This window comes from Macrotis lagotis, chromosome X (genome assembly GCF_037893015.1).
Source record: "Macrotis lagotis isolate mMagLag1 chromosome X, bilby.v1.9.chrom.fasta, whole genome shotgun sequence".
Classification (NCBI taxonomy): domain Eukaryota; kingdom Metazoa; phylum Chordata; class Mammalia; order Peramelemorphia; family Peramelidae; genus Macrotis; species Macrotis lagotis.
The window spans coordinates 112,006,267-112,078,355 of record NC_133666.1 but is presented as its reverse complement, the minus strand read 5'-3'; the positions used below and the strand labels follow the sequence as shown (position 1 = coordinate 112,078,355).

General features: G+C 34.5%; 1 long non-coding RNA gene across 1 annotated transcript; it reads left to right on the top strand.

Annotated features, from left to right (window-relative positions):
* Positions 1–23,066: 23,066 nt before the first annotated feature.
* Positions 23,067–31,756, top strand: LOC141501363 (uncharacterized). Its single transcript, XR_012472218.1, has 3 exons — positions 23,067–23,133; positions 27,825–27,969; positions 31,678–31,756. It is a non-coding gene; the product is annotated as an uncharacterized LOC141501363 (long non-coding RNA).
* The last annotated feature ends 40,333 nt before the right edge of the window (positions 31,757–72,089 follow it).

Below are 72,089 nucleotides of genomic sequence, written 5' to 3'. Positions count from 1 at the left end.
TGAGACACAGGAGAGAGTCAAATTTGAAATAGCTTTTGTATTGGTATGGAAAAGGGGAGGGTGAGGGGGATTGAGAGAGCCTTCATTCTCCTTGGAAATGGCTCAAAAAGGAAACAGCATATATACATATATATATATATATATATATATATATATATATATATTATATATATATGGCATATAAATCTAGAAGAAAGAAAGGGGGATGGGAGAAAGGGGACAGGGGGAAGGAAGGAAGGAAGGGGATAGAGGGGAGGGGAGTTCATGGGAGAGGATATTCAGATAGAATACAATTTCTTTTTTACTTTTTTCAATGTGGTGGGATTGGATATTCTGTCTGGGACCACAGGACTGAGTGGTTGCTGGGTCTCTTGGGTGGAATATAGGCTTGGGGGCCTCTTGGTCCCAGGGCAAGTGACTTGTTCACTTTGCTACTCAGCTGTCCCACAGCCTGAAGAGGGACAAAGTGAAAGTAGACAGAAAATATAATAATTGTTGGTGGGGAGAAATGGATGGAGGGAATTACAATCAGCAACATTAAATGTGGAAAAAATATGGAAGTAACTTTTCTGATGAACTTATGATAAAGAATGGGATACACCCCAGAGACAGAGCTGATGGTATCAGATCATAGGATGAAGCACATTTTTTTCCTCTTCCTTTCAATTATTTCTCATGAGGATTTTTTTTATTTTGGGGGGGAAGGGAGGGATTATGCTTACTTTTACAAGACTATTTTAGTGATGTATAAATAAATAAAAATGTAAATTTAAAAGTTGTTGATGTGTCATTAGAATTATATTCTTGACTCCATATCTCTTGAGTCTTTCCAAAGCTTGAACAATCTCTTATAAAATCAATCACAAATCTTGAGTTTAAAATAATAATAGAACTATTATAGTACAAGTTATCATTTTACAGATAAAAAATTGAGGCCCCCTCAAAAGACTAAATTAGTTGCCAAAGGACACATAAGTTAGTATATACCAAGCCAAGATTCAAACTCAAATTCTTTGACCATAATTCTTTCCATTGTATCATTCTGCATTTTCATTTTCTTCAATTTCAACTAATTCTTTATCCATTCCCTACATTTTCAGATCTTCCTATCAATGAAAAGTTTTCATTTGTCTTTACTCTTCATCTCTACATTCACTTTTCTACTGCTCTCACAAGGAAGTACCACGTTGCTGAAATTGCTCTCCTAAAGGAACCAACAATCTATCACCACTAAATCTGATGTTCTTTTCCTAGTTCTCACATGTTGTAACTTTTTTTTAGCTTCCATTTAGTTTTTGTTTCCCAAATTCTCCATGCCATAGCCAGTTCTGTATAATAACAAAAGTCATTCCTGATAACTTTAAACATGCTTCCTTTTCTTTGACTCCCAGAATCCTTATCATTCTTCAAGGTTCAGTTCAGACAATATTTCTTTCATAAAGGGTTTCCTATGGTACTCGTACTTCCCTTCATTTGAGTCCTTTTCTATTAATTTAATAAGTATTTATTGAACTCCTTCTATGTATCATGTACTATGCTAAATTCTGGGAAAACAAAAAAGAAGAAAAATGCACTCTGGTCTCTAAGAGTTTACAATTTTTCAAATAATCATTTGTATTTTGTTTTATCTCTACCTTCCTCCATTATTTTATTGTATTATATCTATATTTATTAATAATGCACTTTCTGATTGACCCCTTGGGGTCTGAAACTGTTGTATATTAGGCAAGCTTAGAAGAGTGCCTTGTTCCATTAAGACAATGCTTAATATGTATGTATATATATATATGTATATATATATATGAAATATGTGTGTATTACATTGAAATTGAATAATGCTATCACATCTTTTTCATTGATATAACAATTTTTTAAATTTTAATTTCTTTTAATTTTATCTTAAAAAACTAAATTCAGTGAAAGTAGTATGTGTGATTTCTATTCTGATACTTTGTGCCATCCACAGAATCAAAACTAAATGAGTTCATTTTAAATTTGTGTCCTAAAAGAAAAAAGAAAATATTTTTTGGAGCAATAGATGTATCTGTAGGATAGACTGTTCCTCTAGTTCCAATCTATAACCTAAAAAGACATGGAAGAGCTTTGATTTTTGTTTTATGGCATTCCGTAGAGTTATATTATATTTTTCCTTCTCAGAAATGTTATTATTCTCCCCACTTCTTGTACAAATTTTTCAAATTATTATGCCACTAGGATCTTTATTTTTACATATAATCCAAGTAGTAATGATATAAAGATTTAACATGTTCATAATTATCTGTTGTTTCTTGGTTGGTCCCAATACACTTAATTTTTTTTTTTAGTTTTTTCTTTTCCAAGGCAATGGGGTTAAATGGCTTGCCAAAGGCCACACAGCTAGGTGATTATTAAGTGTCTGAGGCTGGATTTGAACTCAGTACTCCTGACTCCAGGGCCGGTGCTCTATCCACTACGCCACCTAGCTGCCCAGAACTCAGGTACTCCTGACTCCAGGACCAGTGCTCTATCCACTGTGCCACTTAGCTGCCCGCAATACACTTAATTCTTTATCAAAGTATTCACAATTCAAAATTCTAGATAAAGTTCCAATGTTATGGCCCCAGTGGAATTCATCCCAATAAGTAAAATTTACTAATACTAATACTACATTAAGCCATTATAAAAGTATTTCTGTGGTATAATTTTTAGAATAGGAAAGTACTTTAAAAAGTAATTAACTAGAAGAATGAAGCCAAGTTGTCAGAAAGAAGGCAGGGACTCACATGAACTCTTCCCCAAACCCCTTAAAACCTCTTTAAAAAAATACCCTAAAACATATCCTGGAGTGGCAGAACCCACAAAAGTACAGGGTGTAACAATTTTCATTCTAAGACAACTTAAAATTTTGGCAGGAAAGATTGGCCAAAACAGCATGAAAGTGGAGTCCAATCCAATTCAGCCCATGCCAATGTAGGCCACACCCCCACCAACTAGGAGTAGGTCTTGGGATCTAATGAATCAGCAACTACAATGGCTAGTTATGGAGCTCTCAGTTCAGAAAGGGGGTCAAACAACTAGTCAGAAGGAGATTACAAGGGTCTCCTTGACATCACTAGGGACATGAATCTATTGCTTTACCCATACTCACATCCAGGTCACAGTCCTAGATGGCAGTCCAAGGGCAAGAAGGAGAAATAGTACATCAGAGCTTGTAGCTGAAGCAGAGCAAGAATTCTCAACCAATTCTAGAACAGAAAGTAGTGCTTGTGGTCACTCATAGACCAATCAAGAGAGGAGTAAACATCTTTACTTATTTCATATCACCTTCAAAAAACTGAAAACTTTTAAGTCTCCAGAACTATCTCTGAAAACAGATGTACAAAAGCCTGTGACAGTATACCTTCCACTCTGGAAGCAGAGCCCTACTGTAGTTAAGAGTTAAAAGTTAAACACTGGCAAAATAAGTAAACAACAGAAAAATGTCTGACCATAGAAAATTACTATGGTGACAAAGAAGATCAAAATGTACACTTAGAAGATAACAAAGTAAAAATTCCTACATTCAAAGACTCCAAGAAAAATATATGAATTATTCTCAACCAATTAAGAAGAGCTCAGAAAGGATGGAGGTGGGAAAAAAATGGAAAGATAAATGAGAGTGATACAGAAAACTATGAAAAATTTAGTCATGGTAAAAGAGGCATATAAATCCATAGATAAAAAGAATGCCTTGGAAAGCAGAATTAGTCAAATAAATAAAAGATATACAAAAGTTCACTGAAGAAAAGATCTTTTTAAAAATTAAAATTTGTCAAATCGAAGAGGATGTACAAAAAAAAATCCTGAAGAAAATAATTCCTTAAAAATTAGATTTGATTAAGAGGAAATTAGTGATTCTGTGCCACAGCAAGAAACAATAAAACAAAACCAAAAAATGAAAAAATAGAAGACAATGCAAAATACTTTATTAGGAAAACAACTGTCCCAGAAAACAGACTGAAAAGAAATAATTTAAAAATTATAGAACATCTTGAAATTCATAATCAAACAGAAAGAGACTAGCCATTATCTTAAAAGAAATTATCAAGGAAAACTACCCGATTACTCTAGAACCAGATGGTAAAATATAAATAAAAAGACTCCACCAATCAACTCTGGAAAGAGATCACCAAATAAAAACTCGCAGGAAAATTAGAGCTAAATCCTAGATCTCCAGATCAAGAGAAAAAGTTATACCAGAAACAAATAATTCAAATATCATGGAGCTATAGATAGGATAACACAAGATTTAGCAGTTTCTGCATTAAAGGATTGGAAGGTTTGGAATATGATATTCTAGAGGGAAAAGGAGTTAGGGTTACAAACAAGATTCATCTTCCCAGCAAAACTGAGTATTATCCTTCAGGGGAAAAATGGATATTGAATTTAACTTTTAAGAATTCCTGATGAGAAAACCAGAGATGAATAGAAAATTTGACTTCCAAATATCAAATTCAATAGAAGCATTAAGAAAATAAACAAGTAAGGGAAATCATAAGGGACTTAATAAGGTTAAATTCTTACTCGGGAAGATGATACTTGTAATTTATAAGAACTTTCTCGTTATTAGTTCAATTAGAGGACTAAACATAGACAAGGGCACAGGTTTGAGTCAAATACAAAGGAATAATATCTTTAAAAATAAAATTAAGAGGTGAGAAAGAGGAATGCATTGAGGGAAAGGGAAAAGGAGAGGTAGAATGAGCCAAATTATCTCACCTATAGGGACAGCTAGGTGGTACAGTGGATAGAGTCCTAGAATCAGAACTTGAAACACTTGTTACTTACCACCTTTGTGACCTTGGGCAAATCTCTTAATCCCATTGCTTTGCAAAAATTAAAAAATAAAAATAAAAAAAGAGTCAAGGAAAAGCTATTTCAGTGGTGGGGAAAGAGTTAGTTAAAGAGGGAATAGTATGCATACTCAATTGGGTATAGAAACCTATCTTAATCTACAACAAGTAAGAAGGGATTGGGGTTGGGATCAGAGAGGTGGGAAAGTGTTCATAAAAGTAAGGATAGATTGGGAGAGGCAATAATCAGAAACAAAATAATTTTGATGAAGGACATGTGAATAGAACAGGAGGTAAATACAGGAGGAAAATGGATAGATATAGCCTCTATAGCCACATGAAAAAATGTTGTCAATTACTATTAATTGGAGAAATGCACATTAAAACAATACTGAAGAGGGACCACAGGCTAAGATGGTGGAGAGAAGACAGTCCCTGTGTTAATCTCCTGATCTTCCCTCATAAATAATATGAAATGAACCTCTTAACAGAAATCCGATCAACAAAACTCAAAAAAGAGAAGCTAGGAGAAGAAAATCTACTTCAAGGTTTGTCTTCTGGATCATGGGTGAGCCTGGGTACAGAGGGCAGACTCTTCAGGGAGCACAGGACAGGGTGAGAGCCTGAGAACTTGAAAGTGAGATTGGTCTGATCTGCAGCAGAGGCAGGGGCCAACTGGGGTACAGAGGCACTGGTGGTGGTACTGACTGTCGAGCTTGCCAGCAGGGCTGGAGGGTGAATTCCAGTGCAGAAGAGTTGCAGACATGGATGCCTGGACAACTCTGGTCTGAAGGAATTTGGAGTCCATACCTTCATTTCAGCTGGGGCCTTTTCCCTGAACAAACAAAATCATAGCCCACCTCTGCCCCAGGCTCAGATATGAGCAACAGAGGTCCCTCAGCTGTGAATAGGGAGAGCAATTACCTTGCCCATTGTTCAAAGATAAAAGTATTCAGCAGCTTCAAACAGGCCAAGGGTGAGGGGCTCAAATTAAGGTCACAGACATTCCAGAGAAAGCAATCAACACAGCCTAATGGCCAGCCCAGTGAGTAAAGCCCCTAGGGATCTCAACACCAAACCTCTGTGATACAGTCCCTCCCCAACACAATGTCTTAGTAAAATGAAGAAAGGAGGGTCCATAGAAAAATTCCTAGAAGGTAAAGACCCTAACTCAGAGAAACCTAGAACCACTAAGGAGAATACGATCTGGTGTCCAACACAGAAAGACTTCCTTGAAGAAATCACGAAAAAGTTTAAAAATCAATTGGAAAATTGGGAGAGAAAATTAACACCTTGCAACAAGAGAACAAATCCTTGGAAAATACAATTGGACTAATACAAAATGAGAATAATTCTCTCAGATCCTCAATTATGCAAATGCAAAAAAGAAAATAATTCTCTCAAAATCTCAATTGGTCAAATGGAAAACTCTTACAAAAATAGAATTGATCAATTGGAAAAGGAGTTGCAAAAGGTAAATGAAGAAAATTCTTCTGTAAAAAAAAAAGAATGGAGTCTGTGGAAATTTATGACTTCATGAAATACCTCATCAGCAAAACCACAGACCTCAAGAATATGTCAAGAAGGGACAACTTGAGAATTATTAGTTTTCCAGAAACATTGAAGAGAAAAAGAAAGCTTGAACTTAATATTACAGGATTTAGTGATAGAAAATTGCCCTGATATCATGGAACCAGAGGGCAAATAGTTATTGAAAGAATACATCAATCTCCTCCAGAAAGAGATCCTAAAATGAATACACCAAGGAATGTTGTGGTCAAATTCTAGAACTATCGAATAAAAGAAAAAATCCTTCAAGCAAGCAAAAAGAAACAATTTAGATACTAAGGAGCCACAGTAAGAATTACACAGGACCTTTAAGGAATCAACATTAAGGAAGCACAGATCCTGAAATGAGAAATTCCAAAAAGCAAGGGAGCATGGAATGCAGCCAAGAATCCACCATCCGGCAAAGCTAAGCTTTCTTTTTGCAGGGGCAAAGATGGACATTTAGCAAAATGGGAGACTTCCAACATTTTCTGATGAAAAGACCAGAGAGATATATAGAAAATTTGGGCATCAAACAGGAGGTTCAGGAGACACAAGAAAATGTTTAAAAAAAGGATAAAAGAAAAAAACTGCTATCCAATAAGATGAAACTAGGAGAAAGACTCTAATAACTCTCAAGCACTGTAACTCTATTAAAGAGAATACTTACTTAGCCAGAAATGATGGACACTTATGACTTTTCTGTGACAGATAGAATGATTTAAAAACAATACCTTCTTAAAAGGGGGGAGATGATAAGGAGATGGGAGGATAGAGGAGACTGAATGGGGTAAATCTTATTACATTAAGAAGTAGGGGCCTTTTGTAATAGAGAGGAAGAAGGGAGGAGGTGAAAGCACCTGAATCTTCCACTCATCAGACTTAGCTTAAAGTTAATTTACGTACACACTCAGTTAAGTTAAAAAACTTATCTTACCTTTCAAGTAATAAAAGGGGGGAAATGGAGGGGAGGCAACAGGAAGGGGGAGAAAAGGGGGAACTAACAGAAGGAAGGGAAGTAAGAAGGAGAAAAGGGGAAAGGAGAAAGAAAGGGGAGGGAGGTTGATATAGGAGGGCAAACACACTGGAGGTGGCGGCATTCAGAAACAAAATACTGGGGAATATGGATAAAGTGAAAAAAGGGGGAAAATACAAACAGAAGGAAGATAGCATGAAGGGCAATAAAGAGTTAGTAATTATAACTTTGAATGTGAATGGGATGAACTCTCCCTTTAAACATAAGTGAATAGCAGAGTGGATTAAAAACCAGAATCCTACAATATGTTGCTCATTTGAACTTCAAATTCATTTGAAGCAGAGAGATATATAGAAAGTAAAGGTAAAGGGTTAGAGCAAAATAAATTTTGCTTCAGCTAAAGTGGAAAAAGAAGGTATAGCAATCCTTATCTTAGACAAAGCAGTTGCAAAAATAGATTTAAAAAAGATAAGGAAGGACACTATATCCTCCTAAAAGGTACCATAGATAATAAACTACTTTCAAAACTAAATATGTATGCACCCAATAGTACAGCATACAGATTATTAGAGGAGAAGTTGAAAGAGCTACAGGAAGACAAAGACAACAAAACTCTACTAGTGGGAGACATCAACCTCCCACTCTCAGATAAATCAAATCATAAAATAAACAAGAAGGAAGTTAAGGAGGTTAACAGATTGTTAGAAAATCTAGATATGATAGACTTATGGAGGAAATTGAATGGGCATAGAAAGGAATATGCTTTTTTCCCTGCAGTACATGGCACTTACACAACAATTGACCATGTAATAGTGCATAAAAACCTAATAATCAATTACAGAAAGACAGAAATAGTGAGGAAATCTTTCTCAGATCATAATGCAATAAAAATCATGTGCAATATTGGACCAGGGATATACAGACCCAAAGCTGATTGGAAACTAACTAACCTCATTTTAAAAAATTGATATAGACCTGGAACTAATTAGAAACTGAATAATCTCATTTTAAAAATGAGTGGATCAAACAACAAATTATAGAAAGAATTAATTATTACATCCTAGATAATGACAATAATGAAACAACATACCAAAACCTATGGGATACACTCAAAGAGGCTATCAGGGAATATATTATATCTTTAAATACTTACATGAATAAATTAGAGAAAGAGGAAATCAATGAACTAAATATGCAACTAAAAAATTAGAGAAAGAACAAATTAAAAACCCACAATTAAATACCAAATAGAAATTCTAAAAATTAAAGGAGAAATTAATAAAATCAAAAGCAAGAAAACTATTGAACTAATAAACAAAACCAAGAGTTTGTCTTATGAAAAAGTAATAATATTGATACACCTCTGGCCAATTTGATTAAAAAAAGAAAGAAGAAAATCAAATTTCTAGTATCATAAATGAAAAAGGTGAACTCACCACCAATGAGGAGGAAATTAAAGTAATGATTCAGAATTATTTTGCCCAACTCTATACCAATAAATTTGACAATCTAAATGAAATGGATGAAAATCTACAAAAATATAAGTTTCCCAGGCTAAATCAAGAGGAAATTAAATACCTAAACAACCCGATCTCAGAAAAAGAAATTCAACAAGCCATTATTGATCTCCCTAAGAAAAAATTACCAGGCCCAGATGGATTCACAAGTGAAGTCTATCAAACATCTAAGGAACAATTGATTCCAATTCTATATAAATTTTTTGGAAAAATAGGTGGAGACAGAACTCTGCCTAACTCTTTCTATGACACCATTATGGTGCTGATATGTAAACCAGGAAGAGTTAAAACAGAGAAAGAAAATTATACACCTATCTCCCTGATGAATATAGATGAAAAAATCATAAAGAAAAACTTAGCAAATGATTACAACAAGTTATCACTAGGATAATACACTATGGCCAAATAGGATTTATCCCAGGATTGCAAGGTTGGTTCAATATTGGGAAAACTGTCAGTATAATTAATTATGTCAATAGCAAACCTTTCAGCAATTATATGATTTTATCAATAGATACAGATAAAGGTTTTGACAAAATACAGTATACATTCCTACTAAAAACTCTAGAGAGCAAATGAATTGTTCCTTAGAATAATAAGGAATATCTATCTGAAACCATCAACAAGCATTATATGCAATGAGGTTAAGCTAGAGGTATTCCCAATGAGATTAGGGGTGAAACAAGGATGCCCATTATCCCCACTATTATTCAATATCGTATTAGAAATGTTAGCTTTAGCAATAAGAGAAGAAAGAGAAATGGAAGGAATTAGAACTAGGAAGAAAGATACAATACTCTCACTCTTTGCAGTTGACATGATGTTATACCTAGAGAATCCCAAAATATCATCTAAAAAACTACTAGAAATAATTAGCAATGTCAATAATGTCACAGGATATAACATAAACCCTCATAAATCCTCTCTCTCTAGCTATATATAGATAGATATGACTGGAGTAAGATACAGCAGAAAGAGCTAGAAAGAGAAATCACATTCAAAGTAACCCTCAGACAACATAAAATACCTGGGAGAAACTTTTTGAAAACAATTACAAAACACTTCTCACACAAATTAAATCAGATTTAAATGACTAGGCAAATATCAACTGCTCATGAATAAGTCTAGCTAATATAATAAAAATGACAATTCTGCCAAAACTAAAGTACCTATTTAGTGCCCTACTAATCAGAATACCCCAAAATTAATGAGTTAGAAAAAGTTGTAAGTAAATTCATATGGAGAAATAAAAAGAAAGTCAAGAATTTCCAGGGATTCAATGGAAAAAAGTGCAAAAGAAGGTGGCTTAGCCCTACCAGATCCAAAATTATATTATAAAGCATCAGTCATCAAAACTGTTTGGTATTGGCTAAGAAATAGAGTGGTGGACCAGTGGAATAGACTAGGTGTAAAAGCAGGAGATGATTATAGTAATCCACTGTTTGATAAACCCAAAGAGTCCAGCTATTGGTGTTAAAACTCCCTCTTTGATAAAAGCTGTTAGGAAAATTAGGAGTTAGTATGAAAGAAACTTAGATTAGACCAACACTTCACACCCTATTCCAAGATAAGATCAAAATGAATACAGGATCTAGCCATAAAAAACAATATTATAAGCAAAGGAAAAGATCAAGTAGTAGTTTACCTGTCAGATCTATGGAAAGGGAAGCAGTTTATGATCAAAGAATAGATGGAAAATATCATTAAAAACAAACTAGATAATTTTGATTACATTAAATTAAAAAGCTTTTGCACAGACAAAACCTCTGTAACCAAGATCAAAAGAAATGTAGCAAACTGGGAAACAATTTTTGCAACTAGTATTTCTGACAAAGGGCACATTTCTAAAATATACAGAGAAATGAGTCAAATTTTCAAAAAAAAAAGCCATTCTCCAATTGACAAGGCAATTTACTGATGAAGAAATCAAAGCGATCCATAGTCATATAAAAAATTGCTCTAAATCATTATCAGAGAAATGCAAATTATAGCATCTCTGAGTACCACCACCTCTCAGACTGGTCAATATGAAAAGAAGGACAATGATCAAGGTTGGAAGGGATGTGGGAAATCTGGAACACTAATACACTGTTGCTGGAGCTGTGAACTCATCCAACCCTTCTGGAGAGCAGTCTGGAACTGTGCCCAAAGGGCAACCAAAATGTGCATACACTTTGATCCAGCAATAACACTACTGGGTCTATACCCTGAAGAGATTATGAAAAACAGTAAAAACATCACTTGTACAAAAATATTTATAGCAGCCCTGTTTGTGGTGGCAAAGAATCGGAAATCAAGTAAATGTCCTTTAGCTGGGGAATGGCTTAACAAACTGTGGTATATGTATGTCATAGAATACTATTGTTCTATTACAAACCAGGAGTGATGGGAATTCAGAAAAGCCTGAAAGGATTTGCATGAACTGATGTTGAGTGAGGTGAGCAGAACCAGAAAAACATTGTACTCCCTACAAGAACATGGGGGTGATGATCAACCTTGATGAACTTGCTCATTCCATCAGCGCAACAATCAGGGACGATTTTGGGCTATCTGTGTTGGGCTATCTGCGATGAAGAATACCATCTGCATCCAGTGAAAGAATTGTGGAGTTTAAACAAAAACCAAAGACTATTACTTTTAACTTAGAAAAATTTGTTATCTTTTTATGCAATTTTGTTATCTCTTATACTTTATTTTTCTTCCTTGAGGAAATGTTTTCTCTCTCATCACATTCAGCTTAGATGAATTTATACCATGTAAACAATATAAAGACAAACAGACAGCCTTCTGTGGTAGTGGGGGGCAGGAAGCAAGATTTGGGGGAAAATTGTAAAACTCAAAAGAAATAAAATCTTTCTTGAATTAAAAAAACAAAAGCAATACTGAGGTATTCCCTCACATCTTTTCAATTAGCTAATTGGACAGAAAAGGAGAGTGATAAATATTGGAGATGATACAGGAAAACTGATGCACTCTTGGTGGAGTTGTGAAGTGATTCAACCATTATGTAGAACAATTTGGAACTATGCCCAAATATTTATAGCAGCTCTTTTCTGGTGGCAAAGAAATTGAGGCAATGCCCCTCAACTTGGGACTGGGTGAACAATTTGTGGTATATGATTATGATGGAATACCATTGTGATATAAGAAATCAAGCTGCATGCTGTCAGAAAAATCTGGGAAGACTTACAGGGACTGGTGCAAAGTGAAGTGAGAAGAACTAAGAGAACACTGCACACAGAGACAGCAATATTGTGGTATGATCAACTGTGAATGACAGATATTCACAATAATCCAAGACAGTTCTGAAGAACTTACCATGAAAAATGCTATTTGTCAGAGTGATAGAGTGATAGAGTCTGAATACCTTTTTAAACTGTATTTTTCTTGGGTTTTTATTTTATTTTATTTTCTAATGTTTTGCATGATCACACCTGTATAACCTATTTAAAATTGTTTGCTGCCTCAATTAGGAGAGTAGGAAGGAAAACATTTTGGAAGTCAATTTAAAGAATATTGTTTTAAAAATGTTTTTTACATATATTTGAGGGAAAAGGAAAAATTAAATAAAAAATAAATAGTAAAATATGCAAGTTTAAAAAGGCAATTAATCAAGCTATAAGCATTTATTAAGAGTTTCACTCTATATGATCTTGTGATTGGAATCAAAGATAAAAATACAACAATAAGTCACTGAATGGAAGAAGTTTATATTTTATTGGGAGAAATAAGTACACAATAAAGTAAAATGTAATTATATACACATGTATCTGCATATGTAAATATACATAAATTCATTTATATTTATGAAAAATGAAATTTGTAAGCTAAACTAAGATGTAGGGCAATCAAGAAAAGCCTTATATAGATGACACTTGAGAGGAGCTCTGAGGAAAGCTAAAGATTCTAAGAGACTAAATTGAAGAAAATTATATTCTGAATATAGGGACAACCCATACAAAATCTTGGAGAAGGAAAACAGAATATCTTTTATTATAAACAGCAAATAGGACAGTCTGGTACATATAGTAGTGAAGGACATTAATGTACAAGAATCTTGAGGAAGTATTAAGGAACCAGGATATGAACAACTTTAAATGTCAAATAAAGAAGATTTTCTTCCCTAGGACTCATAAGAGATTATTAAATAAGAGGGTGTCATGGTTAGACCTAAGCATTAGAAATATAATTTTGGCAGATGTATGTCAGATGAATTAGAGAGAGGTAGAGATAGAAAAAACAAATATAAAGATATTGAAATAGTCCAGACAAGAAGTAAAATATAATTGAAATGAAGTAGTTTTGATGTGGTTTTAAAAATGGTACACAAGGAAAAGCAAAAAAATTGACAATTGGTTAAATATCAGGATGGGTGGTAAAGGATAAAGAAAAGTCAAGATTTATTCAAAGGTTACAAACTTCAGTGACAAGAAAGATGCAGGTTTCCTCAAGAGAAATAGTGAAGTTAAGAATATGGAAAGGTTGGGGAAAATAATTAGTTCTGTTTTGGACATAATTGAATTTGAGATCCCTGATAATTGAAAACTTCTAATTGGAAGGGTGGATAAGAAAAGATTTCCACTGGCCATGAAGGAAAGTAAAGCAGATATTGTGAAATGCTTACAGCTTGATCAGAATTTAAGGACACCACAATCATTCACTGCATCCCAGGTCATTACCATTTGTCTTGACTTTTGATGACTCTGGAAGAGAGAGTGAGGCTGAACAATTTACACAATTCTGAATTCAATTCAATTTACATTCAAGTCAAGACATCACCCATCATCCACTACTTTACTTTAACATCATGATGCTATCGTTTCTTTTCAAAAACAAAGAATTAACAACAAGAAGTTCAAAGGTATATGGAGAAAAGATAGCCAAGACAGAAACGGGGGATTCAAGCTATCTTTAGGGAGGTAGGATATCAACGATGATCTTGCAAAAGAGAATGGTCAACTGTGATTATTAAACTCATACTATTTCCCAAGTCCCTCTAAGTGCTAGGGGTTCAAAGAAAGACAAAAACAGCTCCTGTCATCAAAGAATGTGTATTCTTTTTTTAAAAAAAATATTTTATTTATTTGTTTTTCCAGCTAGATGCAACAGTAGTTATTGCCAATCTTTTTTTCGCAAGTTTGAATTTTACATTTTTCTCCTTTTCTCCCTTCCCTCCCTCCTCCCCCTATAACCATGCTATACAATAGATCCATATTGATCATGTTGTGAGAGAAGAGCCAATCCAAACAGAAGGAAAAAAAGCATTAGAGGAAAAAATGACAACATATAAGACAACTTTTAAAAAATTTAAATTCTACACAGTTTCTCTGGATAGGAACAATATTTTCCATCATAAAAACGAACCATATTCTAACTGTAGAAAACAACAGGTAAGTAAATCAGTAACACAATACAGAATAGATGGTAGTTAAACTTAAAGGGGAAGGTTCTAGCAATTTATATTTCATGAAAAGTATGTTTGAGAGTTTTAAACAAAAGTTTATGTAACATTTGAAGGAAATAAGATGATTCAAAGGAAAAGTGGCATAACGTTTATACTAAATGACCTTAAGAAATTATCTAATCTAAATAAATAGTCTAATATTCAAGACTCTTCATGATTCAAATACTTTTTTCAGATTCATTTCCTCTTTACACAATTCAGCAAAATTAGACCACTTTGTTTCCAAATTGCAGTATGAACTTTTCCCCTTCTGTTCATCCTATTACCCATGCCTGGAATATCTTCCCTTCCCATTCCAACTGTCCTTCAAAAGACAATTCAAAGTCATTTCCCCCACTGACTTCATTGTCAGTGATGACCTCATTTGAAATGTAAAGAATATTATCTTTCCCTCTTTCATATGTTAATCAGTTTATGACCTGTGACTATTGATAGAGTAACTATTGACTAAGGAAACTCTTATGAAGAGAGATGGCAGTATATTTAGAGTATTTCCTGAGATTAGTATACATTCATCATATATTTAGGATTTAAAGTCATCTAGGTGTTTGTTATTTCTAATTACTAGACTATAGACTCCCTGTGGGTAGGGACTGTATCTTCTGCAAACTACAGCTAGTGTCTAGCATATTGTTATGTACATTCTTGTTGTTGAATCTGTTTTTCAGTGACATCCAACTCTTCCTGATCCCATTTGGGGTTTTCTTTTTACCATTTCCTTCACCAGTTTGACAGTTGAAAAAACAGACTCACAAAGCTAAGTGACTTGGCAAGAGTCACACAGCTTGTAAGTATCTGTAAGTATCATATTTGAACTCAGGTCTTCCTGACTCCCCATACAGAATTCTATCGACTGTGCTACATAGTTGCCCACTATGTATCTAACATGTACTTAATAAATGTTGATATATTGAATTAAGCATCCCCTTTTTTAGATGAAAAAACTGAGGCCTGAATGGCATGTTGTCTTCTACAGGTATGGAAATTTCCCAAGATCAAACCAGTGACAGAACAGAAATTAAAACTGAATTCTTTTGGCTCCCAGGTCTATATTTGCTTCCATTATACAATATTGCCTTCCTAAGCAACTTACCACAAATATCTAATATTGAAAAACTGATCAAGATGTTTCACAGTATTTGTAGTTACCAAAGGTTCCACTTCAGGAATACTACCATTTATTGTATTGTTATCTGTTATTGTATAGTTTTGAGTTTGAGTTAGCCCTTAGTTATCCACATTTTTTAAGAGTTGCTAACTTTGTTGAAATTTCTTTTTATTTTACTTTTCTTATTTCATATTGAAACAAATTCAATTATCTGCTTGGAAACTTAGAGAAGACTCGATTCAAGTAGCTTTTTAAAAAATATATCTCTTTTATCATTTTATTGTACAACCAAAATATGCTCCTTACATTGCCACCATCATTGACTAAAACTTCAAGGGATATCAGAAATAATCAGTCTTATTTTATACTCATTACATACAACTCTTTTCTCTGTTTCAAAGAGAAATACAGGCAGTTCAAGAATTAAAAGCTTTTCTTATTCAAGTAGAAATCCTTTCATCATCTTCTCTTTTCTCTTCCCTGATAGAATGAAAAGACTGTCAAGACACCCAAATAGCACAATGTCTGGAAATAGGTAACATAATAAAGAGACAATAGAATGAAATCTTATGAATGATCCAAATACTTTTCTAAAACTGCTTACACTTAATTGGTTACTTCAGAGTTGTAAGATACAAGTTAGTCAAAGACATGATACTGCAAAGAGAGACTGTTTAAAAATTTTCTTATCTGTCTAATTATTCTGGGGAAATATTAAAAATTCCAAGTTTAATAAATAATATTTGTTTTGATAGAGAATTACAAGTTTATATTTTACTATGGCATATCTTTTATGAATGCAGAAAAGGAAAATTAAATTTCATTTTGTATGAATCTTGGAGTTCTCACTATATATTATATGTATTTAGTTATCTGGGAAGTTTATTGAATTAAGATAAAAAGAAAAGGCAAATAATTATGATTTTTAGACATATGTAAATTCTTTTAAATTTTATATCATGAATAATTATTGGATTAGGTACAATGTAGGCATAACTATTTTATTCTATACTTAGCAAAAATGATATATTTTTTAATATGAGATTTATTAGGACATCTTCCAGGCCCATGGCTTAATATTAATATTGTTAATATTTGTCTATTTTGTCTTTCATGATCTTCCCATGATTCTTATATTTTAACAAATAATCAAAACCATTTGAATTACTACAGTGTTTCAATTGAAAGTTAAAAACACAGGACCTAAAAAGACAAAAGACTATCACTTTCCCTTTATCCTATGATAGAGTCTGACTTAGTATAGTGCAAAGAAGTTTAAAGATTAAATATCAATTTCAGACAAACAATGATGAGTAGCTAAATGATTAGACTCAAATCTGTAAATTAAATTAGTCAATATGGCTTTACATTTGGGTTCTGCACCAAGAGAACAAGTTCTTGCTTGCAAAGAGGGAGATTTAGCCTTGACGTGTAGGGGGGGAAACTGATGTAGAGAATTATGAATGTAAAAATCTATAGTCAGAAACAAATTCTGCAATCTTAAATGCTGTTAAATCCTGTTAAATGGGGAGAGGGTCTTTGTTCTTGAGATGTAAATTGACTCCTATTATTTCACTATTTGATGTAAAATTTGTATCCCATCTCCTCATTCTCACCCCCCAGCTTCCAATCTTCCACCTGGGTTCTGGTAAAGGAGGAGGGATTTCCTCTTCATCTCACCTTCTCATAGATGTGCGATTTGAAATGGCACATTGAACTTAGAGGTTGCACACCTTGGGACAGGAAAGCATCTGTCCGTAGCCTGCCATTGGGAGATACCTGCCCCAAGGTGCAAGGAGCCATGCCTTGCCCCACCTACCACAAAAGGTATTTAACAGGAAGTGCCAGCCCTTCTGGTCTCTTTTTCTTGATTCCATCTTCTGATCCTGCAGGACTGTATCTTATATCTCTCTTTCCTTCATAGGCCATGTGCTCCCATGCTAGGCCTTGGTGCCATGTGGCCAGGGCTGTTTCTCTCTCTCAAATATCAAGTAGCCCATTCTTAAAGTGGTTACTGCTTTTCTAGGAGTTTTAACCTATATATTTGTAATAATTTGCTATTAAAAAAATCCTGAGCAGTTTTAACATCCCAGAGAGAGCTCAAATTCCTGCACCTTTCCAATGGTTTTAAATCTTCTGTCTTCAATCTTTAATAATTAGCCACAGAACCTCCCAACTTTTAATAACTCTTTGAAAGGGAAATGGTTTACCTTAAGAAATAAGTGCTTCTTAACACTTAACACCATAGCACGTTTTCACACAAAGACTAGAGAAATATTTAATGTCTTCTACATTTATTTGTGTTAATTTCAATTACACAATTATACAATTGCTGAGTTCTCTTCCAGTTCTCAAGTTCTGCTATTATGCCATTCAATTGAATTCAACAAACTTATATTAAGCATGTACTACATAAAAGGCACTTGTGCTAACTGCTGAATTTTTTGGCGGGGAGGGGAGGGAGGAGTGGTTCAAACTTTTGATTTTACTAGTGTGAGAATTTCTATTGTGGACATTTATTCCATTGAATGGAATGGCTGTATTTTTAAATTTTCAAAAAGGGAAGATGGAGTATTACATATGAGCAACTTAAGTTCATTAGTACCTGAATTGTAGAGACATAATTCTATCATTCCAAGAATTTCCATCCCAGTAAGTTTTTCTATGTCATTCTTGGTTTTCAGGAAGAAAAAGGTCAATATCTGTGATCTTCCTTTTCCCACACATTTATTTTTAATGCTTTTGGATTTTCTTGTCCTTTAGGAGCTACTTAACATGCCTACTGCTTCTTGGATTAGTTTTATATTCCCAGTCAGGAAGTTTTTCTTTTTTTTTCTTTTTTTTAAGGAAAACTATCACTGCAATAAGCATAAATGAATAAGATCATATTTCCATTTAAATATTGAACTAAATTGAACTTCCTTCTTTACCTTCCCAACCATTCAATGGGCAAATGAAGCAAAAAACAAAGGGGAAGTATTTCCCAATTATTAACAAAATCATAATGATTACTTAAAGAAAACATGCTTATTTTGTCTTAGCTTAAAAAGATTCATTCAAAATTAGAAACCAGAATACCATCCTGAGCAATTTGCTTCCTTTCAACCAGATTGATTGAAATGTATAGTATTTATCTGAAAAGAATTTCCTTTATCTAGAGATTCTAAGGAATAGAAAAACACATTTTCAAGTTGGCTTTATAAAGCTTATGTTCACCTACCTTCATTTGAAACATTAATGAGACTTAAATCCATTTTCTTGATGTAGTAATACTAAATAAAGAATTCTAAGTAAAATATGATATCCTGTTCACAATGGGGTAGAAAAGCAAAAATCAAACCTATCTAATGCACATAGCTACTTTAAAGTAGGGCTTATTTCTCCCCTGTGGTTTTCTACATGTAATACCTGCCACATTTTGCCAACAGATCATTTCCAAGTTATACTCTCAGACATGAAATGGCCTAAATGCTGAAAATGTATTTTTAGAGAGCCATAAAGATGAAGAAATAGTATTGTTTTTGCTACAGGAAATAAGAGAAAATTGGGTTAACTCATCTCTAAATGGCTTTTTTTTAGAAATACTTTCTGATAATGACAATTCCAGTCATCTTACTTGTCCAAATAGAGGAAAACAAGATAATTTAGTTTCAGATTAGGCCTTCTGCATCCACTCAACTGGCCTCTGCCACTGAAATAAACTAACTGAATCAGTCCATTTCTAATATAATTTCTATGTCATCTGGTTTTAATAGAATCATATATAGGACTAGAAGAACCTTAATGATGATCCTGCCAATCTGTTCTAGTCCTTTCACTTTCCTGATGAAAAACTAAGACTTAAGTAGATGAAATGAGACTGCAAGAAGACACAACTAGCTGGTGGCACTTTTCATTATATTCTTAGTGTTAGTTTTTCTGGTCAAAGAAATTGAACAAATAGTTGTTAAGATAAAAAATGGTGACTCCAAACCTTTTAATTTTTTTCCCATAATATAGAAACAGACTGGTAGATGATCCATTCAACTTAATGTTCAATCAGTGTTGTGGTCTACATTTCTAAAATAGCTTGGTATTCTCTATCTAAAGATGTACTTTAGACCAAATCAAACATACACACACACATACAGACACACACACACACACACACACACACACACACACACACACAAACCCATGAAAAACTTCTATTTGTTGAAAGTCAGATGTCAGATATAGTACTGTTCATTTATTAAATAGGTTTTAGCTTTGTATCCAAGACAATAGTTATGGAAGGTCTAAAATTTTTCACTCTATCTCGATTTTGTGTCTTCCACTTTAAAAAAAAAGGTGAAACATGCTTGGGGCGGGGGGGGGGGAATATCTAGAAATGAAAATTGTCTAATTTCTTTATATGAGAGAATGAAATATTTTTTTAAAGTGAACATTCATAGCATGAAATCTAAGTCAATGTAGTACTTGAAATTTTCCTCTTTCTGAGGTGAGAAACACTTAAAAGAAATGTTTCCTTCCATGTTTTGGAAATAGTCCACTCCTTCCCTTAGGTTTTGGAATTTGGACTAATGATAGACATATTCCAAGAATCAAAATGGATTGAGTATGGGTTAAGTTTTTTCAGGCCAATACAATATATAACTTGGTTTAGATGTCCATAAATAATAAATAATATCAATCTTTCAATTTTTAGACAAAATGTCAGAGAAGATTGTCTAAATTAAACTTACTTTGCACTTTATTTTTTCAGTGTGAAGCATAGAACCCAGAGTGGCATATTTTTTATTTGGAATATAAAGATGGAAATTGATAAGTGTATGTGTTGAGGCAGTGAGGAAAATAAAGGATGGATGATAACCTTTAAGATATTGTTACTGAAATAACAAATAATTGATTCAGCATCTAGTCTCTGATGCATCAAAATGTACAAATGAGAAGTTTTTCAGGCAAAAGCTGAAAAGAATCAGAGAAAGTTTATAAAAAAATCAAATTTTTAGAACTCATTTCAGATTTTAATCAAAATATTGCTTACCACCATTAAAACCTACCTCAGAGACAAGGTCAAGTCCCATTATAGCTAATTTATAAGCTTAAGAAAAGCATGCCCTTCATTGAAAAAATAGTGAAACCACTGTAAGTAAAAAAAGAATGATCAAAAAAATATAAAGCAACAAGAGGAATTTTTTAAATTAAAAAACTGATATTGCCTACAATATAGAGAAACAGACAAGATGGCATTCTCCTTAGAAAATATGCAGCAAGTGCTGAGCTATAAATGAGAACCAAATTCAAAATTTCTTGATAACCCTTTAAATGCCCTGATTGTCTTAGCTGACCGGTAAATGTTGCAGTGAGTTGAGTGATGGAATTCAAGTTAGGAAGACCTAATTTAAAATCCAACTAAAGTACTTCCTAGCTGTGTGACCCTGGATAAGTCACAACTTTTGTCTGACTCAAACTTTTGTCTGTAAAAGAAGCTTAATTATACCACTTATATCTCAGTTTAGTTATAAGAATCAAATAAAGTGTTAAATCATATTAAACATTTTTGCAAATTTTCTAATTCTATATGAGTAAATTCAATTGATCAAAAAGATTTATCAGTCACTTACCAAAGGCCAGTCACTCTCAAAAGCACTGAAAATGCAAAAATGAGGAGGGATCAGAAACATACCTTCTATCCTAAAGGAGGTCCTACTCTAATGTATGGAAACAGTCATATTTCTACTGCTTATATATATATGTATATTATATATATATTATATACATATATAATATATATATAATATATATATTTAGAGAGAGAGAGAGTAAAGGGGAATATTTTCAGAGAAGTAGAAGTGGACTGGGAAAATTCTTTTGTAAAAGGAGATATTTGAGCTGTCTTGAAAGAAGCTGACAAGTCAGGAGACAGAGGTAAGGAAGGAGAATATCCTAGGTATTGGGGACAGTCAGTAAAAAGGCATGAATCTGCAGATGCAGTGTCTTATTCAAAGAACAGTAGGTAGACTGGTGTTATTGCCTTTTCATATACTTGGAGGATATGTCATTTTCTTCCCTGAGTCATTTTATAGATGAAGAAACTGAAGTAAACACAGTTAAGTGACTTGCCCAGTCAAAAAGCTAAAAAAAATGGTCCTCCTGACTCCAGGGTCAGCCCATAAAACCTACTATCCTGGAGTAAAGTATAAAAAATATGAAAAAGCAAGATAGAGTCATGATGGTGACTGTGTGATTTGAGAGAAAGGGACATATATGAGATAAATTGCAAAGGTATCTTTGGTAGATTTGGCCACAGAACATAAATACAGGATGAGTGTGAGAGTAAAGTCATGAATAATATAAGGGTTGTGAGCTTTAGTTATGGGGAGGATGGTGGGTCCCCAAACATTTAGAAGGAAAGTTTTGAAGAGAGAAATATTTGGGAGGTTAAAATCATAAGTTTATTTTGGGGCATAACTAAATTTGAGATATGTGTGAGACATCAATTCCAGATGTTTAATAGAGAGTGACATGAGAGTGAAGGTCAAAATAGTGGTTAGGACTGAATAAATGGATTCTAAAAATCATCTACATAGAGATGATAATTGCTATGATTATTATTTTAAAGTTATTTTTAATTGCTATGGGAAAATACTGTAGATTTTGCCCCTGAATCCAAAGATAAATGTGAACCTTTTTCTTATATAAAAGAAAAACCTTATAAATATGTCACACAGGAAGTATAGCTATCCTCAGGATGAAAAAATTTCAAGACAAAATGAAGTCCCACAGTTTTTCATCCAGTCAGAAACTAAAAGTGGTATTTGGTTTGTTCTCCTGAAAATTGGTAAGAAGTGTGAGGGGAAGGAGAGTGTGAGTGTGCAGTAGGAAAGGGAAAGGTGATATATAAGAGAATCTTAATTCATGAGTCTTGGAGGTAGTATATTCCCTCTTTTCCAATATGAAAGAACTATAATTTAAATCTCCATTCTCTGATAATCAATTATAATAATAATAGCTAGCATTTATCAATTGTTTAGGGTTTATAAAACACCTTATATCTGTTACCTCATTTGATTCTAACAACTTTAGTAGTTAGGTGCTATTATTATTCCCATTTTACAGATGAGGAAACTGATTTAGAAACCTTGGGCTAATTTAACTTGAGATAAGTCCTTGGACTTACTTGCCCAGGTCCATAAGGCATTTGATTCATATGTCCTTTCCAGAAATAGGTTGTATTGATTTGATTACTGTCTCCTGAACAGAAAGTTGTTATTGTTCATCCTTCATTCTTCAAGAGGACCAATGACATCAGATGTTTTGACTTGCAAGTGAATAGGATTTAAATAAGACAGGGCTGTGAAAAGTCTTAGCCTCACTTTTTCCTCCAGAGTCATTGGAGTCCATGGCAAGTCATGGGTCCCTAAATAGGAAGTAGAATCCATGGGGGGGTTGCCATTCATGGGGGTTGGTGAGAAGAGGCAGGACATTGTACGAAGATTAGATGATCAAGATCAAGCACAGTCCAGGGTCTTAAATCAGGTAGAGAGAGTGGATTATGTGAGTTCTCTCTCATGCATTCACTGATCAGGACAACATGACCTCACAAATGGACTTCCATTCCTGAGAGTGGAGAGGACATTCTATGGAGTTCTATTTGGGAGGGTGTAGCAGCAGCAGCAGCAGAGAAACACTAAGAGGAACAGGAAGATAGCCAAAAAAGAAGCATGGTATGGGATTTGTGATCTACTAGAAATAGTGAACTATTTGTAAATTTATGATTACATTTCATTCCCCTTTTAGACTATAGGTTTTTTTGAAGGAAGGGCAATATCTTGGTCATCTTTTTTTGCAATGCCTAGTGTTAGGCCTTAAACATAAGAATAAGGAGAAGAGGCGGCTAGGTGGCGCAGTAGAGAAAGCACCAGTCCTGGAGTCAGGAGTACCTGAGTTCAAATGCAGTCTCAGACACTTAATAATTACCTACCTGTGTGACCTTGGGCAAGCCACTTAACCCCAATGCCCTGTTAAAAGAAAAAAAAAAAAGAAAACCTAAAAAGTAAAGAATAAGGAGAAAATAGAAAGAGATTTATATTCATAGAGATTATTTCCCTCACCTGTATGAGTTTGTGTGTCTCCTCAGCATCCAGTAAAGCAAGTCTGATTTCCCCTTCCCTCCCTATCATAACTCCTGTTAAATTGTTTGTTGTTCATCAATGCCAGACAGACTCACCTATTGCTGTTCTTATTTTCATCTGCACTGATCTCTAAAAAGAATATGAAAAAGATTTGGGCAGCCTCCCTACACGCCAGCCCCCCCAAATCAGTACAATCGTAGGATGCATTAAGAATAGACATACTGACCAGAATGAAGGAAATAAAGTTCTAATATATTCTTCTCTGTCCAAACTATATCTGGAATTTATGTCCAGTTTTCGATACTATATTGATAATACTCATTCTAATAATGGTAAGAGATGAAATTTCAATGCTCCTTGCAAGTTTTTTGAAGAACTTTACATAACTTCTAATATTTGAGTAAAGTAAAAGTAAATATCATAATTTTCTCCATTTTACAGAGGGGTAAACTGAAGGTTAGAAAGTTTAATTAATTATTAATTTAAATTAAATGAATTATCTATCTACTTATTGCTGGAGACCGACTCTGCAAACAGATTTTCCTAACTCAAGCTTAGCATTCTAGAAAAATTCATTCAAAAGAGGGCAAGCAGGATGGTGATAGAATTGGGAAACCTTTTGGATGAGTTGAAGGAACCAGCACAAGTTTATCCTAGAAGAGAAAATGGGGTTAATAGTAACAAGAAATAAAATATCTTTAGATATTTGAAATACCAAAGATATTTTAGACTTCTTCTTGGTCTTGGAGTAAAATTGGGAATAATGGATGGAATTTGAGGAGAGGAAATAGGCACTTTTAAATACTTGTTATTGTTGTTATTCCCCAGTAGATAAATGGTCAAAGGATATGAACAAGTGGTTTTCAGATGAAGAAATTAAAGTTGTCTATAGTAATATGAAAAAATTCTCTGTCACTTTTAATTAGAGAAATGCAAATTAAAACAATTCTATAGTATCACCTCATACCTATTAGATTGACTAAGATGACAGAAAGAGAAAATGATAAATGTTGGAGGGTATGTGAGAAGCTGGGACACTAATACATTGTTGGTGGAATTGTGAATTGATTCAACCTTTCTGGGGAACAATTTGGAACTATCCTCAAAGTTCAATCAAAGTGTACACACTCTTTGCTGCAGCAATAGCACTACTGGGTCTGTATCCCAAAGAGATCACACAGCTCGGACACACACACACACACACACACACACACACACACACACACACAAAACCACACCAGAGAAAAGACTCACATTTGCAAAATATTCATAGCAGCTCTTTTTTGTTGTGGCAAAGAATTGGGAATTGAGGGGTTGTCTTCAATTGGGGAATTGTTAACCAAGCTGTGGTATATGAATGTAATGGAATATTATTGTCTATAAGAAATGATGAGCAGGTAGATTTCAGAAAAACCTGGAAAGATAAACTGAATCTGAGTGAAATAAGCAAAACCAGGAGAATATTATTAATACCTTAACAGCAACATTGTATGATTATCAAACATGATAGACATAGCTCTTCTCAGCAATACAGAGATCAAAGACAGTTGTACAAGACTTACAACTGAAAATCCATCCACATCAAAGGAAAGAAATATGGAATCTGATTGTAAGTCAAAGCACATTATTTTTACCTTTTCAAATTTGTTTTTTGCTTTGATTTATGGTTTTTCCCTTTATGTTCTGATTCCTTTTTTATCATTGTTTGCTATCCCAAGGTGGGGGAAAGGGAGGATGAGAAGGAAAATTACTTTTTTACAAAATTTAATGTTGAAACCTATCTTTACATGTAATTGGAAAAATAAATTAAAATTAAATAAAAAAAAATACTTTTTATTGTTGTTGAACCATTTTAGCAATGTCCAGCTCTGTGATTACATTCGGAGGTTTCCTTGGCAAAGATACCAGAGTGATTTACCATTTCCTTCTCCAACTATTTTCATAGATGAGGAACTGAGCAACTATAGTTAAGGGACTTGCTCAGGATCACACACCTGTAAGTATTGAGGCAAAATTTGAACTTACGTCCTCTTGACTCTAAGCCCACAGCTCTATCCTTTCTGCCAAAGGGAAATGGACTGCCTCTGGTGATGGAAAGTTGCAGATAGTAAGCTGCCTTGTTGCAGAAGTTGCAACTCCAGTGGCTCTGTTACTTTAGGAAAAAAATAAAAAGCTTTTTATGACATATAAGTCCCATCACAATTTAGTTCCAATCTAACTCCTCCTGTGAATTTCATATCACTGCTTCTCTCACATTCTATGTTCTGGCCAATGTCTTCCTCTTTCTTTGCCAATGTCTCCTGCCTACATTTGTCCCCTCTTCCCCTTTGCTCTCCCACTTCCCCTCTAATTATTGGAATTATTTGGTCTCTTCCTATCTCAACTCAAATACTCCTCCTACACGGAGCCTTTTTTTGGTATAATGCCTTCTTTTCTCAAAATTGCTTTGCTATTTTGTATATTTCACTAGAAACAGAAGCAGTCTCAGAGTCAGAAAGTTTTAAATTCAAGTTTACTTTTTTACCTTTTACAAGTCAATTAACCCTCTCAGACTTAATATTAGATTGTGCCATTAAGCATCATCATAAGAGGTTTTTAATGTATATAGAGAATGAATCAAAGAACTCGGAGCTAAACTCTGTACAGTCCCTCTTCTTCCAGTTTCTCTTAATCCCAAAATATGGCTCTAACTTCTTGCCCTAATGTACTTTCTCATCATTGTCTTTATATTTCCAGTACCTATCACATAATAGGTGGTTTTCATCTTTTTAAATTGGGGGGCGGGGTGGGGTGGGGAACCAGGGAGCACAAGTGCAGTTAATCAACTTTGCCAAGGTTACACAGCTAGTATCTGATGATAGTCTTGAATTCATGGTCCTCCTGACTCCAGACCTGGTGCTCTATCCACTGTACCACCTAGCTACCAGTTAAGTGGTTTTTCAAGATGACTGTTGAATTAAATTGAGTAGAAGTATTGTCATTCAGTTATAATTTAGACTCAATGGCCTTTAACATCTTTTCCAACTCTAAGATATTATGAGTGTCTTTGAATGAATAAGAAATCCCAGTTATTTCTTCACATTAAAATTACAGTCTCTCAAGCAGTAACTAGCTAACTTCATTTCCATTTTCCATGATATAGCTATCTGGAAGTCTTTCACTTTGTGCCATAACATTAGGCCTCAAATGGAAAATGATAAATCATAAAGAAACTTATTTTAGGAAAAGAAATAATTGCATTGTTATTAACAGCATATGTGTCAAGTGAGGCTAATTTCTGTGGAAAATAAACAAGAAATAAGGCAAAATGTATAAAAAAGATAAAATTATTACAAAAAAATAACAAGATCTGAGAAAAAGGGAGTTTCACATTTCTTTATGATTTATAGGAAAATGGTAGCTAGAATTCATTTATTTTAATGAATTAACTTTCAGTCATTTAATGATGATTTCTAAATTCAATAACCATCACACAAAAGGGAATTTTAAGCATATTTTGAGTTGAAAGTTTGAGAGCTTGCCTAATGAATGTCAAGCACACAGCAATAAATGGTGAATGAAGTTATAGGGAAATAATATTGAAAGTGGTGTTTCTAAAAAGGAAAAGTGCTTGGGAATTAAGATTTTTACTTGAGCAATGAATAAGAAAAGCTCCAGTCAAGTTCTTGGATGATAACCACTCAGAACTATGGTGGGCTAAAGGAATTCTCAAGGCTACTCTTGAAGCTTTTGAGTATCGCACATATTAGGTATGAAAAAAGTGATCTCAATATTCCTTATTATTATATAGCATTTTATTCTTTTTTTCTTTTTGGAATACAACAACACAATGAAAATAATTTCTTTTCTCTGAGTAGCATAGTATTTTGACCAAGGTTAGGTCAATTTATAAGGCAGGTTCACATCTATCCATTAGTCTAAGTAGAGGTAGTTTATTCTCATGGGATAATGAAAGGAAAGGTACTTTAGGAGAAATGAATTCAGGTATAAAAAAAGCAAAAATAGTATATATCTATTGTGCCCCTGATACTACTCTGCTTTTTAAATTCATTTGAGCCAAGAAACACCTTACTACAACCCCTGAAGTCACTTCCCTTTAAAATTTGAGATACTTTGTTGGGAGAGACTGGGGAGTGGGGGTGGGGAGTGGAAGGCATACATTTCAAGGCAGTATTTATGAGAAGCAATAAATTCCCAAAGGCATGGTAAAATCATAGGGGATCATAGGATTTAGAACTAGAAGCAACTTTAGAGATACTCATCTTTATTCCACATTTTATCAGGCTTAAAGGACTTGTCTGAAGTCAAGGATATTAAGCAAAAGCATTTGGAGCAAGACCAAGTATGCACACTACAAATCCAAGTCTTTGAGCTATGAAAAGAAGGCTCTATCATTATCTTTACAAGAATATTATTTATTAGAAAAAGGTAGGTTCTGACACCTAAGCTAAAGCTTCCAAGGTCCATGGGGGAAATTTTTTCATTAAGATGTATGTATTTTCAGTAATACAAATAGTTTCCAAGAAAAAACTAGTCAAATGATTTTTTGCAAAAATATCTTTTGCCCCCTATTATCCCTGCTAAAAATTGTATTAACCACTAATAAAATCACCCAAAGTGCAAGAAAGATATATTAAAACTTCTTTTACAAATTACACACTATCCTTAGCTATTGTCAATATTTCTTAAAGACAGAAAAAGAATTAGATTTACCAATGAAAAACGAAGAAATGGTAGCTGATAATCTATTAACCCTTGGGAGAAATGAGGAGTAAGAATAGTTTCAATGATTTAAAATAAAAGCAATTCATTTATTTCAGTATTTTCCACAATTTCCAAGGCCAAATGTTATATAAAATAAAATAAAAGCTCCTTAAGGGCAAGCACTATTTATTTGACTTTGTATTCTCAATTTTGAGCAAGGTACATTACATATACTGTCTACTTAATAAATGTTTGCTTATACAAGTAAAATATTCAAATGACTGTGATTAATTGGAGAATCTATTTTCTTTCATCATATAAAAAGTTAATTCAAAATCTAAAAACTCAAGAATATGAATAAGAAAAGAAAGCATAAGAATCATCCAGACCACATACCCAGACCCTGAACAATGTATGTAATTAGAAATAAACAATTTTCTGCTTTTCTGGTTACTAAACACTGAGAAAGGTTGAAGAAAATTACAGTCATCTCATAGTTGTTGAGTTGTTATTCAATGGCCAGCATTATATTCTGTTATGTGGAATATACTGAGCAATGTATTGCTTTCTAAAAGTCATACTCTAATTAAGGGAATAAGACAAATATACATTAAATAATGTGCACATCCTAGAGGCCCCTTGCTAATAGAAATATCATCATTTTTATTTACTCTGTTGGGATCCAGATTAATATTGTTATAGGTCTTGGCAAGCTCAATATTTAACAGAAGGAGCATTGAACATCATAATACCTTTAAGCAGTGGTAGGATTCAAATAAATTAACAGCTGATTCTCTACCATAATGATGATTTTAAGTATACAAAAAAGATAAACTGAAATGTATATGCATTTAATACTCAAATAAGAACAATAAAAGACATATACAAAACTAAATTATGTTATATTACTCACAGTAATGAGCAAAAGCAGCCATGTGACCACAGCCTCCAAAACTGGAACATATGCAAACTTACAACTCATTCTATCTGGTCTAATCTTTTATTCTCCTATTTCCACGACTTCCGAAATGGGCCATAAGATAACCCTTGAAATCTATATTTCTATTGGTATATTATGTCACAACTTCCTATTGGTTTCATCACTCAGGGAACACCAGCACATTTATAATATCTCAGGGAAATTTGGGGCTTAACATAAGCAGAAACAAATGATAGTTTGTCACCCTCTGGTTCAGCACTTTTTCTCCTTACATTGTGACTGTTTACTAAACTAACAAAAATGAGGGAATTAAAATGGAATATTTCATCAAAGATATAATGAGTTTTAAGAAATAAATAAATATGGCAAGCATAGTTCCATCAATTTTTTTTTCACCTATGAATATAATGAACATTACTATGGGTACTTAAAAAAGTACTGTTGCACAGATGAAGGCTAAAAAAGACTAAGGAATGTAAATTTGTGATTTCCACATCAGGCACCTACCTTAGAGAGAATCCTGATTACAAGTGTCATTTTAACAACTATTTTGCTGAACTCAACATAAAATTAGGTATCAATTCTACTGAATTGGTGGGAATTGGTTGAATCCTACCACTGTTCATAAGTCAAAAGGAATCTATAAATCCAAATGTGATTGGGTCCAAACACAATCATTAGGTATATTGTCTTATTCCTGACCAATTGCTTATCCACAACTGAAAGGCAGTGTAACACAATGAATAGAGTACTAGTCTTGTATTCAAGAAAATTTGAGTTAAAATCTAACTTCAAAGGTTGTTTGACACTTGACAAGTTGTATGGTTTTGGGATTTTTTTCTTTCAGGTTAGAACCTCACATTATACTTATCAAAAAAATGAAGAGAATAAATATCATGTACTTCTAATGAAATAGTATATGCAACATACAGTGGAAATCATAATGTAAATACTACCTAATATCAATTCTATTATTTTTCACTTGGTTGGTATAAAGATCAAATTTATATAGTAAAAAGATTTTACAAATTTTAATGTACCTAGCAATCTCAGTTTTTAATTCTTGCTTTGTTGTTGTTATTCAATCATTTTAGTCATGTCTGATTCTCCATAACCCCAATTTGGATTTTCTTGACAAAGAAACTAGAGTGGTTTGCCATTCTTTAGATCATTTAAAGATGAGGAAACTGAGGTAAATAAGGTTAAATGACTTGCCCAAAGACACACAACTCGATTTCAATTCAGATCTTCCCAACTACCAGCCCAACACTCCATCACATCACCTAGCTGCATTAATTCTTGCCTAGTTTTCCCCATTTCCCAGACTTTATTTTCTTGCTTCAAGTTTGACTAGTTCTCCTCTCCCCATCTTCCTGGCTTTACTCAAAAAATCAGTTAGTCAGTCAATAATTCATTAAGCACCAGTAATGTACTAAGTGGTAGATATAGTAGTTAATATTTATATAGTGCCTATTTCATGTCAGTACTATGTATATACTTTACAACTATCTCATTTGATCTTCACAACAATCCTAGGAGATAGAGGAAGCAGGCAGACAAAGGATAAGTTGCATGCCCATTATCACATAGCAGGGCATTATTTGAGGCTGGATTGAACTTGACTTCAAGTCAAACAGTCTATCCTCTTTGCCACATGCCTCATATATTTGTACTCTAGTTCCCAATTACATTCTCATTTAATGTTACATGTCCAAGAGTCCATTGCATATATCCCAAATTTTGCCCTTCAAAGCAGAACACCATTAACTGACAGCTTTAAGAATCAGCATCATGGGAGGTTGTAGGGGGAGGGAAGTAAGATTAGGGGAAAAATTGTAAAACTCAAAATAAATAAAATCTTTAATAAAAAAACATACCAGCATCAGCCTACTAAATAACTAGTACAGCTCTACTAAGGTTCTTTTTCATTCTGTAATTCTATCTATTGATAGTAAATCATGGACATATTAACTCTGTGACACTTTGTTCCCCAATGCAAGAACATTATAGTACCTTTGACAGATGTCCTGAAAAATCTATGGTTAGGACCAATAAACTATATATCTTTTTTCCTGCTTGGCAAACTACAAACATTCTATTGAAATTGCTTTCTCTAAGGGCACGGATGGCATCTTACTTGCAAAATACAATGGTCATTTTTCAAACCTCATTTTTCTTGACTTTTCTTCAGCATTTGACTCCTGCCCACACTTTTCTTCTTAATTTCTCCCTCAACTCTATGACACTTGAAATTGTTTCATTCTTTTTAAAAAATGTATTTAGTATTTTATTTTCCCCAATTACATACAAAAAATTTAACATACATTTTTAAAACTGAGTTCCAAATTTTCTCCTTTCCTTCCTCCCTACTCCCCTCATTGAGAAGCCCAGCAGTACTATATAGGTTATATATGTGTACTTGTACATAGACCAAAAGAAAAAAACTCAAGAAAAATAAAGTTAAAAATGAATGCTTCAATCTGTACTCATAGGGCAGCAGTTAAGTGACACAGTGGAGATAGATCATCAACCCTGGAGTCAAGAGGACCTGAGTTCAAATCAAGATTAGCTGGGTAAGATTATGTAAATCCAATTTCCTTGTAAAAAAATCTGTATCCAGATACCATCAGTTATTTGTCTGGGAATAGATGCCTTTTTCATCATAATTCCTTCAGAATTATCTTCAATTATTGAATTGCTAAGAATAGCTGTCATTTGCAATATTTTAAAATATTGCTGTGACTTTATTCACAGTACTTTTCACTTGGCCTCAGCTCATGTAAGTCTTTCCAAATTTTTCTGAGAGTATCCTGCTCATCATTTCTTTATTTTGGGGGGTGGGGTTTGCCCGAGGCCACAAAGCTAGGTAATTATTAAATGTCTGAGGCCGAATTTGAACTCAGGTACTCCTGACTCCAGGGCCAGTGCTCTATTCACTGTGCCACTTAGTTGCCCCTCATCATTTCTTATAGCCCATTATTATCCCATCAAAGTCACATAACACAATTTATTTGGCATAACCCAATTATTAAGCAGCCTCCCAATTTCCAACTCCCTACCACCAGAAAACAGCCACTATAAATAGTTCTTGTATATATATATATATATATATATATATATATATATATATATATATATATATGCATATATATGTATATAATGTCTGTCTGTAGACTGAGAGCTCAGGAAGCAGTTGCTGCTAAGTGACTCACAACTCCTGATTCTAGTTTATTGGGGTCTGGAATGCCTTGGAATGACCTGGGCTGGACTGGGCTCGCTTCTCACCCAGATGTGACAGACTTTTTCCAATGACCTTCTAAGATGTTTTGGCTAGAAAAAAAATATTTCATCCCATCCTTTTGTGAATTACCACTTAATAATATGATTGATTCAATGAATTCTTAAATGATTTTCCTTCTCTCTGTGTGATCACATTTTCTGAATTTCTTTTCCTGGTTCATATCTCTCTATCCTTAAATATGGGTGAACCCTCTCTCCCATTGGTGTCATGGTTTAGTCTGAATGATGATTCTTCTCTCTGTGCATTTCAATCTCAGTCCTGCATTTCCAGCTATCCACTAGGCATCACCATTTGTATATCTCTCTACAGCCCTTAAAACTAAAAATACCTAAATTAAACTCATAATTTCCCTCTAAATCTCTCCCCATTAAAAAAAAGATAATCTTTTGTTGGTACTCATATCCTTACAGTCAACCAGATTCAAGATCTTGTTATAATACTTGGTCTCACTCTATCTCATTTCTCATACCAAATCAAGTTCCAAAGATACTCTATTCTACCTCACAATATTTCTCACCTCTATCTCCTCAATTCATTTCAATTCAACAAATATTTTTTAAGTCTACTATATAGAAGATACTATTTTAAATTTTTGGTATATAAAAAGAAATATTTATTAGTCTCTATCATTAAGGAGTTACAGTTTTCTGGGTAGCTTACATTAACCCATGTCCATAGTCTACTTTGGCCTTCATCACCTCTGGCTTATAACCATATTGTTATAATCTATGCCTTCATACTTTCTATATCCAATTTATCCTTTAAACAGTAGCCAAAATAATCTCCTTGTTACATAATATTGACCATGTCCCTTTCTTGTTCAGTCATTTTCACTTTTATCTCCCTTTTATGACCCAGTTTGGGGTTTTACTTGGCAAAGATACTAGAGAGGTTTTTCATTTCTTTCTGCAACTTGTTTTACAAATGTGGAAACTGAGATAAACAGGTTAAACGACTTGCCCAGGATCACAGAGTTAGGATGTATCTGAAGCCAGATTTTTTATTTTAAATCCAGGAAGCTGAGTCTTCCGAACTCTAGGCTGGCACTTTATTCACATACTAACTACCTAGCTGCCCTTGACCACATTCCTATCCAACTCAAAAACTTTCAGGAGCTCCCTTCTGAATAAATTAATATTTATTTCTCAGCCTCCAGTTTAATTGTTTCTACAATATTGCTTCAATTTATCCTTTCAGTTTTATTTCATTCTTTTCTCTGTCCTGTATTCCACAGATCAGTCAGATATTATATTTTACACTCTCCTACATTGATGTATTTTGATGTACTTCCTTCATAATTCTACCTATTAAAGTTATTTATTTTTTTAAGGTGAGTCCCAGATGACACTCCTACAAAATCTTCCTCTGTCTACTCATCTGGAAGTGCACTCTCCCACTTCACATATTTTATCAGAGATATCAAACCTGGGAAAAACTCCTGAATGCAGTCAGAACCAAATTAAAATGTAGTTGAGAAATATTTAACGAAAACTAATAAAAATAGGATAAAATAAATAATGTTAATATGTGGTTTTCTAAGTTAAATTTCATGGTTTAGTGACCTCATTATAATTTGAGTTTGATACCACTTTGGACTATTTTCCTCTAGATTTCCTCTGCTCTTACCATATTCTAATTTGTATCACATTTATTTGTGTATATGATTCTATGGTAAACTTCTAAAGGATAAACATTGTACTTACTATTGCATCTTTGAATCACCAGTGCTTAGTTTTATTTCCTTTATTTAATAAATATTTTCAGACTAAATTAAATTAAATTAGTTTCAGCCTTGTTTAGAAGCAATGTATGGAACTAAATATGTCCTCTTAAATCCCTCCAAGTACTGATGACATTTTAAGAAAAGAGACTACAGAAAACAGACAGATCTGGAATAATTGATTCAGAAACCAGGCAGCATCTTTGACATAATTCAAGCAGTCTAACATGACACCATTTACAATCTAACCAGCAAATTGGTAATATTGACCTTGGGAAAAAAGCTTTAGTGATGCCCAGAAGTCATTTTCGCTGGAGTCAGCAACGTTATTTATTCATGAAGCTACCTTTATTTGTTCTTTGCAGCAAAATACTTGCAAATTAACCATATACTCAGCTAGTCTTTTATCATTTGTTTGAAATCTGTGGAAGAAAGGAAAAAATTCCTATGTAAAATATATAGGAATTTTTTTTAAAAGCAAAGTATGCATCTTTATTTCAGCTTGATCTATAGGTCAGCCCTGATTCTGCATGAGGATCCTGCAGTAAATCAGAATTACTCAGAAATTGTACAAATTTGTCATCAGAAGAATGGAAAAAATACTTCTACTTTTCCCTCTAAACAGGCAAGTCACACAGACCTCCATCTTTGTTTTGAATACATTTGTTTAAGGATTTGCAACAGACACTGAAATCATCCTGCTTTGCCCCTCTCCCCAGTGAAGAAATTATTCAAAGAGTTGAGGAAGGAAACCAGATGCTCAATCTCTACCAAGGAAGCAGTATGGCACTGTGGGAAGCATCCTGTTGCTAGAATCAGCTTCCCTTAACCTGGATTTATATCCTGCCTCTGCTATTTATTGTCACAAAGATCATGGATAAATCATTAAACATCCCTAGGCTTCATTTTCCTCAATTGTAAAATGAAGAGACTGAAATAGATTATTTTTCTTATTATATAAATATTTGATTTGTTTTCCTACAACGGTAGTTTCTATCTATCATTTTCTGGTAAGATTTTGAATTTGACAATTTTCCCCCCACCCTCCCTTCCCTCCCCCTCCCCCCCACAGAGGGCAATATGATAATCTTTACATTGTTTCTATGCTATGCATTGATCAAAATTGAATGTGTTGAGAGAAAAAACATATCCTTGAAGAAGAAATAAAATATTAGCGATAGCAAAATTATGTAGTACATAAGACAACATTTTTTTAAAAATTTAAAGTAATAATCTTTCTGAACCAGATTACTTTTGAGATCTCCTCCAGTCTGTGGTTCATGATTCTTTCTTTTTCCTGTTACTCTCCTTATCTGTTGATTGATTTGTTCTTTTAATTTAATATTTTCTTTTCCCCAATTAATGTAAAACAATTTTGACATTTTTTTCAAATTCTGAGTTTCAATTCTCTTCCTCATTCCCCTTTCCCCTTCAATAAGAAGGTAAACTATTTTACATAGGTTATACATGTTAGTCATGTAAAATACATTTCTGTTTTTAGTCATTTGTGAAAGACCAAAAAAAACAAACACAGTAAGAAAAATGAAGAAAGTAAATAGATTCCACCAGTTCATTCTCTGAAGATTGTCAGCACCTTTCATCATAAGTTCTTCAGATATGTCTTAGGTAATTATATTGCTTGAGAATAACTAAGATATTCATGGTGGATCATACATATTGCTATTACTGCATACAATGTTTTCTAGGTTCTGCTCATTTCCAGTTTTTTTTCTAAGAGTATTCTATTTATCACAATCATATACAACAACTTATTTATGTCATTCCCCAATTGACATCCCCTCAATTTCCAGTTCTTTACCACCATGAAAATAACTGCTATAAATATTTTTGTATGTATAGGTCTTTTTGCTTTTTTGTTTTTGTTACTTTGAGATACAGACCCAGTTGTGGTATTGCTTGGTCAAAAGGTATGCATGGTTATATAACCCATAGTTTTGAATTGCTCTTCAGAATGATTCAAAATGCTCACCAATATACAACTTCACCATCAGTTCCTTAGTGTTTTCATTTTCACATATCCCCTCCAACATTTGCCATTTTTTCCTTTTTTGTCATTTAAGCCACTCTGATAGCCATATAGTGATAGCTCAGAGTTATTTTTTAATTTCTCTAATCATTAATGATTTAGAACATTTTTTCATGTCTATAAATAACTTTGATTACTTCATCTGAAAATTGCCTATTCATATTCTTTGACCCTTTATCAATTGTAGAATGGTTCTTATTTCTATAAATTTGATTCACTTTTCTACATTTTTGAGAGTGAAATTTTTAATAAGAAAAACAATACAAATATTTTTCACGGTAATGATTACCAACTATGTATTTTCCTATCTTATCTCTCTGTCAACTCTGTCTCTCTTTTTCTCTTTGTCTATGTCTCTCTCTCTCTCTCTCTCTCTCTCTCTCTCTCTCTCTCTCTCTCCCCCCTTTAACCCTGCCTATTCTTAAAAGTGTTCTGCTTCTGAATTTTCTCTAGGCCAATCAGCATTCCCTTCTATCAGTGCTCCCCACCCCAACTCCTTCACTGTTCTTATTCCTTTCCTTTCCTATTTTCTATATGGGTAAGATAGATTTCCACACACAACTAATTGTGTATGCTATTAGCTCTTTGAGTCAATTCTAGTGAGAGTAAAATTCACAGTTTCACATTCACATTTCCCCATCCCCTTTTCTCATTCTCTCTACACTGTAAAATCTCTATCAGACCTCTTTAATGTCAGATAATTTATCCTATTCTATATCTCCCTTCCCCTTTTCTGTTTTACCCCTTAATTCTATTTTTATGATAATCATTCAATCATATTCAACTCACACTTGTGCCGACTATCTATGCAAACTGCTTATAACTGCCCTAATAATGAAAAAGTCTTTGAAGTTACAAGTATTATTTTCCCATCTAAGAATATAAACAGCTTAATTGTATTGAAACCTATACAAATTCTCTCTCCTATTTATTTTTTTATGTTTCATTTAATTCTTGTATCTAAAAGTCAAATTTTATATTCAGCTCTGGTGGTTTCAACTTGAATACTTGAAAATCCTCTATTTCATTGAACAACCATTTTTGCCTAAGAAGCAAATAGTTGGTTTTTTGGGGCATGTGATTCTTGGTTGCAATCCTATTCTTTTGTCCTCTAAAATATCACATTCCAAGTCCTCTTTTGCTTTAATATAGAAACTGCTAAATCTTTTGTTATTCCATCTGTGGCTCCATAATATTTTATGTCTTTTTGGTTCCTCATAATATTTTCTTCTTGACCTGGGAACTCTGGAATTTGGCTATTATATTCTTGTGAGTTTTCAATTTGGGAATTCTTTCAGGAAGTGATTGTAGAGTCTTTCAATTTCATTTTTAGTTTTTGGTTCTAGAATTTCAAGGAAGTTTTTCTTCATAATTTCTCGAATATGATATCTAAGCTATTTTTAATCATGGCTTTCAGGCAGTCCAACAATTCTTAAATTATCTTTCTTGGATTAATTTTCCAGGTTAGTAATTTTTCCAATGAGCAATGTCACATTTTCTTATATGTTTTTATTCTTTTGATCTTTTTTTTACTGTTTTTAATGACTCAAAAAGTAGCTTCCATTTATCCAATTTTAACAAATTATTTACTTCATTGAGTTGTTGTACCTGTTTTTCCATTTGGCCAATACTGAATTTCAAGTCATTCTCCTCATTGAATTTTTGTTCCTCTTTTCCCATCTGACCCCCTTTTTTTAAAGTGTATTTTTTGTGCCTCCTTTACCAAGCTGTTGACTTTTTTCCATGATTTTCTCTTCGCTATTTTCCTTCTACCTCCCTCATGATTTTTCTTTTCTTTTCTTTTTTTGGGGGTGTTAAGTGACTTGCCCAAGGTCACACAGCTAGGTCATTAAGTGTCTGAGGTCAGATTTGAACTCAGGTCATGCTGATTCCAGGGCTCTATTCAATATGCCACCTAGCTGCCCATCTCTCTTGATTTTTAAAGTATTTTAAAACTATTTTTGAACTTTTTTCCTGGCCTTTGGTCCATTCATATTTTAATTTGAGGCACTGGATCTATGATTTTTTGGTTCCTCCAAAGAGATTTGATTTAGGGAGAAATGTGTTTACTATTCCACTGAACTGTGCACTAGTATGTGAGTGAACAAAAATATTCTTTTCCACTTTGGAACTATGACCAGGTCTACTTCTCATTGACCACAAGCTCTGATGTGCTAATGTTCCTCCTTTCCCTAGGATTGAGATCCAGGACTGTGACTGAGATCCAAGACTTTGACCCAGATCCAAATATGGGCAGTGCAACAGAGTCCTGTCCCTGATACCTATAGTCTTCTTTTGAGTAATTGTTTGGCCCCCTTACTGATTGTGGGCTGAAAAGTCTAGCAACTGCCACTTCTATAACTGATTCAGCTGCCCCCAAGGCCTGTTACTGACTTGTTGGAGCTTGATCTGTGTTGCACTATGCTCCTGTCTCACCTTGGTATTACAGACCTTTACTGTGGACCTTCTAAGTTGTGTTAGACTTCAAAAAATGTTGCATTATATACTTTTGTGGGTTCTGCCACTCTAGAATGTATTAAAGGAATTCAGGCTTTTGATAGAGTTTTTGGGGAGAGCTCAGACAAGACCCTGCTTTTTCTCTGCCCTCTTGATTTTGCCTCCTGGATATATGATTCTGGTTCTATGATTCACTTAACCTGAAAGAGGCCATTCAATCTACTGCATTGTCTATTGTTAAAAGCTTTTATTGAATTATGCTTATATTGATAATTCCCTGATTTAAACAATCAGAGGATAAATATTCTACCTTGGATCTTTTCAGATAGGATCTGGAAAACCTATGACAGTGTAGGGGCGGCTAGGTGGCACAATGGATAGAGCACCAGCCCTGAAGTCAGGTGTCCCTGAGTTCAAATCCGGCCTCAGACACTTAATAATTACCTGTGTGGCCTTGGGCAAGCCACTTAATCCCATTTGCCTTGCAAAAACCTAAAAAAAAAATCCTACCTTTCCATGGTTGCATAATTGACCATGCCTTGTAAAGGCAGAAGACCCTGTCCGTCCCCCACACCCTGCAATGGCACCCTAACTAAAATTATATGATGCTTTCCAGTTTAGGCTTAAAATTATAGCAAAAAAGTTCTTTAGGCTTAAGCAGTTGGGAATGAAATTTGAAATTCAAATAAATACCTTTTAAAATGCAAACACTTTCCTTGATATTAACAAAAGTAGGACTGATATATTGGATGGTAGAAATCAAGTCAACACATCAATAGGCATTTATTTAAGTATCTACTATGTTTCAGGCACCCTGCTGTGCAATGAGGATATAAAGGCAAAACAAATGTAACAAAACAAAGCAGTGTCAGTTCTTAAGGAACTTACAATCTAAAGGGAGACAATATAGAAACAGCTATGTACAAATAAATGACATACAGGATAAATTGAACATAATCAGAAACAAGACAATAACAAAAAGGAGGACTGGATAATAATCCTAAATAGTGAGGAGGAAGAAAGGAAAACATCGGGAACTTTAGGGTTGAGAGATAGAAGAAATGAATTGTCATTTATGATTAAGAAAGAAAGTGAAGAAAGAGCAGATGAGGAGCCTATCTTACTTTTTCTAGTTCAGTTTTATCCAAAGTTGACCCTGTATGTAACATCTGAAGTATATTTTACATTTTTTAAACTTAGTTTTTAGGATAAAAGAGGCAACTATTCTTACCACAATGTATTGCTCAGTCTTCTGATTCATGACTATGATCAAGGTATACATGTGCCTTGTTTAAATAGAAAGAAGAATTATCTTAAAAATGCCTTGAAACAATTAACAAATTCAGCAAATTTGCAGAATATAAAATAAACCCACATAAATCATCAACTTTTCTATATATGAAATTCCATTTAAAATAACTATAGATGACATTAAATACTTGGGAAGCTACCTCCCAAGACAACCCCAAAACTGTATGGATACAATTATTAAGCACTTCTCACTCAAATAAAGTCAGATCTAAATAATTGGAAAAAATGTTAGATCCTCATGGCTAGATTGAGCTAATATAAAAATGACAGTTCTACTCAAATTAAAGTACTTATTCAGTGGCATACCAATCAAATTACCAAATAACTACTTTATCGAGCTAGGAAAAAAACAGTAACACAATTCATCTGGAGCAACAAAAGGGCAAGGATAGCAAGGGAACTGATGAAAATAAATGTAAAGGAAGGTGGCCTAGCTCTACTAGATCTAAAACTGTACTATAAAGCAGCAGTCATCAAAACTGCCTGTTACTGGTTAAGAAATAGAGTAATGGATCAGTAGATTAGGATAGGTTCAAAAGCAAATGCAGTAAATGACTACAAAAATCTACTATTTGACATACCCAATATCCATATCTCATACCCTATACTAAAATAATATCAAAATGGGTATGGGATTTAGAAATAAAAAGCAATACCATAGATAAATTAATAGACCAATAAATACTCTATCAGATCTATGGAAAGGGGATACATTTATGACCAAAGAATAATTAGAGCACGTTAAAAAAAACTTCAAAATGAATGATTTTGACTATATTAAAGTAAAAATATTTTGCACTAATAAAATCAATTCTGCCAAAATTAGAAGGAAAGCAGAACACTGGGAAACAATCTTCACAACTATGAGTTCTGATAAAGGTCTCATTTCTAAAATATATGGAGAATTTCATCAAATTTGTAAGGTCACAAGTCATTCCTCAATTGGTAAATGGTCAAAGGATATGAACAGACAGTTTTCAAATGAAGAAATTAAATTATATATATATATATATATATATATATATATATATGTGTGTATATATATATAATCATATGAAAAATGATTCACATCATTATTGATTAGATAAATGCAAATAAAAAAAACTATGAGGTATTATATTACAACTATCAGATTAGTCAAGATGAGAAAAAAGGGGAAAATAATCAATGCTGCAGAGGTTGTAGGAAGATTGGGACATTGATGCATTGCTGGTGGAGTTGTGAATAGGTCCGACCTTTCTGGAACTCTGCCCAAAGAGTAACAAAACTGCTCATTCCTCTTGACCCAGCAATTCCAATTCTAGGTCTATATCTAGAAGAAATTATAGAAAAATGGAAAAGTCCTACATATTTCAAAATATTCATAACAGCTTTTTGTAGAGGCAAAGAATTAGAAACTGAGGGGATGTCCATCAACTGGAGAATGGCTAAACAAGTTATGGTACATGACTACTTGGAATACTTTTGTTCTATAAGAAACCATAAATGATCAGATTCTAGAGAAGCATGGAATGACTTAATTGGATCTGATGCTGAGCAAAGGGAGTAGAATCAAGAGAACAATCAACAACAACATTGTGAGATGAACAACCTTGATGGAAGCAGCTGCTCTCAGCAGTCCAGAGAACTAGAACAACTGTATTAGACTGGTTATGGACTATATTATCCCTATCTAAAGGAAGAAAAACAGAACAAAATAAAATACAAAATAAACAACCCTTCAGAATCCAATTCCTAAAAATGATCTCTTTTGTATCTCTTTCCCTTAATCCTAATTCCTCATACCAAAAATGACTAATCTGTAAACATGTTTATCAAAATATGTATGTACAATGCTAACCTGACTATTTGTTGCTGAGGAGAGGGGGGTTGGAACGGAGAGTAGAAGGAAATTTTGTAACAAAAATATACATGTGCATATGATGAAAATAAATAAAATTTTTAAAAAAATAAGTAAATAGAAAGAAGATCTAGGTAAGTAACTTTTTTTTCCCCCACATTCTCTTTTTCCCATGTTGAAATCTGACAATATGAGAATGCTAAATGAAGACAGGAAAAAGTAAGGACCCTGTGGTAATAAAGTAAGACACAGAAAGTAATAAAGTATGAGAACTATTCTTAAAGTTGGTAAATTTAATTGCCTTTTTTTTACAAAAGTAAATCCTGCTTCTTTCCTGGGAATGGAAGAAAGTAGTATTTGCAAAAAATTCAAATGAAATTCACCCACTTTCAAAGCAGAAAATTGGCAACTTTATAACGATATCTCAAGGGACTTCCTGAATTAAATAACAGTAGCTACAGAAAAACATTTTGTATTAATTACACAAAAGAAATATATACAGAAGCTATAAGGTGAATAAGCTTAAACATTCAACTATACGTTCAATAACCAAAGGGAATACAAATTAAAAGGTGTCAAAACAACTATGGCTGAGTGAAATAAATTCTGTTTGCCCTTGAGATTTTATTACAAATGTTCATTTATTTCTTTTTACCCTTTTATTAGTTTTTAAGAATTGAGCAACTGATTCATTCTCATTGCAATTTGGGGGAGTAGGTAAGAACAATGCAAACTCAAACAAGAAGTTTTATGATTTCTAAATTAAGCAACACCAGGATTACCACATGGTCTCTCACTGAGCCAACCAATCAAAATTTGATGCATCTTTTATTAGTCTATTAGAAGTATGCTACCTGTTCTATTCTAATTACAGAATCATTATAACTCAGGATAATGAAAAAGTCAGGACACAGCTTGATTTTTCAGATCCTGTCCCCATTTTACCGTCATAGCCAGTCAAAGATAAGATTATTGGCTTATAATAAAAGGCTATTATATAGAAGTCATAAAGATCCTCATGTGAGTCACTATAATGACTAGACCCTCTCAGATTCTGCATGGAATTTTAGATGTTTGATTCCTCATATTTGAATTCATTATATTATCTATTTCAATATGATTTGAAAAATACAAAGCTATTCAAATTTTTAAAGACCATCTACTTTAATTTTTAAATTATTCAGAATTTATACTATGGTGTAGTGGGTTTAAAAAAATACCTCAGAAAGTTTTTCCAAAAGAATTGCTTAAGAACTTGCTTTTTAATGCTAGAGAACTGAAATAAAGTGAGAATTGATGATTTTTTTCTAAGGGAAATGGAGGTGACAGATATGCAAACTTCAGTATAAATCTGTAAAGAATAAATGATAAAATATAATCTCTCCTTGGCTTGCTTCCTAAAAGGGAGCCCCAAAGCACAACTACTTGGGGACACAATGTCTTCATTCAATCACTAAGTTTTTTCCCCATAAATATATTTCAAGGACAATTACTTTCTTTTTACTGCTGAAGGCCATGGATACCTGAGGATGGAAAGTTTCTATTAATCCTACTCAAATTGCTTTAATCCATATGGAAGAGGTGGATAGCTAGCTGAAGAAGGAAGGAAAGAAATATCATCACTCTTCTTAGCTAGCTGTAAGCACTTTATTAATTGGCTGTCATCCTGAAAACTTCTGGAGAGGCAAAATTTCATTTCTCTGTTACATTGGATGGACCTGAGGGAACAAAGTTATACTTTTGTCGATGAGAGAGTGTGTGGGGACTTTATAGAGTATGGGGATTTTACCCTTGATTTCACTCATATAGGTCACTTTTAGAGAAAAAATTCTATTGTTATAAACTACTAAAGCATGATATGATTATAAAACCAAAGTAAACTTATTTTATGTTAGTACTTATAACCTATATTCTTAAACGAAAGAAGTCAAATGGGGGAAAACCAATAGTCTTAAAACAGAAGATAGAGTGAGGAAGTAGATTCACAAAATTCTAAATGAGAAAACTAAGGTCCAAATAATTCATAGGATGTTATGATAATTAAAAATTTGTCTTGCCCATCAGTCTACTTAATGTTCTTACTAATAAAGCCAGGTTTTAAACATGCTTAGTTTACTTCACACAGAGACCACTACAGCCTCCACCATCTAAGTAGGGCTAGCTTCCTTTGCTTAGCTGCCTGAAGTCTTTAAAACTGTTGAGACTAAACTGGTTCTTCTCTTTCTCCCTCTCCACCATATTTTCAACCATATTCCTGTCAACTCTACCTTGTCCCTCACATAGGTAAAGGCATTCATTTCTGTCAATGAAGATAGCTCTTTTTATGGGACCTAGGGTCTTTTGGCAATTACTCTAAGAAACACAAACAAAAAAATTTAGTAAATAAAGGGGTATGATGCCATCCTCATGGATAGCATGAGGAACAAATAGGAAAGCATTAGTTTTAACTTAGAACTTCCAGATGATTTCAAATAGTTTTTTCCTCCCAATTGGATTTCAAAGTAATAATGATAATAATATATACATGTGTTGTATTTAAGTTACACCCAATATTTTTAATCCCTTTTGGGGTCTTCTTGGCAAGTTAGAATGGTTTGCCATTTCCATGTCCAGTTCATTTTAGAAAGGAAGAAACTGAGTCAAACATAAGTGACTTGCGCAGGTCACACAGCTAGTTAGTGCCTGAGGTCAGAGTTGAACTTGGGATGATTCATCTTCCTGACTCCAGACATGGCACTCTATACATTTTGCCAATCAGCTGTCACTAATATATATGAATATGAACACATATATGCATATAAATTACATATAATATATATATATATATATTATTTCCATAACTAAAAAAAAACAAGAAGAAAGTCAGGTATTGTTTACCTGAATAATTGGAATGACTTCTTATGAGCTGTTTTATTTACTCTTATTTTTATTATTTAGGCAGTCGGCTTTGATGCATTATATATTTATGAAATATGCATAAATTTTAAATGCATATGGTTTTACAAACCTAATCTAATGCACCTTGTATGTTGACAATAATTAGCAGGAACTTAGTCATGTAATAAAAAATTCTATGTAACTTTTGAGAAAAATCTATTCCATTTTCTTTTATTACTTATGTAATCACTTTGGGATTTGCAGATTGTCATGACCAAGCAATTGTTAAGGACAAGGATTTTCTCTGCTTACATACTGATAGTTATGCATAGAAATTTATGAAAAAACTATAGAGACTTGTGAGAAATTTTTTAAAAATGCTCCAAGTTTTGGATTGATTTTGAATTGATTTGAATAACATTGGTATGAAAGAACATATAGTGGATTAGCTTTGAAATCAAGTCCTACTTCTGGCACCATGAGCAACACATTTCTATCTTTCATTGCTCCCAAATAAGTTGTAATGAGTTTCCAAATTGTATTAGTAGAGGAAGTTACCATAACAGGAAGTTGCCTACATAGATGAAATATCCAGTTTAAATAATAAAAGAAAAAAAAGTCAAGGCAAGGAAAGGGGTGGAAGAAGAAAGAAGAAAGACTGGGGAGGAATGGGGCGGGGCAAGAATATAGTAAAGGAATATTTTAATTTTTGTTTCCGTGTTCCTAATGTCTATCACAGTGCCTAATATATAGTAGGCCCATAATAGATATGTTAAATTGGCTGAATGCTCAATAACTCCAAGTGAGCAGTGTTGAAAAGATAGATTAATACCAACTTCTGGCCAAGATGGTGGAGAGAAGACAGGCACAGTTCTAAAGTCTCCTGATCTCTTCCCCATCTATCACATGAAACAAACCTCTTAAAAGAAATCCAACCCACAAAACCCAGAAAGAAAAGCCAGGAGAAAGAACATCTACCTCAGGATTTTTCTCCAGCAGCAGCTTTGGCCAAATTCGGGCGGGTGAGTCTGGGCTCAGAGGGAGGATCAGTGCCGGATCAGCCATATTAACAGCTGAATTGGAACCAGGAGTCTGAGGGCCCGAGAGCTAGACCTGCTGTGGGACTGGATGATAGGGGCTTGGGTCAATGGGTGAGCTGAGGCACTGATGTTGGTGCTGTCCCCATGGAGCTTGGGGACAAGGTTTGGGGGGAAAGTTCTGGTGCAGGAGAGCTGCAGACACCATCCCTGGGCTCCTTGGGTCTGAGGAACTCTGAGTCCACATCTCCATTGCAGCTGAGGCCTCTTCCCAAACAAACAAATGCAAACTACTTCTGCCTCAGGCCCAGGTGTGTTAGCAGAAGAACCAGCCCAGCTGAGGAATGACCTTAGGCCAGGGTAAAGCCCACCATTGATTGAAGGTAAAAGAATTCAATAGCTCCAACCCCTCCCATCAAGCAAAGGGAGAAGGCCTCAATCAAGGTCACAGACACTCCAGAGAAAGCAACCAACACCTCCTACTGGCCAGTCAGAGAAACTGCACTCAGTAAAGCTCTTAGCGATCCCAAGCCCCAGTGAACCAGCCCCCCAACTCAAGGTCTCAGCAAAATGAAGAAGGGTCAGTAGAAAGGTGGATCCATAAAAAAATTCCTGGAAGGGAAAGACCCTAACTCAGAGAGACCTGGAACCTCTGAGGAGAATACAATCTGGTCTCCAGCACAGAAAGACTTCCTTGAAGAAATAAGGAAGGAGCTTAAAAATTTGGGAGAGACAATTAATAACTTGCAACAAGAAAACAAAACCTTAGAAAGCACAATTGGACAAATACAAAACGAGAATGAATCTCTCAGATCCTCAAATGAGCAAATGCAAAAAAGAAATTAATTCTCTCAAAACCTCAAATGTAAAATAGAAAGCTCTTTCAAAAGTAGAATTGACAAATTGGAAAAGGAATTGCAAAAGGTTAATTAAGAAAACTCCTCCCCCCAAAAAAGAATGGAGTTTACAGAAACTAATGACTCCATGAGACAGCAAGAGTCAGTTAAAAAAAAATCAAAATATAGAAAAAATAGAAGCAAAACCACTGACCTTGAGAATAGGTCGTGGAGGAGCAACCTGAAAATTATAGGACTTCCCGAAAACATTGAAGAGAAAAACAGCCTGGACTTAATATTATGGGATCTAGTGATAGAAAATTGCCCTGATATCATGGAATCAGAAGAGGGCAAAGTAGTTATTGAAAAAGTACATCGATCCTCACCAGAAAAAGATCCTAAAGTGAAAACACCAAGGAATGTTGTGGCCAAACTCCAGAACTCTCAGATAAAAGAGAAAATCCTGCAAGCAGCCAGAAACAATTTAAATATCAAGGAGCCACAGTAAGGATCACACAGGACATGGCTGCATCAACATCAAGGGACTGAAGGGCCTGAAACTAGATATTTTGAAGAGCAAGGGAGCTTGGAATGCAGCCAAGAATCTGCTTTCCTGCAAAGCTGAGCCTTCTCTTCCAGAGAAAAAGATGGACATTTAATGAAATGGAAGAATTCCAAAAATTTCTGATGAAAAGACGAGCTAAACAGAAAATTTGGACATCAAACAGGAGGTTCAAGAGACACATGAAAAGGTCAAAAAAGGGGGGAGGCGGTAAAAGTAAAAAAAAAATGCAATCCAGTAAGTTGAAACTGGCTATATCCCAGGATGGGGGGAAAAACAAGATTCTCATAAATCTTGAGAATTGTAACTCTAACAGAGAGAATGCACCTAGCCAGAAATGATGGACATTCATGACCTATCCATGAGACTGCTATCTAATGGGATGCAACTGGCTTTAACCCCACTTGGGAGAAAGACCCTAATAACTCTCAGGAATTTTGACTCTATTTGATAGAATATACTGAACTATAAGGGACAGACACTCAGAATTTTATATGACTTAGATAGAATGATCTAAAAAAAACACTACCTCCTTAAAAAGCGGGGACAGGAAAGAGACTGGAGGAGGAAGGGGATTGAATGGGGTAAATCTTATTACACTAAGAGAGGCACAAAAAACCTATGGTAATAGAGGGGAAGAAGGGAGCAGAGGAGAAACACCTGAATCTTCTTCTCATCAGACTTGGCTTAAAGTCAACCTACACAAATTCAGTTAACTTATAAAACATCTAACCTTTCAAGTATTAAAAGGGGAAAAGCAGAGGGGGGAACAGAGAAAGGGAACGGGAGTGGGGGGAAAAAGGGAAATAACAAAAGGAGGGCAAGGGAAAAGGAAAAAGGGAAAGGGGAAAGAAAGGGGAGGGTGTGATATAGGAGGGAAAACATACTGAAGGGGGTGGTTTTCAGAAACAAAATACTGGGGAATATGGATAAAGGGGGGGAAAGGGGGGAAAATACAAACAGAGGGAAGATAGCATGGTGGGCAATAAAGAATTAGTAATCATAACCTTGAATGTAAATGGGATAAACTCTCCCTTAAAACGTAAGCAAATAGCAGAGTGAATTAAAAACCAGAATCCTACAATATGCCGCTCACAAGAAACGCAATTGAAGCAGAGAGATACATATAGAGTAAAGGTAAACGGTTCGAGCAAAATATATTTTGCTTCAGCTGAAGTAAAAAAGGCAGGGGTAGCAATCCTTATCTCACACTAAGCAGCAGCAAAAATAGATAGCTTTAAAAGAGATAAGTAATAGGGGCCGCTATGTGGCATAGTGGATAAAGCACCGGCCTTGGAGTCAGGAGTACCTGGGTTCAAATCTGGTCTCAGACACTTAATAATTACCTAGCTGTGTGGCCTTTGGCAAGCCACTTAACCCGATTTGCCTTGCAAAAACTTAAAAAAAAGAGAGATAAGGAAGGAAACTTTATTCTCCTAAAAGTTTCCATAGACAATAAAGTCATTTCAATATTGAATATATATATATATGCACCCAGTAGGACAGCACCCAAATTCTTAAGAAGAGAAGCTGAAAGAATTACAGGAAGACATAGACAGCAAAACTCTACTAGTGGGAGACCTCAACCTCCTGCTATCAGATATAGATAAATTGAATCATAAAATAAAAGAAAGAAGTTAAGGAGGTAAATAGATTGTTAGAAAAATTTGATATGGTAGACTTATGGAGGAAACTGAATGGAGATAGAAAGGAATACACCTTTTTCTCTGCACTACATGGAACATACAAAAATCAACCATGTACTAGGACATAAAAACCTAATGTTCATCTGCAGAAAGGCAGAAATAGTGAATACTTCTTTCTCAGATCACAATGCAATAAAAGTCATATGCAATACTGGGCCAAGGAGATATAGACCCAGAATAAATTGGAAACTGAATAACCTCATTTTAAAGAATGAGTGGACCGAAAAACAAATTATAGAAAGAATTAACCATTTTATCTTAGATAATCTTAGATAATGATAATAATGAAACAACATACCAAAAAATTCCAAAACAACATACCAAACATTCATTCAAAGCGACTCTCAGGGGATATACTATAGCTCTAAATGCTTACATGAATAAATTGGAGAAAGAGGAAATCACTGAACTAAACATGCAACTAAAAGAAATTAGAGAAAGAAAAAATCAAAAATCCCCAATTAAATACCAAATTAGAAATTCTAAAAATTAAAGGAGAAATTAATAAAATTGAAAGCAAAAAAAACTATTGAATTAATCAAACCATAAGTTGGTGTTATGCAAAACCCAATAAAATTGATAAACCTCTGGTCAATTTCATTAAAAAAAGAAAGAAGAAAACCAAAGTACTAGTATCATAAATGAAAAAGGTGAACTCACCACCAATGAGGAAGAAATTAAAGTAATAATGAGAAATTATTTTGCCCAACTCTATGCCAATAAATTTCATAATCGAACTGAAATGGATGAATATTTACAAAAATATAAGTTGCCCAGGTTAAATAAAGAAGAGATTAAATACCTAAACAACACTATCTCAGAAAAAGAAATTCTACAATCCATTTTTGAACTCCCTAAAAAAAAAATCGCCAGGGCCTGATGGATTCACAAGTGAATTCTACCAAACATTTAAGGAACAATTGGTTCCAACCTTATATAAACTCTTTGGAAAAATAGGGAAAGATGGAACTCTGCCTAACTCTTACTATGAAACAAATATGGTACTGTTACCTAATCCAGAAAGAGTTAAAACAGAGAAAGAAAATCATAGACCTGTTTCCATGGTGAATATAGATGCAAAAATCCTAAATAAAAATATTTTTTTCTTTTTTTTCCCAAATTCTTATTTTATTTATTTTTTTATTCTCATTTTGTACAAATGTTTTTTATACATTAATAAAATATTCTTGTTTAAGAGTACACAAAATACCCCCTCCCCCTCATGAATACAGGCTTCCTTGAGTGATAAAGTAAAGGGGAGAGAAAAAATTAAAATTAAAAAAAATAATAGTAATAATTGTAGGTATGGCCAGGTGGCGCAATGGACGAAGCACCAGCCCTGGAGCCACGAGCACCTGAGCCCATATCCAGCCCCGTAGACCCAACAATCACCCAGCCGTGTGACATGCAAGCCACCCAATCCCCACTGCCCTGCAAAAACCAAAAAGAAGAAAAAAAAAGACCAAAAATAAAATAAAATAGTAATAATAGTAGGGGCAGCTGGGTAGCGGACAGAGCATTCGCCCTTGAGCCAGGAGCACCTGGGTCCAAATATGGCCTCAGCCACTCAAAGATCACCCTGCTATGTGGCCCCAGGCACGCCACCCAACCCTATTTGCCCTGCACCCTTCCCCAATTAATAATAATAAAAAAAGGGCTTCAGTCTTTGTTCCAACACCAACAACTCTGTCATGGGTGAATCACATTCTTTATGATAAGTCCATCACAAAAGTTACTTCCATATTTTTCCACCCTTGCCATTTCTGATCGCAACTCCCTCCTTTCTTATTTCTCCACTACCATGTACTATATTTTCTCTCTCCTTTCAATCTGACTCTGCTGTAGGGTTGCTGAGTGGCACAGCAGACAGATCTCAGGTCCTGGGGCCAAGAGGCCCTGAGTCCCCCTACCACCCCTTAGGCCCAGAATCCACCTGGCCCCATGGTCCTGGACAGACCTTCCAATCCCAGCCCCTTGCAAAAAGTAAAAAAGAAAATGTGTTATATCTGACCACTCTCCCCCCCATGTTCCATCCTCTCCTCCTTTATTCACATCCCCACCCCTTCCCCCTGCTCCCCCCTCCTTCTTAATCCAGATGCCTATACCCCATTGAGTATATATGCTGTTTCCTCTCCTAGTCACCTCTGATGAGAGCAAAGGTTCCCTTATTCCCCCTTGCCTCCCCCCTTCCATATCATTTCAATAGCCCATTGTAATAAAAAAAATCTTATTATATGAAATATCTTGGCCTATTCCCCCTCTCCTTTTTCTTTCTCCTATTACACTTCCCTTTTTTTCTATTGACTCCATTTTTACACCATATTTTATTTTCGAATTCAGCTTTCTCCTGGGCTTCAACTATAAAAGCTCCCTCTACCTGCTCTGTTAACTGAGAAGGTTCATATGAGTATTATCAGTGTCGTTTTTCTATGCAGGAATACATGCAGTTCATCATCATTAAGTCCCTCATATTTTCCCTCTCTCCTCCAATCTCCATGCTTCCCCCAAGTCCTGTATCTGAAGATCAAACCTTCTGTTCAGCTCTGGCCATTCCAAAAGGTACATTTGAAATTCCCCTAGTTCATTGAAAGTCCATCTTTTTCCCTGGAAGAGGACATTCAGCCTTGCTGGGTAGTTCATTCTGGGCTGCATTCTAAGCTCTTTTGCCTTCCAGTATATTATATTCCAACCCCACGAGCTTCCAATATATTTGCTGCTAAGTCCTGTGTGATCCTGACTGCAGCTCCATGATATTTGAACTGTGTCCTTCTGGCTGCTTATAATATTTTCTCTTTGACTTGGGAGTTCTGGAACTTGGGTATAATATTCCTAGGGGTTGGTTTTTTGGGATCTCTTTTTCGGGGAGATCAGTGGATTCTGTCCATTTCTATTTTGCCCTCTGCTTCTAGGATATCAGGGCAATTTTCCTGTAGTAATTCTTTGAAAATGATGTCAAGGCTCTTTTCCTGATCATGACTTTCAGGCATTCCAATAATTTTTAAATTATCTTTCCTAAGTCTGTGTTCATATCAGTTGTTTTTTCAATGAGATATTTCACATTTTCTTCTAATTTTTCATTTTTTTTGTTTTGAAGTATTGATTCCTGATTTCTGGTAAATTCATCAATCTCCCTGAATTCTATTCTTTGTCTGAAGGATTTGTTCTCCTCAGGGAATTTTCTTATCTCTTTTTCCATCTGGCCAATTTTGCTTTTTAAGGGATTCTTCTCCTCAATAACTTTTTGAACTGTTTTATCCATTTGACCTAAGCTGGTTTTTAGCATGCTATTTTCTTCAGCATTTTTTTTGGATTTCCTTGACTAAGCTGCTGACTTCATTTTCATGTTTTTCCTGAATCTCTCTCCTTTCTTTTCCCAGTTTTTCTTCGAACTCCCTCATTTGATTTTCAAAGTCTTTTTTGAGCTCTGTCATAGCCTGAGCCCAATTTCTGTTTTTCTTGGAGTCTTTAGATGCAGGAGCTTGTGCTTCTTCATCGTCAGACTGAGTATTTTGATCCTTCTTGGGCTCATTTGCAAAATATTTCTCAATGGTCTTCCTCTTGTTTCTCTGCTTGCTCATTTTCTCAGCCTTGGCCTGGTTTTGGGGTACTTCCTGAGCTTTTCGGACACTCCCTCAAGGGTCTCAGTGTGTGAGGCTCTGTCCTCTCTCCTGGTCTGTGAATGACCATAAGTGCCCCCCTCTGCCACAGGGCTGAGGTGGGGGGTGCCCTGCTGTTCTATGGAGGGGCCTAGACTGCGATCAGGATCTGAATGTGGTCACAGCCCCAGAGTCCTGTTCCAGGGGCAGAGGACAGATCTCAGCAGTCTCTCTCTCTTCACTCCCCTCCCTCAGCTCAATGGGCTCATGCCCTGGGGGCTTCTGCTTACTGGCTCCACCTGCTTCTGTTTCTTGATCTGAGCTGCTGAAAGACCACTGCTGTGTGCCCTGAGGGCTGGGCTCCACCTGCTCACTCTGGCAGAGGTCCCCCGCTGTTCCCCCACTTTGTGCCCAGTGCTCCCCAGGGTGCATCTCAGGAGACTCCCCCGCTGCTAGGAGCTGAGGCTCCCAGCACCCTGGGGATGCCTCTGGGAGGCTGAAGTTCTTTCGCTCTGGCAGGCCACCCCTCCAACCCCGGGTGGGTTCTGCCTCTCCAAAGTTTAGTTAGAGTCCTTAGTTTCAAGTTTTATCAGAGAGCACCTAAAACTCGATCCCTTCTTGTCGCCATCTTGGCTACACCCCCTAAATAAAATCTTAGCAAAACGATTACAACAAGTCATCATTATGATAAAACATTATGATCAAGTAGGATTTATTCCAGGAATGCAGGTTTGGTTCAATATTAAGAAAACTGTTAGTATACTCAATTATATCAACAACAAACCTGTCAGAAATCATGTGATCATATCAATAGATGCTGAAAAAGCTTTTGAAAAAATACAGCATCCATTCCTATTAAAAACACTAGAGAATGTAGGAATAAATGGACTGTTCCTTAAAATAATTATCAGTATCTACCTGAAACCATCAACAAGCAATATATTCAATGTGGAGAGGCTAGAGGCATTCCCAATAAGATAAGGGGTGAAACAAGGGTGTCCATTATCACCACTACTATTCAATATTGTGTTAGAAATGTTAGCATCAGCAATTAGAGAAGAAAAAGAAACTGAAGGAATTAGAATTGGGAAGGAAGAAACAAACCTCTCACTCTTTGCAGATGACACAATGGTCTACCTAGAGAATCCCAAGAAATCATCCAAAAAAACCACTGTAAACAATTAGCAATTTTAGCAAATTTGCAGGTTATAAAATAAACCCTCATAAATCTTCAACTTTTCTATATATGTCTAGCAAGAAACAGCAGGAAGAGCTAGAAAGAGAAATCTCATTCAAAGTAACTTCAGGCAATATAAAGTATTTGGGAGTCTATTTGCCAAGACAGACTCAGAATCTTTTTGAAAACAATTATAAAACACTTCTCACACAAATTAAATCAGATTTAAATAATTGGGCAAATATCAACTGCCCGTGGATAGGTAGAGCTAATATAATAAAAATGACAATTCTACCAAAACTAACCTTATCTGTTTAGTGCCCTACCAATCAAAATTCCAAAAAAATTACTTTGAGTTAGAAAAAATTGTAAATAAATTCATATGGAGAAATAAAAAGTCAAGAATTGTGAGGAGGTTAATGAAAAAAAAGTGCAAAAGAAGGTGGCTTAGCCTTACCTGATCTAAAATTATATTATAAAGCATCAGTCATCAAAACTGTTTGGTACTGGCTAATTAACAGAGTAGTGGACCAGTGGAATAGACTAGGTGTAAAAGCAGGAGATCATTATAGTAATCTGCTGTTTAATAAATTCAAAGATTCCAGCCATTGGGATAAAAACTCACTCTTTGATAAAAATTGCTGGAATAATTGGAAGTTAGTAAGGAAGAAAGTTAGATTAGACCAACACCTCACACCCTTTACCAAGATAAGATCCAAATGGTTACAGCAAATAGTCATAAAAAAACAATACTATAAGCAAATTTGAAGATCAAGGACTAGGCTACCTGTCAGATCTATGGAAAGGGGAGCAGTTTATGATTAAGGAAGAGTAGAACATCACCAAAAACCAATTAGATGATTTCGATTACATTAAATTAAAAAGCTTTTGCACAGATAAAACCAATGTAATCAAGCTCAAAAGAGATGTAGTAAATTGGGAAACAATCTTTACAACTAATGATTCTGACAAAGGACTCATTTCTAAAATATACAGAGAACTGAGTCATATTTTTAAAACAAAAAGCCATTCCTCAATTGACAAATGGTCAAAGTATATGCATAGGCAATTTACAGATGAGGAGATCAAAGTAATCCATAGCCATATGCAAAAATGCTCTAAATCATTAATTATTAGAGAAATGCAAATTAAAGCTTCTCTGAGGTATCATCTAACACCTCTCAGATTGGCCAATATGACCAGGAAGGATAATGATGATTGTTGGAAGGGTTGTGGGAAATCTGGGACACTATTACACTGTTGGTGGAGCTGTGAACTCATCCAACCCTTCTGGAGAGCTACTGGGAACTATGCCCAAAGGACAACAACAATGTGCATACCCTTTGACCCAGCAATACCACTACTGAACCTATACCCTGAAGAGATGATGAAAAAAGGTAAAAACATTACTTGTACAAAAATATTTATAGCAGCCCTGTTTGTGGTGGCAAAGAATTGGAAATCAAGTAAGTGCCCTTCAGTTGGGAAATGGCTTAGCAAACTGTGGTATATGTATGTCATGGAACACTATTGTTCTATTAGAAACCAGGAGGGATGGGATTTCAGGGAAACCTGGAGGGATTTGCATGAACTGATGCTGAGTGAGATGAGCAGAACCAGAAAAACACTGTACACCCTAACAGCAACATGGGAGTGATGTTCAACCTTGAAGGACTTGCTCATTCCATCAGTGCAACAATCAGGAACAATTTTGGGCTGACTGAAAAGGAGAGTGCCATCTGTATCCAGATAAGGAGCTGTGGAGTTTGAACAAAGTGCAAGGACTATTCCCTTTAATTTAGAAAAAAACAGATCTTATTGTCTGATCTTGTCACAGGACTTAGACATAAAAAAACAATACTGCAAGCAAATTAGAAGATCAAGGATTAGTTTACTACAAGACTTCTGTTCTTTAAGGATATGATTTCTCTCTCATCACACCCAATTTGGATCAAGGTACAACATGGAAATAAAGTAAGGACTGACAGAGTGCTTTCTTTGGGGGTGTGGGGGGGAGGGAAGCAAGATTGGGGGGAAAATTGTAAAACTCAAATAATTTCTGTAATAAAATTTTTTTAAAAAGATAGATTAATCTCAAATAATCCTATAAATTCAGAAAAAAATAATCTCACCACTTTGAAATAAAGTCATTTTGTTTGTTCTTTTGATTACTGCCTTCTTAACTTTAAACTGTTGATGTAGTTTTGATTTCACCATAATATCATCCCATCACTAAAAGATAATTCTCATTTATTGGGACTATTTGTTTCATGATTCCTCTTACTCATCTATATGATTATTCTTGGAGATAAGTCACTTTTTTAAAAAAAGTACTAGAAATAGAGTAGAACTTTCTATCAAAAAGTATGGTTATCATTTAACAAATTTAAGTATCTCTGAAGTGACCAATTTCTGAACTCTGTAGCAGTTTTAAAGAAAACTAGATGCATTTCCTTGATCCATTCCTAATGCTATGAGATACTAAAGAAATCATTCAATCACTCTATGGATCTATCCTCCCATATCTTCAATGAGGATTGTGACTGCTGGCTTTAACCAACCTCGAGAAGTGATGTTCTGAGTGTGAAGAGGACACAATTGACCTAAAAAAACAACATCAATCTGTGAATTGGTGAGAAGTTTTATGATGCTGCATTATATCACTTACGGGGAATTCAGGGGAACTAAGATCACTGGAGATTCATGTGAATAATTTGCTATACTAATTGAGGAGGAAAAAAAGCTTTCCCTTCTTATTCAACCATCAATCTGCAAATCAACCATCAAAAATACACCTCATGATGGACTCCAGAGAAAACCAGAAATCTTTTAAAAGAAGACAATACAGCTTCTCAGAAATTATTTCATATTAAGCAGGACTCTTAAAAAATCACAATCCACATACTGGGAGGAGATGACTCTTAGAAAAGTACAATCCACTTCTGGCCAAGATGGCAGAGAGAAGACAGGCACAGTTCTAAAATCTCCTGATCTTTCCCCATATATGATATGAAAAAAAACCTCTTAACAGAAATCCTATCAACAAAACTCAGAAAGAAAAGGCAAGAGAAAGAACATCTACCTCAGCATTTGTCTCCCACAGTCTTGGGTGAGTCCAGGTCCAGAGGGTGTGTCAACCTTAGATCAGCCTGATTAGCTGCAGGGTTATGGCCCAGGAGCCTGAGAGCCCAAGAACAGAACCTGCTTGAACAGCAAAGGGGGCTAGAGACTGTTCATCATGGGGGTGTGGATCAAGTAGGGAGCAGAAGCACTGGTGTTGGCGCTGACCATCTGGAGCTTGCTTACAGAGCTGTGAGGAGAGTTACTGTGCAGGAGAACTGCAGACATCATCCCTGGGCTCCTCTAGTCTGGAGGAACTCTGAGTCTACACCTCCATTTCTTCTGAAGCCTCTTCCCAGAACAAACACAATTACAGACAACTTCTGCTCCAAGCACAGATGTGTGAGCAGAAGAACCAACCCAACTAACAATAGAGAAAGAGATAACCTCACCCCAGGGTATAGTCCTACATTAATTGAAGACAAAAGTATTTAACAGCTTCAGTTGCTCCTTCCAGACTTAGGGAAAAGGTCAATCAAGGTCACAGACACTCCAGAGAAAGCAACCAGCACTGCCTACTGTCCAGCTGGAGAAATTATATTCAGTGAGTAAAGGCTCTAGTTATCCCAACACCAAACATCTGTGAAACAGCCCCTCCCTAAATTAAGGTCTTGGCAAAATGAAGAAAGGTCAGAGGAAAGGTAGATCCATAGATAATTCTTGGAAGGAAAAGACTAATTCAGAGAGACCTAGAACTACTGAGGAGAATATGATCTAGTCATAGAAAGACTTTCTTGAAGGAATAAGGAAGGAGTTTAAAAATCAATTGGAAAATTTGGGAAAAGGAAACCCAGGAGAAGATTAACACCTTGCAACAAGAAAACAAATCATTGAAAAATACAATTGGACACATACAAAATGAGAATAATTATATCAGATCCTCAATTGGGCAAATGCAAAAAAGAAAATAATTCTCTCAAAACTTCAATTGGTCAAATGGAAAGCTCTTTTAAAAATAGAATTGACCAATTGGAAAAGGAGATAAAAAATTTAAAACAAGAAAACTCCTCTCTAAAAAAAAACGAATGGGGTCTGCAGAAACTAATAACTTCATAAGACAGCAAGAGCCTGATAAACAAAACCAAAAAATAGAAAAAAAAAGAAGAAAATGTAAAATACCTCATCAGCAAAACCACTGTCCTCGAGAATAGATTAAGAGGACAAATTGAGAATTATTGGTCTTCCTGAAAAGAATGAAGATAAAAAAAAGCCTGGACTTAATATTACAGGATTTAGTGATGGAAACCTGCCCTGATATCATTGAACCAGAGGGCAAAATAGTTATTGAAAGAATACATCAATCCCCTTCAGAAAGAGATTCCTAAAATAAAACACTAAGAAATGATGTGGCCAAATTCCAGAACTATCAGATAAAAGAGAAACTTCTGCAAACAGCCAAAAAGAAACAATTTAAATACCAAGGAGCCACAGTAAGGATTATATAGGACCTGGCTGCATCAACCTTAAGGGATTGAAGGGACATGAAGGAAATATTCCAAAGAGCATGGGAGCTTGAAATGCAGCCAAAAATCCATGATCTGGCAAAGATGAGCCTTCTTTTTCAGGGGAAAATATGGACATTTAATGAAATGGAAGAATTCCAAAAATTCCTGATGAAAAGACCAGGGCTGAATAGAAAATTTGAAGATGAAACAGGAGGTTCAAGAGACACATGAAAAGGTAAACAAAAAAGGGGGGGTAAGGAAAAAACTGCTATCTAATAAAATGAAACTGGCTATATCCTAGCATGGGAAAAAGATTCTCATAACTCTTTAGAATTGTAACTCTAACAGAGAGAAAATATACCTAGCTAGAAGTGATGGCTTATCTATGAGACTGCTATCCAGTGTGATGAAAGTAACTTTAACCCTTCTTGGGAGAAAGACTCTAATAACTCTCAAGAATTATAAATCTATTAGATAGAATACACTTAGCCAGAAGTGATGGATACTCAAAATTTTCTATGACTCAGATAGAATGATTTAAAAACACTTCCTCCTTAAAAAGGGGGACAGGAAGGAGATGGGAGGAGGAAGGGGATTGAATAGAGAAATCGCATTATATTAAGAGGTACAGCAGACCTAAGGTAATAGAGGGGGAAGAAGAGAGGAAATGAGAAACACCCAAATCTTGCTCTCATCAGACATGGCTTAAAGTTAACTTACACACATACTCAGTTAACTTAAAAAATATCTTACCTTTCAAGTATTAAAAGGGCAAAATGGGAGGGGGGATGGAGACAAGGAAGGGAGAAAAAGGGGAACTAACAGAAGGAAGGGAAGGGAAAAAGGAAAAGGTAAAGGGGAAAAAGGGGAGGGGCATAAATGTAGGAGTGCAAATGTACTGAAAGGGGTGATATTCAGAAACAAAATACTAGAGAATATGGATAAAGGGGATAAAAAGGGGAAAAATACAACCAGAGGGAAGATAGCATGGAGGACAATAAAGAGTTAGTAATTATAACTTTGAATGTTAATGGGATGAACTCTCCCTTAAAACATAAGCAAATAGCAGACTGGATTAAAAACCAGAATCCTATAATATGCTGATTACAAGAAAATCATTTGAAGCAGAGAGATACATATATATAGTAAAGGTAAAAGGTAGGAGCAAAATACATTTTGCTTCAGCTGAAGTGAAAAAACCAGGCATAGCAATCCTTATCTCAGACAAAGCAGCTGCAAAAATAGATAGCATTAAAAGAGATAAGGAAGGAAACTATATCCTCCTAAAAAGTACCATAGACAATAAAGTGATTTCAATACTGAATATGTATGTACCCAATGAGACAGCATCCAAATTATTAGAGGAGAAGCTGAAAGAGCTAGGAAGACATAGTCAACAAAACTCTACTACTGGGAGACCTCAATGTCCCAGTCTCAAATTTAGATAAATTGAATCATAAAATAAACAAGAAAGAAGTTAAGGAGGCAAATAGATTGTTAGAAAATCTAGATATGATATTCTTATGGAGGAAACTGAATGGGAATAGAAAGAAATATACTTTTTTCTCTGGAGTACATGGAATTTATACAAAAATTTACCATGGAGGGTGGCTAGGTTGCACAGTAGATAGAGCACTGGCCCTAGAGTCAGGAGTAACTGAGTTCAAATATGGCCTCAGACACTTAATACTTACCTAGCTGTGTGGCCTTGGGCAAGCCACTTAACCCCATTGCCTTGCAAAAATTAAAAAAAAAAATTACCATGTACTAGGGCATAAAAACCTAACGATCAATTGCAGAAAGGCAGAAATAGTGAATACATCTTTCTCAGATCACAATGCAATAAAAATCATATGTAGTATTGGGCCATGGAGATATAGACCCAGAACTAATTGGAAACTGAATAGCCTCATTTTAAAGAATGAGTGGAAAGGTGGCTAGGTGGAGCAGTGGATAAAGCAAGGGCCCTGAAGTCAGGAGTACCTGGGTTCAAAGGAGGTCTCAGACACTTTATAATTACCTAGCTGTGTGGCCTTGGGCAAGCCACTTAACCCCATTTGCCTTGCAAAAAAAAAACAAAAACAAAGAATGAGTGGATCAAACAACAAATTATAGAAGTAATTAATCATTTTATCCTACATAATGACAAAAATGAAACAACATACCAAAACCTATGGGATTCACTCAAAGGGGCTGTCAGGGGATATATAATATCTTTAAATACTTAGAATAAACTAGAGAAAGCAGAAATCAATGAACTAAATATGTAACTAAAAAATTAGAGAAAGAGCAAATTAAAAAGCCTCAATTAAATACCAATTAGAAATTCTAAAAATTAAAGGAGAAATTAATAAAACTGAAAGCAAAAACACTCTTGAATTCATAAATAAAACCAAGAGTTGGTTTTATTAAAAAAATACTAATGAAATTGATAAATGTCTGGTCAATTTGATTAAAAAAAGAAAAAAGAAAACCAAATAGCTAGTATCATAAATGAAAAAGGTGAACTCACCAACAATGAGGAGGAAATTAAAGTAATAATTTGAAATTATTTTGCCCAACTCTATGCCAATAAATTTGATAATCTAAGTGAAATGGATGAATATTTACAAAAATATAAGTTGCCCAGGTTAAATGAAGAAGAGATTAAATACCTAAACAACTCTATCTCAAAAAAAAGAAATTCTACAAGCCATTTTTGAACTCCCTAAAAAAAAATCTCCAGGGCCTGATGGATTCACAAGTGAATTCTACCAAACATTTAAGGAACAATTGGTTCCAATTCTATATAAACTCTTTGGAAAAATAGGAGAAGACAGAACTCTACCTCTTTCTATGACACCAATATGGTTCTGATACCTAAACCAGGAAGAGTTTAAACAAAGAATGAAAATTATAGACCTATCTCCCTGATGAATATAGATGCAGAAATCTTAAAATCTTAGTAAAATGATTACAAGTTATCACTAGGATAATACAATTGGACCAAGTGGGATTCATCCCAGGAAGGCAGGATTGGTTCAATATTAGAAAACTGTTAGCATAATTAATTATATCAACAACAAGCCTATCAGAAATTATATGATTATATCAATAGAGGCTGAAAAAGCTTTTGACAAAATACAGCACCAATTCCTAGAAAAAACACTAGAGAGTGTAGGAATAAATGGACTGATCCTTAGAATAATAAGCAGTATCTATCTGAAACCATCAACAAGCATTATATTCAATAGGGAAAGGATAGAGGCATTCCCAATAAGATCAGGGGTGAAACAAGGATGCCCATTATCACCACTACTACTCAATATTGTATTAGAAATATTAGCTTCAGCAATTAGAGAAGAAAAAGAAATGGAAGGAATTAGAACTTGGAAGAAAGAGACAAAACTCTAACTCTTTGTAGTTGACATGATGGTATACCTATAGAATCACAACAAAGCATCCAAAAAACTACTGGAAACTATTAGGAATTTTAGCAAAGTTGCAGGATATGAAATAATCCCGCATAAATCTTCAACTTTTCTATTTCTGACTAGCAAGATACAGCAGGAAGAGCAAGAAAGAACCTCAGACAATATAAAATACCTGGTAGTCTGTTTGCCAAGGCAGACTCAGAAACTTTTTGAAAACAATTATAAAACACTTCTCACACAAATTAAATCAAATTTAAATAATTGGACAAATATCAACTGCTCACAGATAGGTAGAGCTAATATAATAAAAATGGCAATTCAACCAAAACTAAACTCTGTTTAGTGCCCTACAAATCAAAATTCCAAAAAATTACTTTAATAAGTTAGAAAAAGTTGTAAGTAAATTAATATGGAGAAATAAAAAGTCAAGAATTTCCAGGGATTTAATGAAAAAAATGAAAAAGAATGTGGCTTAGCCCTACCTGACCTAAAATTATATTATAAAGCATCAGTCCTCAAAACTGTCTAGAACTGGCTAAGAAAGAGTGGTGGATCAATGGAATAGACTAGGTGCAATAGCAGGTAACAATTATACTAATCTGTTGTTTGATAAACCCAAAGAGTTCAGCTATTGGGATAAAAACTCTCTCTTTGATAAAACCTATTGGTTAATTTGGAAATTATTTTGGCAGAAACTTGGATTAGACCAACACCTCACATCCTATAGAAGGATAAAATCAAAATGGATACACAATTTAGAAATAGAAAACAGTACTATAAGCAAACTAGAAGATCAAGGACTTCTTTACCTGTCAGATATATAGAAAGGGAAGCAGTTTATGACTAAGGAAGAGATGGAGAATATCACTAGAAAAGAAACTAGATGATTTTGATTACATTAAATTAAAAAGCTTTTGCACAGACAAAAGCACTGTAACCAAAATCAAAAGAAATGTAGTAAACTGGAAAACAATCTTTGCAACTAATGTTTCTGACAAAGGACTCATTTCTAAAATATATAGAGAACTGAGTCAATTTAAAAAAAAAGCCATTCCCCCATTGACAAATGGTCAAAGGATATTCAAAGCAATTTTGAGATGAGATCAAAGCAATCCATAGTCATATGAAAAATTGCTCTAAATCATTACTTATTAGAGAAATGCAAATTATAGCTTCTCGGAGGTATCACCTCACACATCTCAGACTGGTCAATATGACCAGAAAGGATAATGATCATTGTTGGGAGGGTTGTGGGAAATCTGGGACACTATTACATTATTGGTAGAGCTGTGAATTCATCCAAACTTTCTAGAGAGGAATTTGGAACTACACCCTAAGGGCAACAAAAATGTGCATACCCTTTGATCCAGTAATACCACTACTGAGTTCATACCCTGAAGAGATGGTGAAAAAGGGTAAAAACATCATTTATTCAAAAATATTCAAAGCAGCCCTGTTTATGGTGACGAAGAATTGGAAATCAAGTGAATGTCTTTCAACTGGGGAAGTGGCTTAGCAAACTGTGGTATATGTATGTCATGGAACAGTATTGTTCTTTTAGAAACCAGGAGGGATGGGAATTCAGGGAAGCCTGGAGGGATTTGCATGAATTGTTGCTGAGTGAGATGAGCAGAACCAGAAAGACACTGTACATCATAACATCAACATGGGAGTGATGATCAACCCTGATGGACTCACTCATTCCATAAGTGCAACAATCATGGACAATTTGCTGCTGTCTGCAATGAAGAATACCATCTGTATCCAGATAAAGAACTGTAGAGTGTGAACAAAGACCAAGGATTTAGAAAAAAAACTGATATCTTATTGTCTGATCTTGCTATCTCTTATACTTTATGTTTCTTCCTTAGGATCTGATTTCTCTCTCATCACATTCAGTTTGGATCAATATATACCATGAAAACACTGAAAGACTGTGGGGAATAGGGGGAGGGAAGTAAGATTAGGGGAAAAATTGTAAAACTCAAAATTGTAAAACTCAAAATCAATAAAATCTTTAAGTACAAAAAAAGGGCAATCCACATACTGCTAGCAGATCATGCTGACACCACTGGTCCCAGAGTACATATTTTAATAGAGATCAGAAAATCCCATTTTAACTATTACTCTTAAAATTTGGTATACTTTTCCTCTCTCTTTCAGATTATTTTTGAATGCTTTATGGAAACTATTTAGATGCTTGTTTTATGCTCTCCTAAGGACAGGGAAGAGCAACTTGGAGGAGTGTGAGTTCTGATCCCTTAATTTTGAGTTCAAAAACATTGCAACATAATATTTGCTTACTGGACAAATGGTAGAGGCGTATCTATATCTTTTCAAGTGCCCATTATAGAGATGGTTCTTTTTATTTTCATAAGGATTTCCAAAAATAATTGTTTATATCAGACAAGATTTAGATCTGAATCTAATGGTAATTAGAATGACCAGGCTTAACTCTGGAGATTGTTGAGAAAATGCACCCCTCTATCTTATTTGCAGAACTTAGTAACTATCAGAGAGGAATATTTCAAACATTGTATATGTGTTGCTTGATTCTACTGAACTACTTATTCTTTGTTACAAGGGATGGCTCACTGGGTAGGAGAGGAGAGATATATCAGAAATGAAAATGATGTGGGGCAGCTAAGTGGCACAGTGGATAGACCACTAGCCCTGGAGTCAAGAGTACCTGAGTTCAAATCTCGTCTCAGACGCTTAACAATTACCTGTGTGGCCTTGGGCAAGCCACTTAACCTCATTGCCTTGCAAAAAATGTTTTTAAAAAGAAATTAAAATGATGCTAAAACCAAGTATATCCATAAAAAAACTAACAAAAAATCTCAAGCAGGGAATCACTTAGAGAAGACTAATTATTGTATGTTTCTTGAATATTTAACTATTTCAAACAGATCTTACCCTGGAGTCATAAGAATCAATAATTTTATTATCAAAACTAAATTATAGAAAAGAATATCCGGCTTTGAAATAATATTTGAAGTAGATATATTCTAAAGATTGTTTTATCTAAATAAGATTTTTCCACTCTTCATACCACATTGGGCTAAAATGGTACAGAATGATATGAAGGTTTTGGTGCCCAGATAGAATACTGTATAGTCATCTGATTAAACAATCACTACTATTGCAAAAACCCTTTTAGGCTTATCATGTGGTGCTAACTTTTTTTTATTTTCAGGCTTTAAAATTTCATGAGTTGGAAGGGGAAGACAGGTTAATGGAAGAATAATGACCTACAAAAGAATCAATGAACAGACATTATATCCAAGATGGCCCTGCTGTAGAAGCCTTTATTCCTTAATCTGATATTGACATGTTCATACTATGAGGAATTCAAAGAAATAATAAAATATCATCTCTGTCATTAAGATATTGTATGTTGGTTGACCCTAGAATTGTAATCTATGAGAATTTTCCACTATCAGAGTGAAATATTGCACATGCTTTCTCTGAATCTATTGTTACCTACTGACTCATTTTCCATACTCAGAGCTATTTCCTTGCTAAGAAAGAGAAAATAAACAAAAATTCTTCTTTGACCCTACCACTTCTCCAATTAACTTTTTCTATTTCTCCTCATTTTCAGGACCTTCTATAAAAGTATCTCTATATTCACACCATTTCTCTTGAAAAAAATCATATTGAAGTTTTTGTATAGTACTGCTTTTTCTCAAAATCTGTCCCCCCCCACCAAAAAAGAAAAACTTTCCTTTGTAATAAAGATGTACTGCTGAGCAAAGCAAGCCATATCTGTGAGTCCTGTGCCTAAAGTTTTCATCTGTGGACAGAGAGAAGAGTTATTCTTTATCATTAAAAACTCTGGGGTTCTAGATTGATATTTGCATTGATCAATTTTGATATTAGTATTATTTTCCTTTACATTATTTTGCTCATCATACATGTTTTTTCTTCTTCTGATTAGTTGACTGTATAATTTCATACATCTCTCAAAATTTTTAAAATTCTTATGATTCAATATTACATTTGGGGGCGGCTAGGTGGTGTAGGGGGCGGCTAGGTGGCACAGTGGATAGAGCACTGGCCTTGGAGTCAGGAGTACCTGGGTTCAAATCTGGTCTTAGACACTTAATAATTACCTAGCCGTGTGGCCTTGGCAAGCCACTTAACACCATTGCCTTGAAAAAAATTCTAAAAAAAAAAAAAGAAAGAAGGAAAATATATTACATTACATTCATATACCACATTTTTTCACCAGCAACTTTAGAACCAAAAGAGTTCATTTATTAGACACCCAATATTCTAGGTAATATGCTAATCCCAATCCCTTATTTTATAAGTAAAATAACAAGTCTGGAGAGATAAAATGAATTGGCCAAGTTTACACAAGTTTGTCAGTGACAAGGTATGGATTCAAATCAAAAGATTTTCCCACATCAATGATGTTCAGTCATTCTCCAACATATACTCAACCATTATGTTTATACATTTTTGCTATCACAAAAAAGTGTGATATATAAAAGTGATATATTTATTATAAATATTTTGCCATTTAAGAGACCATCTTCACTATCATTAACCTCCTGCCCACTTCTCAAGTAATTGCAATCTGACTTTTGACCATAACACTAATAGAATTGCTCTTGCCAATTTTACCATTAATTTTTTAACTGCTAAATCTGATGTGATTTTTTTTCTTAGTTCTCATTTTTATGGTCTTTTCTTTATATTCTGACATTGATAACAATCGTACGCTCTGAAATACTTTCTCTTTCTATGGTGCTTGTGACACTGTTGGCTCCCGGTTCTACTCTAAACTTTTCTGTTTCTTCTTTTCAACCTGTTGTTCGTTCCTCTCCTGTCCCATCTCCATTTTAGTGTGAATCTTCCAAAGTTTCTGTTCTAAGCTCATTTCTTTTTCTATTCTCTTCATTGGTGATTTCCTTTTTTCTCATGGATTCAAATACTTCATCTATGCATATGAATTTCAAATCTATATTTACAGCTCTGTGTTCCCTTTGGAACCCCATTTTCCCATTGTCAGTTGCCTGCTATATATCACCTGGGTGTTCTGTGACATCTTAAACAAAACTTTTTCTAAAGCAAACTGCCTAAATGTGTCTCTCATTCAAATTTTCTTATTTATGTTGAGGGCATTATGATGTTCACAGACACCCAATTTTATAACCTCAGAAGCATGTTTGACTCTACTTCCTCTTTCATTCCATTAGGAAATCAGTTTTTACATCTTATCAGTTCTACCTCACAGATTGTCTTTTTATCCCTAGTCCCATAGATTAGGAAAGTTTTCATCAATTTTTAGCTAGACTTTCATAATAATTAACTGGTTTCCCTGCTTCTAGTCCTCCATTTTCCAATTCATCCTCTGGATATCTATCAGATAAGCTTCCTTCTAACCATGTCATTTCTCTATTCAAAAAATCTTCAGGGGTTCCATGTTACCTTCAGGATAAAATATATGCTCCATCCTTAAGGTTCATGCTTAAAGACATTAAGATCCACCACAATCTGACTTTATGTCATGATATCAGTCTTATTTCATATTATTCCCCCCTTGTGAACTCTTCCACCTAATCAGGATCTTTGCTGAGCTCCATCTTCTACCTTTACATATTCTAACAGGTTATTCATCATGCATGGGTTGTCCTCTCTTTTTGTCTGTCAGAATTCCAGTCTTGCTTAAGGAGTCAGATCAGAAACCAGCTCTCCCATGATTTGTGATACCCCTATTTGTTAGTCATTTTTTTATTAAATGTATTGTGTTATACAGATTTGTCTGAGTTATACTAGGTCTTGGTGTATAAGAAATATTTTATGTCTTTATGGTTTTAATACCTATTGTTTTCCATAGTGAAGGAGCTTAATGTATGTGTTGTTTTGAGGAAATATCTTAGGAGCTTAATGTGTGTTAGATTGAAGAAATATCTATGTACCTCATAACTAATATATGTAAATGAAATTTCATTTTAAATGCTAGAGAGGAGCTTATGATCTAAAGCAAACATATAGAGATCCTCTTATTTATGTTTTATAAAACAATATTTTTGAAAGTATATGTAAATTTCATATATATATATATTATATTTCATCTTCTGAAGCAAGGCATACCAGCCCTGGAATAAGATAAGATTACAATCAAGATTGCAATAATATATTTTCTTTACAATTTGTAATTGTTTTAGACAACCCAGAGGCAAATTGATGCTAAATATTTTGTTCCATTGGAACATTCAAATGTCAGTAATTTGAACAGATATGAAATAACTGAATTTGAGAACATGCAGAATATTCAATGAGAAATGTATATCTTTGGGAAAGCTTGCCATTATTATACCATGTTTAAATATATTAATCTTTTTAATGAAAAAGGAAAAAACATAAATAGGTATTTCTTCACATGAATTTCTTCACTTGGATTTAATAACATCACATTTTAATTAATTAAAATCATTCTGATTCATAATTGGATGAAATTCAATTAAAAACATTTATGTCCCATGGAGTTCTGAATACTAATTTTATTTTGGGCCTTGATTTCCTCATTTATAAAACATAGATAATAATACCTTTGATATCTAACTCAATTGTTATATATGTGTAAAGCATTTTTCCCATTTAAAGAACTGTTTTACTATCAATATAAGTACTTATTGACACATAAAGAAAAAAATATCTATTCTGTAAAAGGACACTTATCAGAGACATATAGAGAACACAGGGAAAGTTCCCCCATCCTTAACAGGCATAAATGTATTTAGCAGTGGGTATACAAAGTTGAATGCATTTGGTGAATGTCAGTCTCACTTTATAGATACAATAAGTAGAGGTAGCTATCAAATATGGTAGGATAGAGAAATTCAACTCAGAAATCCAACTGAAGCATAATATATTCTGCTTTGATCTTTAACCCTTCCTCTGTGAGTGACTCTGCTTCAACTATCTTTCTTGTAAACAACATTATGAGATCCTAGTTTTTAATCCACTCTGCTGTGTGTTTCTGTTTTATAGGAGAGTTCATCCCATTTACATTCATGGTTATAATTACTGTGTATTTCCCTCCACCTTATTTTTTTCTCTTTATACTTTTTTTCTTTCTCTCTCCCCTCTCATCCTATCTCTCCTCAGTGTCTCCCTTCTCTCACCCTCACCTCTTCTTCCATTCATCTCCCATTTCCCTATAGGGCAAGATCCTGTGGATAAAAAAAAAAATACAGTGTGCATACGTCATTCCTTCTTTGAACCAAATCCAATGAAAGTAAAGTTTAAACAATGCTTACCCCTCCCTTTCCCCTTTTTTCCTTTACTGCATTAGGTCTTTCATTCCTCTTCATGTGATATAATTTACCACATTCTGTCTCTCTCTTTCCTTTTCTCCTAGCACAATCCTTTTTCACCCTTAATTATTTTTTAATCATCACATCAGAGTTCACTTATACTCATACCCTCTGCCTACATATATTCCTTCTAACTGCCCTAATAAAGATATGATTCTTAAGAATTGCAAGTATAGGGGCTGCTAGGTGGTACAGTGGATAGAGCACTGGCTCTGAGTTGAAATCCAACCTCAGACACTTAATAATTACCTAGCTATATGACCTTGGGCAAGCCACTCAACCCCATTTCGCTTGCAAAAACCTAAAAAAAAAAAAAAAGAATTATAAGTATCAGGGCAGTTAGGTTGCGCAGTAGATAGAGCACTGGCCCTGGAGTCAGGAGGACCTCAATTCAAATCTGACTTCAGACCCTTGACAAGTCAGTTAACCTCATCACTTTAATAAATTTTTTAAAAAATTAAAAATTAAAATTTTTTTAAAAATTAAAAAAGAATTACAAGTATCATCTTTCCTTGTAAAAAGTTTAACCTAAGTGAAAAACATGTTGTCCTGTTTACCCTTTTATGCTTCTTTTGAGTCTAATATTTGAAGATCAAATTTTCTGTTCAGCTCTAGTGTTTTAATCAGCAAAGTTTGAAAGTCCCCTATTTTATTGAATGTCCATTTCCTCCCCCCAAAATATGCTCAGTTTTTCTGAGTAGTTGATTCTTTGTTGTAATCAAGCTCTTCTTGAATGTCATATTCCAAGCCTTCTAATCCTTTAATGTAGACACTGCTAAATCCTGTGTAATCCTGATTATGGTGCTTTAATATTTGAATTATTTCTTTCTGGCTGCTTGCAATATCTTCTCCTTGACTTGATAATTCTGGATTTGGCAATAATATTCCTTGGAGTTTTCATTTTGAAATCTCTTTCAGGAGGCATTCAATAGATTCTTTCAATGATGATTTTATTCTCTGGTTCCAGGATTTCAGGCATGTTTCCTTGGTAATTTCTTGAAAGATGGTATTTAGGTTCTTTTTAATTCTTAAATTATCTATCCTGCATCTATTTTCCAGGTTAGTTGTTTTTTCCAGTGAGATACTTATTTACATATTCTTCTATTAATTCTTTTGATTTAACTGATTTTTCATGTCTTATAGATTCATTAGCTCCTCCTCATCCAATTCTAATTTTTAAGGAATTATTTCCTTTAGTTTATTTTTGTGTCTCCTTTTCCATTTTGTCAATTTTACTTTTAAAAGAGCTATTTTCTTCAGTGGATTATCCCTCCCCCCATTTGATCATTTTCATTTTTATTATTTAAGGAGTTGTTATGGAGTAGTTTTCTTCAGTTCACTTTTGTGCTTTCCTTTTTCAAGCTGTCAATTTTTTCATAATTCTCTACAATAGCCTTCATTTCTTTTTCCAAATTTTTCTCATGTGTGTGTGTGTGTGTGTGTGTGTGTGTGTGTGTGTGTGTGTGTGTGTATCTTGCTTGATTTTTAAAATCTTTTTTGATCTCTTCAGAGAGGACTTTTGGGGCATGAAACCAATACATGAAAATTTCTCAAAGCTTTCTTTGCTTGCCAGCATTTTAACACTGTTATCCTCTTCTGAGTTTGTATTTGGGTCTTCCCTTTCACCTTAGTAACTTTCTATGGTCTGAGTTCTTTTTGGCTCTTGCTTAGTTTTTAAAGTTGAACTCTACTTCTGGAGTATAGGGGGCGCTGTCCCAATCTTCTTGCACTGGGTGGGGGTCAGTGGTATGGTCCCTGACTCTCTGGAGCTGACAGTTGGCACCCCCCCCATACGAAAGTGGCCTGGCCTAGTCACACTTGTTTTCTATAGGGTTCTGAGGCTGACAGTTTTCTGATTGCACTGGGCTTGGAGGTCTCACAGATAACCTGCTGCACCACTGGCCTGCTGAGCCTGAACCATTTGCCTGGACACCACGTGCACTAGACTCTGCTCCCCCTTTTATTCAAGTAAGAAAGATCTTTCTAGAAGAAATTTTATTGGGTTTTTTGGTTATTATTTTTGCTTTTGCAAGGCAGTGGGGTTAAGTGGCTTGCCCAAGGTCACACAGCCAAGTAATTATTAAGTGTCTGAGGCCAGATTTGAACTCAGGTACTCCTGACTCCAGGGTTGGTGCTCTATCCACTGCACCACCTAGCTGCCCCCAGAAGAAATTTTAAACTATCTTGGAATGGAAAATTGTTTTACTCTGTATTTTTATTCTGTCCTGGCTTCTCTTCACCATCTTGAGGATAGGGAAAGTTCAAAAGTGAAGACAAAAGATGGAAAAAGAAAAGTAACTGGGGTAGCTAGGTGGTGCAAGTGGATAGAGCACCGACCCTGAAGTCAGGAGTACCTGAGATCAAATCTGGCCTCAGACACTTAATAATTACCTTGCTGTGTGATTTTGGGCAAGTCACTTAACCCCATTGCCTTGCAAAAAAACAAAAACAAATAAACAAAAAAGAGAAGTAATAGTAGAAATAGAATAACTCCCTAATAGATGAAGTCCTGAAGCAAAGGAAACTGGCAAGTCTACAAGAATCACCAGCAGGTAATCTGTACTTTGGCATTTGTTTCAGGTTAAATTGGAATAGATCATTCCATGATCAAAAATTGGAGCAAAACTATGAAGCACCCCTAGTATGTTTGTACTTGTGCATGTTCATTTGTACAAATGGTATAAAATATTTGACAAAATTACAAGGATAAAGAAAAAGAGGCACAGTTGTTGTGATGTCAGATTTCAGGAATTAGGACAAAACAACAAAACAGAATTAATGTCAACTGGAATGAAAAGAAAGATTAAAACTAAGGGGCAGTGTAAGAATAACAGAAGTTAAGCAGCAAAAATTTAGAATATAGATGAATACCAGATCAGATTAGAACCTATCTGGAGAAAGTTATGTAAAGAAATTATCTAAGTAGGAAAATAATTGTGAGATTTGATGGGAAAGGATGGAGGAAAAGTGTGTTCTAGATGAATCTATTCAATCAAAATTTCCTTAACTTGCATTTTATATATCTCTCTTATGAAAGTAATATTATTCCAATAAATAAATAGTTTAAGGTTTTCTAGTAGAGATGACTAATTACACAAATCAATAAAAAATTGAAAAGATGGAGAGAA